Source organism: Electrophorus electricus, chromosome 3 (assembly GCF_013358815.1).
Source record: "Electrophorus electricus isolate fEleEle1 chromosome 3, fEleEle1.pri, whole genome shotgun sequence".
NCBI lineage: Eukaryota > Metazoa > Chordata > Actinopteri > Gymnotiformes > Gymnotidae > Electrophorus > Electrophorus electricus.
This window is the reverse complement of record NC_049537.1, coordinates 17,330,368-17,402,456: the sequence shown is the minus strand read 5'-3', so window position 1 is coordinate 17,402,456 and position 72,089 is coordinate 17,330,368. Positions and strand designations below refer to the sequence as shown.

Here is a 72,089-nt window from a genome sequence, read left to right as displayed (position 1 = left end):
GTGAGGCACTATTTGGAATAAATCAGACAATGACTTTGACAATGAAAAGGCCTATAACAAATTTCTCTGGTTAACATATATATATATATATATATATATATATATATATATATATATATATATAAAATACTGGCATAAAACAGAGTTTCTCTCATCTGTTATATGAAGGCAAACTCCTGTCACCCAACCCACTTAGGACATCGGCAAAATTTCACAACTTCTGTATTTTACTTTACAGCATGCAGAGAGTTCATCTGGGACCACTTCAGTTGTAATTGTTTTAAAGTTAAGTGATTTAAAGTAGCACAAAATGATTTACTTTGTCCTTATTGTCCTTCATCAGCTGTGGAAGCAAAGTTACTACAGTACATTGTAGTTAATCACCTGGAATTATATATATATATATATAAAAACCCCATTCCTGTGTCTCTAGTTTGTTGGTCATTACGTTTGTGTTTCTGGTAATATCTCGTTCTTCCTTCGCCTGCATGTGTTTTTGTTAAAGGTCATGTTTGTCCTAGCTGCTCGGTGCTCATATGTGTATAGTATCTCCCCGTTTGTTCTCGTCTCTCGTTTCTATGTACTGTCTCCCCACGCTCCGTTTAGTTCTCTGCTGTTCCCTAGTTTATTGTATTCTCTTCGCTCCATTTAGGTTTCCTTTTCCCGTTCATGTACGCAAGTATTGTCTGGCTTTCCTTTTTAGTTTTGTTACTTGTCTTCGTCTTGGAGGTTTTATTTATCTTACATAACCTGGTTCTGTGTTTTCCCCGCCTGTCCAAGTTTGAATGTTCATAGTTGTATTTATCATCGGTGTTCTTTGTTAGTCTTTCTTTAGTGTTTAGTTATTTAGTTGCCCAAGTCTTGCTCTCTCGCTATTAGCCTGTTAACCTGTTACTCTTATGTTGGTCTGTTTTATTCTTGGTTCCATTTTGTACTGCGAGTCTGTGTCTTATGAAACATTTAGTTATACTTTTCCATCTGTTCCTTCTGTTATGGCTTCCCTGAGTAATTCAGTTTTGTGTCATGTCCAGTGCGTCGGCACTTAGCAAATGTGTTTGCTCACTATCCCACCTGCGTTACACATGGGGGAAAAAATTCATGACTAGGTGTAGCCGAGTAATAGGCAACCAACAGAATCAACAGTCATGACCTGCATACTGCTAATTGGGTGTAACTGACTCATTTAATGAAAGGGGTGTGTTCAAATTAATAGCAGTGTGGAGTTCAATTAGTGAGGTCATTCATTCTATGAAGAAACAGGTGTCATTTATGGCTCTTATTTAAAGAAGGAGGGCAGCAAATGTTTTACCTGCTAGTTTTAGCCCTTGCTCAGTGAGTAAAATGGGTCGTTCCAGACATTATACCAAAGGAGAAAGAACTTTGATCAAGAAGTTGATTGGAGAGGGGAAAACAAAAAAGTGCAGAAAATAATTGGCTGCCTAGCTAAAATGATCTCAAATGTTTCAAAATTGCAAACAAAACCCAAAACACGTGGTAGGAAAAGAAATACTACCATACGCGTAGATCATAGAATAATCTATGAGATTAGAATGGAAAAGACGCATTCAATGATCAGTTCCAGGGAAATCAAAGATCATCTTCAGTTACCTGTGAGTACTGCAACAATCAGAAGATGCCTATGTGAAGCCAAACTATTTGCAATAAACCCTCGTAAAGTACCATTGCTGAAAAAAAGATGTTGAAAAGGTTACAGTTTACCAAAGAACACATTGACTGGCCTAAAGAGAAGTGGCACAACATTCTATGGACAGATGAGAGCACAATTGTTCTTATTGGGTCTAAAGGCCACAGACAGTTTGTGAGATGACCCATAAACACTGAATTCAAGCCACAGTACACTCTGAAGACTGTAAAACATGGAGGTGCAAGCATAATGGTTTGTGGATGTTTCTCATACTTTGGAGTCGGACCCGTTTATCATGGACCAGTTTGAATATATCAAAATACTGGAAGAGGTCATGCTGCCTTATGCTGGCCACATCCTGGTTCCAGACCAACGGGATGTGATGTGATGAAGTGGCCAGCCTAATCCCCAGACCTCAATCCTATTGAGAATTTGTGGAGTGACATCAAAAATGCTGTTTTTGATGCAAAACCCAAGAATGCAGAAGAACTATGGAATGTAGTCCAGTCATCTTGGGCTGGAATATCTGTTTGCAGGTGGCAGATGTTAGTTGACTCCATGCCAAACAAATGTAAAGCAGCTATCAGAAATAAAGGTTCTACAACTAAATAGTAGTTCAGTGATCAACAGAAATGCTAAATCTGTAAGCAACTTTCAGTTTATACTGTAAATATTCGAGTTTGTAAATGAAAATGAAGACACTGCTATTTTTTTGAACAGCCCTTTTTTTTTCTTCATTTTCAGTTAAAAAATTATGGGGCATCAAGGGGCAACACTGATTTTGGTGATCGTCGACAGTTCTCCAAGGCCAGCCACTTCGTTGCATTGCCAAAACTGCCATCTACAAAAGAGACAGCTAAACTATTATTTAACCATCTTGTCCATCTTCATCGGCTGCCTAGCGACATCATGTCAGACCGCTGGCCTCAATTCACTAGCTGGTTCTGGGGGGCCTTTTGTTAGTTGTTGGGAGCAGAAGCCAGCTTGTCCTCTGGCTTCCATCCCCAATCCATCGGCCAGACCAAGAGAGTTAACAAGGACCTGGAGCACAAGCTCTGCTGTCTGGCCTCTTCCTGCCCATCCTCTTGGTCTGTGCACCTATTACGGTTGGACTTCACCCACAACACCCTGTGGCACTCCTCCTTAGCCATATCAGCATTCAAGTGCCAGTACGGTTATGCTCTGCCCATGTTTCCCGACCAGGAGTCCGACGTGGGTGTCCAGTCTGCTGAGCAGACAGTCAAGCGCTGCCGCTTGGCCTGGCGGAGGACATACAGGGCTATCTTATCTGCTACGGCTCCCTTCGGGTCCCCTCCCATCCCATCCTGGACTGTGAACTTATTTGGGCTTTTCGGTGGGATCGTGCAGCTGGCCTTGGGACGTCAGGAGCGGCCCCTTCCGGCGGGGGTACTCTGGGGTACTCTGGCCACCAGAGGGAGGCCTCAAGTCAACCACACTACTAATCAGGCTTGATGCCCAATGGCTGGGTGAGATCTTATATAAGCCCAGTGACCGAGTTACTCAGTGCTGGGTCTTTGCTAAAGTTTTGAGCCAAGCTCCTCGCCAGTAACTTCAGGTATTGAGGTCTGTGAGCCCTTGTGCTACACCTCATTTCTTCCCTGTGAGGGTGTTGGTGTTTTTACACATCCCCTCCCCTATCCAGTTTTCCCCTCTCGAGTCTGTCTCTCTCCTGAGGCTTCCCTTAGCCATTCAAGTTCCTCCACTGTTTTCTGGTTTTGTTTGGGAAGTTTTAGTTTGGTTTTCCCCAGTGCATCAGGGTTGCCATTCTTCCCGTGGCATCCTTTGTTCTCTCTTTTTTCAGCGTGGTGTTTATTTTTCCTTTTGTTTTACCTCAACCAAGATCTAACTGTTCTGCTCATGGGCCTGCCAACATTAGAGTGTGGTTGCTCACCCAATAGGCTGTCAGTGTCATCAGCTAGCTGACCTGGGTTCAAGCCCACCTTACACCTTGGCTTGCTCATTAAAGGCCTGTATCATGATTTATGTAAAGCTGCTTTGTGACATTAATAAATAGTATACAAATAAAATTGTAAGTTTTAATATGAAAATGCCTGTGGCCACCTAGTCCTCCCCCTAGGTGTTTCAGAAATGTCTCTGGCTGCTCTTTTGTCTCCTTCTGCTCCAGTCCCTCCTGCCTTCAGCAATATGGAAAACACCATTCCTATGTTGCATAATGTGGATATTGCTGTCACCGCATCCAGTGCTGTGGCTGTTCCAGTTCTGGTTCTTGTACCTGTCCCCATTACAGTTCTGGCTCCAGTTCCTGCTCCTGTTTCAGCTCCTCTTCCTGTCCCTACAACAAACCTGGCTCCTATACCTGTCCTGTGTCTTGCTACTGTTCTTGTTCCTGTGCCAGGTTGCTGTCTTTGTCCAAGTCCAGGCTATTGCTCCATCTCCTGCCATGACTCTTGTACTGGTACCTATTCCACTCTGAGCTCAGGTTTTGCTCCTGACCTGATCCAAAGTCTGGCCCCGGATATATCCTCTGATCCCGTCCTGGGTTCTGGCCCAGCCTCTGCCATTATCACATCCCCTGTACTAGTTCCATAGATGGTCCTGCTCCTCCAGTGCAACACCTGCCTCCTTTAGCCCTGCCAAATGGCTCCATCCTGCCTCTGGGATTAATTATCTTATTTTACCTTCCTTTCATGTTTTTTTCCTTGTTTTGTTTTGCTCTGTGCCTTGTTATTATGTTTTTGGCATATGTCAGTCATCTGTCACATCTGAGATTGCATCTCTCTGTCACATACAGACCCCACACTGTCCAATTATTATTAAATCATGCATTTTCACACATACATAATCATACATACATCTGGACAAACTCCAATATTGACGAATAAAACCAAAATGGAGATGCCATTCTTTGTAACAAGAGTGGTCTTGATATTTGAAAAGAGATTCTCACTAGTGCTGGGCAATTTTGACAATTAACTTGTTTAATTCTAATAAATGCTTTTATGCATTTTTCAAAATGTGATAGTCAAAAATTTACAACACTGAAAACAGTGTTGTCATAGACTTGGATATGTTTGCCCAAAGCTTTATACAGTATACAGTGGCGCAATACGAGATTTTTATTGTTCATGTAGCCATGCATGCAAGACTGGATCTAAGTGCAAGCTTTAATAGACCATACACACATATAAACAGTCAAAATCTGGCATAGTGTTCAAAAACAGGAATTCAAAGCAGGAGAGCCAATAATGGAACTCACTCTCAACATCCTAGAAAACCCAGGGTACTATGGACATGCAGCATGTATATGGTCAGACTCTCCGCAGTAGAGACAGAGTCCCTCACAAACATATCCCTCTGGCTTCTGTGGCATTAGATTGGAACAGCCCATCTGAATGGGCTCTGGTTCTGTCTGGAACTCTTCGGTTTCAGAGCATGTGAACCAGCTGGGCTTAGGTGATGTCTTTCACGTACAAGAGCATCCAGGATGACAGACATCTGGAAGAAATTCTTACACCATAATTCATAATAAATCAACATTGATGTCAACTTGACATTGATGTCAAGTTCCAGGCACAATTCACGAGAGTACACTGTGAGTAGAGGTGGTTTGCTGCTACCAGATGCTAGTGTGGTCAATCCTAAGGCCAAACCTGCAACTGTTCTTTCTTGCTTTGTCTATTATAGCAACAACATATCTACTGACAGAACTTTGCTCAAAAACTGCCTTGAAATTTACCAAAAATTAATATTCAGAAAAAAGAATATTGCTATTTTGATACCACAGAGTGGTATCCTTAGCCCAATCCTTAGCTTTACCTATTGCAGTGATATTACAAAACCCACATTGCTCTTCTCTGACTAGTATTTGTTGGCATAATGTGAGTATACACACAATACATTAAAAATTCCACCACAGGTCAGAAGAACCAAATATCTTTCTGGAGCATGTATAAATGCATCTGAGCCTCTAGAAACAGGTGTGGTAGCTAGCATAGTAGGTGGCTGGTTAGCCTTCCTAGCCAAAGGGGAAACAGAAGCTACAGAGATTGGTAATATTTGTGAAATTCCCTCCAAATTACATTCCTGGCGTTCCATTCTTTCCTCCAAGCTTTCTAGATTCATTGAATGTAGAGCAGTACAGAGTCATTCAGGGACAGGGCTGAAGTAGCAAACAAAACATGCATTTTCATCAAAATATTATTTGATAAGTCACACTGGATTTTAGATTTTTTTTTTTTAATTTAATGCTATATTAAATATGACTTGGGACATTTTAATTGGATGTTACATTCACTCATTCATTAGCTATTTTTCATGTTTCCATGGAATGTTTAAAGGGACCAGCTATGAATAAATTAACTTCTTAAATACAGAACGCAACATTCTATTTACTTTTATGATGCTTATTTGTTCTGGTGCATGCCGGTTGCATCTGTTTGACACGCCTGCAGACCGGAGATTCCCCCGTTTCCCTGGCAACCTAAGCACTTCCTTGTTTTCCCACTATCGTCTGTTTCTACGGTTTCCTGTCTCCTCCCCTTTAGGTCCAGCTGATCTTCGTCTATCCTTCATTAGTGTGTCCATTTAAACCCTGTCGCGTTGGCTTCTGTTTGATGGTCATTGTTTCAGTATATCCCGCTTGAGCACGCTTGTTCCTAGATATCGTCTCCCCGCGTTCCAGGTTTCTCTGTCTATGCTGTTTTCCCTGTTCATGTTCGCTAGCTAGTTTTCTGTCCTTCGCTCGTCGGTTGTACTTTCTCTCTGTTTTCGTCTACGTTGCTTTCCCTGTTAGTATACGCTGACATTGTGTTTCAGAAAACAAAATGAGACATTCTCATGTACTTCCATTATATTATAAACAATAAAACATTAGAACCATAGACTCACAAGACTTTTACTTCTGTGAGTAAACAATTGGTAGAAGCACCCCTTTCATTCATTTCAGCTATTTATTTTTTATGTCTGCAGTTCAGGCTGCACGGCATATGTCAGCAACTTCCGCAAGCTTTTTTTGTCATTCTATGGAGGAAGCGTGCCAAAAACATCCGGTGAGGTGATGCTGAGTTCTGCGATTGGTATAGTACGGGCAATTGTCTCAACCAGTGCTGGGGCGGTATTTGCCTCACGACATTTTCGGATGTCCATTACTGAGCCTTTGAATAGATACATTTTAAAATTAATAAGGAAGTTCTGATGTTTTTTACAAAGCTAACTAGCGTAGCTTGACTGCAATACAAAAATCGAATGCTGTTAGCTAACCTATCTTAGCTAGCTTAACATTGAAGGCATTTACTGTAGGTTAGCAAAGTAGCTTGGATATATATTAGCTAGCTAACGCTACATAGCTAGCTACCCTAGCTAAGTTTAAAACTAGGTTAGCCAGCTAGCTAGTTAGCTGATTAGGTAAGCTAGCTAACGATACGTGAAACATATTAGTATATAAGTCTGTTTTTGTAGCTAGGTTGGTTGCTCAGTAGCCCTTTCCAGTGACTCCTTGGCAATTTCCCTTCGATGCAGTATAATCTTTCTCAGAAACCTCAGCCTGCTAGAGTCTAGGCATCGTGTTTGCTCGTCAGTGCATTTTACTTGGCTAACACTAGCTAGCTAACCTGCTTCATTTTAGGCACAACTTTTCTTTAACCTAGTGTATGTAATGTTATATATAGCAATAAAAGTATTGGCACAGCAAAGAAAAGTGTAAAACAGCTGAAAAGCAGTATAGCATACTTGCACTTATTCTCGGTGCTTTGTGCATTTGTTCTGCACGTCCGTTCCTGCCTGTTGCTGAAACACGGATAGTAGAAAGTGCGAGTTTCAGAGAATTAAATGAACTTAAGAGAATTAAAATTTACCTCAAATGTGTTTTAAAAGATCACACCCGCTTTCAAATATTTAACTGATTAAAAGGATCATATTAAAACGCATTGCTTTGTATATATTTACTGAGCACTGTCAAAAATTGGTAAGGTGGCTGCAACAATGGTATTCTGAAAAGGACTGAAATCTGGAGTCTGCACGTTAAAAATGAGACGAGAATGATACTTGTGCGTGTGTTACGTCAATATAATTTATTTCAAAAACGTTATTGCAATTACTGGCATACAATATTCATAAATGTTCAAGAATTGCATTGTAAATATGTTATTTAGCTAGTGCTTATGCATGTGTTATGAAGTACCTATGTATTTAGTCCAAATAAGGTGTTACCGAATATTCTCTGAAAAACTTAATTGTTTTTTTTTTTAAATGATCCACTGGTAAATGTAAATTTGAAACAAAAAAGACTATCAATGTATATTTCCACATATGGCATCAACAAAGCAATTAATAATAGGATTAACAAGATACCCAGGCTCAATACAGTCAATGATTGGATTAACTGGATATGCAGGATCAATATCGGTGAATAACAGGATTAACTTGTTATCCAGGATCAATTCAATCAATAATAGAAATAACTGGCTAACTCTTGATAGTGCCTCTCAACTGCTGGAGCTCTATGGGGCTGTTTTTTTCTACTGCAGTCAGCTCTTGACCACTCCCACAAGTGTTAGATTTTCTATGTTCTCAAAAAAAAGTGCACTGGAGCTGCACTTCTACTGCAGCAGGGGCACCAGGGCCCTCTCCTCCTCAGGTGGGAAGTATTATTTCCTCCACCTCTGGAGTGAAAGGCATTGTGTTTCCTCATCACTATCCTTTCACCAAACTTGGAAAAGTCACTTTCTTTGCTTCTATAACAGATTATCTAAAATGCAAGCACATATGGTGTTTGCAGTAATATTTCATTTTTAAAATTCATAATTTTTTTTCTCTGTGAATGTGAGACTGCTGTGAGCTTTGGAAGACAAGTTAAAGTTTATTTTAACATGTCCTTCATTAGTTTGGGTTTGATGAGTGTAGGTGTGTTCAAAACCCATCTGGCACAAGAACTTTTGCCTAAACCAACTGAGAAATGGGTGGCTGGGGTGAGTGAAGGAATATGGGCCACAGCAGGGGGCCATCAAGGGCTGGTGCGAAGAGCCATAGCAGCTGAGATGGCTTAAGGCTCAGCAACAGCATGATATCAGGAGTAAATGTGTCTTGGCAGTGAGAGAGTATATATTATTAGGCATTTACAAATTCTAAAGTATGTAAATTGGGAAACTATAATGTGCTAGGATGGATGCAAGCTGATCTAGCTATGGCAGCACAGCTAAAAGGTTAGAGCCAGAAAGAAGAACAGGCATGAGGGTGCCCTAGAACATCAGCACACCACTGCTGTCAGTCAACAAATGTGTGCCAAAAAAAGAGGTGAAGTGACAGCATCATAACATCCCAGTTTACCATAACTAAATCCCCCATATCTACACCTTTATATAAGATGATTGGTATTTAATAAACTATACTAGAATAGACTATACAAATAGGTTTTCAGTCTAGCCTTAAATATTGAGATGGTGTCTGAGTTTCACACATTGACAGGAAGGTTATTCCATAGCGTGGGAGCTTGGTAGGAAAAGGCTCTGCCCCCTGCAGTAAATTTACTTATTTTAGGTACTACTGAAGAGCCTGCACGTCTAGTAAAGTACTGTGGGTGAAAGACCATTCAGTGTTTTGTAGGTCATTAGAAATATTTTATAATCAGTACAAAATTTTACTGTCAGCCAGTCCAGAGTAGTTATAGGAGTAATATGATCAAAAATTTTAGTTCTAGTAAGGACTCTGGCTTTGCATTTTGAACTAACTGGAGCTTGTTTATGCTTAGTCCAATCTGGATGGACTAGCTTTTCTCTATCATGTAATAATAGTGTGTTCCTAATCTTGGAGGTGAAAAAAGGCTGTCCTAGAAATAATTTTACATGAGTTTCAAACAAGAGATTATGAACCATAATTACACCAAGATCTTTAACTTTTAAAGATGTTGTGATTGGGAGACCATCAAGGTTTATTACATAATGAGACAGCATACTCCTGTGGGCTGCCTGTGGGCCTAATAGGAGCACTTCTGTTTTGTCAGGATTAAGTGAGAAAATTTTTCAAAATCCAGTGTCTGATGTCCTGAGTCACTCATCAATAATATTAAGATATTTGTCCTCTCGTGTGGCCGAGACATACAAGGGTACACCCTTGTATGTAGCCACATCCCCTGATGACACGCACCTGCACCAGGTTTAATGTTGAGTGCTTGCCCGTCTATTTAAATCCCCGTCAGTGCGTGCCTCATTGGTCATTGTTAATGTTCATGTTAATGGCAGTGTAGATGTTTATGTAATCCGTGTTAATGTTCACGATGGAGACCCCCCCCCCCCCCCCCAAGTCATGTGGTATGGCCTGCCGTGTGCAGTGCGGTTCATAGGTATGTAGTCACGCCCTCCGTGATGGCACACACCTGCACAGGGTTCAGTGTTTTGTCTATTCAAACCCCCGTCTGTGTGTGCCTCATCCTTCGTCATTGTTGATGCCATCTATGTTAACGCTACCTATGTTGTTGTCATGGTTAGTGTTTAAACTGTTCATGTTCAACGTTGTCACTATGTGTGAGTACCACCGTTGTTGTTTGTTTTATGTTATTAAATGTCTCATTACGTCAAGGGAGTCTGTCTGTCCTGTTCCGCGCCGTGGCACTAGGGTGACCGTCACAGTTGTGCAATTGTACTGAAGACAATTCCAGTATTATTTTTGTCATTTTCTATTAGGGTAGAGTTAGGGTAGAGAGATTATCTGTTTGGGTATTAATAATATATAGCTAATAAGGCAATAGTCATGAAATTCTTGAGTGTTCTGTTTAAAATTGCCAATGTGATCATCATTATACAAAGATACCAGTAATCGTTTTCTCTAATTTTTTATTCTTATACAAGCAATAAGTGTGCAGTAAAATGCTGATGTTAAGCATTCACTCCTTTGATCAAGTTCTGTAGGGTTTAAGGATATCCTATCAGAAATGATAAATCAGGACGATTTGGAATAAAGATAATTGTAGTAGCTGACAGGATCGTATGTATGTCTGGTATGACAGTGAGGCAAGATGATGATGATGATGATATTGTGGCTACTGTAGTTCAAATGAAGGGAATGGTCTGGAGTAAGGTGATTTGCTGATTGGAGTACATAAAATAAACTAATCTCTGATGTTTTGTTGATGTAATTAATTTCAGAATTGTATGAAGCAATGGCTAAGAAAACTAGAGAATAATACTACCGATGCAACAGCATTCATGGGATGTTTGCAGCAGGAAACAGGAAGTGACCAGTCTCTCAGAGAGAGGGAGAGAGGGAGAGAGAGATTCAAAATTTTAGTAAAGTGCAGTTTCCAGAGAAACAAAGTTGTGGACATGCGCACAGCTGATGAAGGACCTCTCCAGAGAAACAATGTTTCAGACAAACTTTACTACAGTTTTGAATATCTCTACATCTTATACAGCAGTACACTGCAGTTACTCACCTAGAATATATATAACTGGTCATTCCTGTTTCCTATTGCAAACATCCCACAAATCTGTCCAGTGCCATACATATCTGTCCAGAGATAACCATCTTTTTCTTTTCCTTACCCCTCAGCTGCCCTTCCTATCTGTTTTGTTGATGCAAGATCAACCCTGAAGTGAGTTCTTGCTTATCTACCCTCTGGACTAGTGTGACAACCATGGATCCACCACCATTTGTCACTAACCCTCCAGCTGTGCCTGAAATATTCTCCAACATGTGCCACTTAACCTTCTGATGAGATTCTACACTGTGCCTAGATGTTGTGGAGACCTTAGTGACTAGCCCATCAACACTGCCCTCAGCTCTCCTGCTCAACTGTGCTTGGATATTTCCTATGCAGACTCTGATCATAATACTCACTGATTAATCTGAAAACTCCAGACAAATGACTGTTAGTCATTTAAGTCACTACCCTTAAAAGCTAATTGCAAAAAAAACACAAAACAAAAAAACCCTTTCATTCTGCATTTAGTTTGTTATCCAGTGTCAAGAGAAGGATGAGAATAAATTTAGTGAAATATCGCATATATTAGCAGGCCTATGTCTATTGTGTAACATAAGGCATAAAGGCCAACACTATCACTAAAATGATACGTTATAGGATGTATAGCAGAAAAAGCTCTGGACTCTATAAAAGGGTTTGGATGTGATCTGCATCAGACTGCTTTAAGACCAAGGGTTCTATTTTGCTGACACAGCAAACGCACAGAAATAAGTTATAAGACTGTCATAGGCAGGTATTTTCATGACCATTTCACTAATCCAGCGCAGTGACGCAATTACAAAAAGAGTTTGGTCTCAGTATGGTTGCATGCCGATTTGTTTGTTTTGGTCCAATTGATTACCACCGGCGCGTCACTATGACATATGCTGTTATAATCCTGAGAGCGGGGAGGCTGCACGTTTAAGTGCCAGGCGCTGCAGTTGCTCTCCAAAACGCGTGAGTCAACGGCGGCTTGATACCGACAGGGCTCTATCCGCATTGGCAAGAATATCTGCTGACAAACATGTACCCACAAATAAGTTAATATAGCATGCAGATCTTAAAATATTTAGTATGTAGGTGGATATTATGCTAACATTAAATTTACATTTTCATTCATCAAAGAAATGTTATGTATTTGTATGAATCCCTTGAGAGCCGCCAGTTCACATGGAGTGCAGCAGGTAAACCCTTCCGGCTTGTTGGCTGTCTGCTTATCTCCTCCTCCGAATGCAGCTGGCTACTCTTTGACTTCCAAGGCGAGGCGCATCTTATCTCAAACAAGCCTATTAAGTGCTCTCGTTCCGTTTTAAAACGGAGAGTGAGCTGACGACCCAGTAGTGACATTCGTCATGGTAGCAAGCATGGTGGAACGGCGCTGCCAGAAAAAGTCACAGACGAGGAAACGGACATATTTGTTGTTCTAATCAATGATCCTAAGCGAAAATGGGTTCAAAGCTAAAGTTGTATTGACAGATTTTAAATGTCATACTCCATGTTGCGCCATTACATCCACCTTTTCGCAGGTTCATTTATTTCTGTATACCAAATCAACAAATGACAATAAAGGCGCGTGCCCGACAAAATAAGTAAAATGCGGCCCAAAGCCTCAGTTAAGATACCTTCATACTTGACACGTTGTCACACAAGACACCGCACGGGCTAAGGCGCATGACCGGAAGTGACGCAATTGCGTTTTTTCGCGCACCCTCACGCCAGTGACGCTTCAGGTGTAATCCTAGCTTTTGGCGGATTTAACGCCCCTGCGCAGGCGCGTATTTAGAGCCCCAAGTCTGGTACTGACGTAATCCTTTCTTCTTTAAAGCCCCTCCCACCCCTAGACTCAGCCTACTTTGACTTCAATACTGCGAGCTCAGAACTCCCCCAGCGAGACGAGTAGAAAGTAGCATAAACCGCCTGGTAATAATATTAGGAAATACTGGAGTACAGAGGCCAGTTTGCGACCCGGGGGGTGGGTAGGGGAGATATTGACGCAAGCCCCAAGAAACCCCCATTTTTCACAGGAAAAGTATTCGCTTTTTCGAGTAAGACGAGAACAGGTCAATACATAATCTATGGGGGCTTTTTTGGATCGCGAGCTCTTAACAAGAGGTAAAAAGAAAACTACTGGCCTGATTAAAAGCGATATTCTACATAATACCAACTACGTCTCCAGATTTTAAATGTTCAGCTTAATGGGTCTAATAAACGGCACAGCGGGCATCCAGACCAATGTATCCTGTGCATGTAATTGCAAACGCTCTACTTCATACCAAAGTATGGCGATCAGTAAGTATCCCAGTTTACTTTTTAATAGTTTGTTTATAATAACGGTAGGATACTGATAAAAAGTTACTTAACACGTACATCTTCGCATTTCACATCTGGACGAGCGCGATCTGCTAACTGTCTTGTTTACATAGTTCACAATTTGTCGCTTGTCTCGTTCAAGTTGACTAGTTTGGCTTGCTATTGGGGGTTTATGGCTCTGCTATGTTAGCTGCCACAAAACTATGTTTTGTGTTCAGAATTGTATTTATGTAACGCCAAAATAACTTTTACTTGTTCGAAGATATTTAATAATATTTGATTAAATCACTTTGTTACCAAAAGGGTTAAGTATTTTTCCCCTGACGTTACAACAAAATTGACTTGTGCTGATCATACAACAAGACTGTTCAGATGATAATCAGCTAAAATTAGGTCGCGATAGACTTGTTACAGTTATGCTGTTGTTTATAAATCAATTGAATAATTATTAAGGAAGTCCATATACGATCTACATCAAGTAGAGAATCATCTCAATCTTGGTATTATAATGGTTTCTTCATTATGCTGTGTGTAGTCGAATATAACTTTTAATCCTTTATTAGGAATATATACCTAGGTAGCACTGCTGTGGCTATTGCATTGTCTCTCATTTGTACAAATTGTTACTGATGTATTACACAACTTTGCAGAACTACAGATTATTTTTTTCCAGTAGAATTGTATCCTACAGCTGTTGTTTCTGAATGGAATAAATATGTATGGACTTTTTTGTGCCGTTTTAGAAAGTGAAATAATTTTAATCATTTTAGTTAATGCTTTATTCATCAAAAAATGTGCCTTTGTTAAAGCATATAAATTGTCATGTTCTCAAATCTCAAATCAGCTGACTGTGTGTGACGTGTTGTCTGTTCTAAAATCCTGGGCTGGGAGTTGTCTGAGCAATAGGTTTTACCTAATCTGCAGTGACTAATTTATTGTTCAGACAGTAGCTTCCTGAGATCCCCCAAACCAATTGAATAAACATGAAAAATTAGATGTTTCATTGTTGATAGGACGTCTGACTACAGCTTTCATTGAACTTGTCATCAGTGGTTTGAACTGCACAAACTAGCCCTCTATTCAGATTATAACACTGCTTACTCACTTATACTGTTTCTCTATTGAGCACATTCTTGTACAAACATTTGAATGCTGTATCATGGTATTCAACATACTCTTTCTTTTTTAGATCTGTAATTGTTCAGTTATTTCAAAGTCCTTTACTCTGTCTATACTCTCATTTGTTTAGACAATCAGCTATGACTGACTGTATTCTTCAGATAATAGAAAAGCAATAAAAATAAGGAGAGGAGGGGCTGGGGTGTCAAATAAGAGGGGAAAAAACAGGGTATATCCCTGTTTCATTATTTTGTTTAGGACATATAATACAATGTAGAAATTAAGTACACACACACACACATTATTAAGAGGCACAGACAGGAAGGCTTGTGCTCACATATATACACACCTCACATAGCTACATGCCTGCTGACTGTGTCACTTAATTATATCTTGTGGTTTTCCAGCCACTCAGTTTACATTCTTTATGATAGGAAGAAATAATGAAAAGGGTGAGATGGCCCCAGGTGTTTCAAAGCATCTCACAGAGGAAATTTCACATTGACAATATGCTAGATGCAGAAGATGAAATCAAGTGTGTCCTCCATGTCTTTTCAAGCTTTGTCTACTTGCTAGGGATTTGGCCCAGCTCATTCTGCGCTTGTCCTTTTTTATACTGAGAAACAAATAAAAAATATGAAAATTTAAGGAAAAGTTGAAGCACCAGACAGACAAGTGGGAAACAAACAAGACTCTGTAACCATTGTTACAAATATTTATTCTTTTTGCTTCCCTTCTCTATCTTGGGGTTACTGGGACAGAACTTCCTGTTTATTATTTGGAGAAGCAGACATTTGTGGTGATGCGTCACAGAACAGAGCAATGTCTGCGTAAATCAGGAACCAACAGACCACTGACAGTTCTCCACTCTATGTTTGCCCAGTACTAGGACTACAAATAAATAGAAATGTAGTACATGTTTAGTGTCAATAAACTGCATAATTTTAACTGAGCAATTTTTTTTTTTTTCATTTTAGAGGTATGCTTGAAATTTTTGTCATGTATCTTTTTTCTCTTTCTAAATATGCATTAGAAACTATATGCAGAAGTGCTCAAAAATAGGTTCAAAAGTGTTGGTCAACCATAACATCTTTTTCATTAAACCCTAAACCAGCACTTTTCAATTCACTTGTCTGACACTCCAAAAGACATGTCCTCCCCTGAGAGAACATCACACACAATGCAGTCTGCATAATTTTTAATTTGGGAGGCACAGAAACCAATGGAGATATTTTAACTTCCATCTACATTTTGGCTCTAAATATCTTTGAGTAAAACTTGGGTAAAAATAAAACCTATTTTGTCACTAATATAAATTGTCAAGCGGAAGATGTATGATTAAAGATTTAAAATAGTCTACTGAAATTTAGATTAGATAGCAAGCTGAACAAGACAATAACATTTTAGGAGATTGTAGCACTTCATGATAATGACATTTACATCATAAAAGATAGATATATTTCAGCAACAGCAATTGCTACGGAGTAATTAAAAACAATTCAAAAGGGTGAATTAAAAACTCATCCCTTCTCTGTTGGTTACAACATGAGAATTTGATTCAACTTCAAACCATCTGTACTGGTATTGCTCAGTTATTGAAAAGGAATTCTATTTCTAAGAAATAGGTTTCAAAGAGTATATAAATATTTTCATTCGAGACTGATGGCACAAAGAAAAAAGTAATTTGCTTTAATGTTGCAAGTGTATGTTTTAGAATGATATATAGCATTTATATATATATATATATATAGCATTTATATATATATATATATATATATATATATATATATATATATATATATATATATATATATATATATATATATATATAGCATTTATCTTTCTATTTTTTTTTAGTTTAGCTTTATGAAATTGTATTTATATGCCCTCTTTCTCTCTCTGACTTTTGGTTGGTAAAGAAGTGCATTCTGGCTCAGAACATGAATGTGTTATGTTTATGCATTTGCTGGACACAGCTGCTGCTTCTCCCTCACTCTTTCTCGCTTTCTTTCTCCCCAAGTTATTTATAGGTTTGCTGTTTAGCCATATGCACACATTTGTTGGTGATTTAGAATATGAACCCAATCCTTGTCATTCTTCAAAACAAACAGTACAAAAAATCTTCATTTTTACTTTTTATTGTGGGCATCCTTCATATCCTTTTTTTGCCTAGTTTATCAAAAGTACACAATTTTTGAGTAAATTCTTTATCTAATGCTTATGTAATTATTATTTATTTAATTAACTGAAATGTTTGGGGTTTTGTTTTTTTGTTTTTTTTTTGATGAAGAAATATATCTGTGACCCATGCTGTTTCTTATAACTGCCTACTAATCTCCAATCTACTAGGAGAAATTTTTGCCCATTCCTCAAAGCAAAATTCTTTAAACTGTGTAATGTTTACATGGTTTTATGCATGTACAGCCTGTTTCAACCACCACCTCCAAGCATTTCAGTGAGATTCAGGTCAGGGCTTTGACTAGGCCATTCGATAATCCTCCATTTCTTCCTTTTGATCCATGCCTTAGCGGATTTACTTGAAAGTTTGGGGTTGTTATACTGTTGTAAGGTTCACTTTTTCAGCTCTAACTTTTTGACAAATGTTTGCAGGTTCCCCTGAAGCACTCTAGTACAGAAGAGAATTTATAGTCAATTTTATGACTGCAAGTTGGCTAGAGACAGCAAAGCAGCCTGTCATCATAACATTGGCAGCACCATGCATTATAGCTGATATGAAGTTCTTCTGATCAAATGCTACCAATGGTTTACATCAAGCCTGGTTTCTGGTACTGTGGCCAAACAATTTTGAATCCTCTGTCCATAGCTCTTTATTCTGGATATGATGGTGCTTGTCTAAATAATAATTTTAGAATCCATTATCTTGGATAATGGGGATAAATAATAAATTGGATAAATAATAAATTTGCTGGGGTGGGTTGGACAAGGCAGCAGTGTTTTTAAATCAGTTCCATGGGAACTGGGAGAAACTTCATGTTAGGATGATAGAGATTATATGAATGGCAGGCTGAACAGAAGGCACTGGGTGACTTTGTAATTTCAGTCAATGCCCAATCTTTTGTTTTCAGTTTGACTTTCCTATGGTTTTCTCACGTTGTGCCTTTGAGAGGGGGAGGGGAAGAGGTTTGAGAATACTCCTGGGAGCCCTGACACTCCTGACCCCAACTAACCCCAACCCACCACCCACCCCTTACACACACACATACACACATACATGCATGCATGCATGCATGCATACATACATACATACATACATACATACATACACATTTCATTAGGCAATGAACATGTCATGTGTTGGACACACGGGAGGGGTAGATGTCTAGATATCTCTCCATGTCTTCCCTCTTTTCTCTCACATTTATTTCTCAATCAAATTTGCCTTTTTAGATGTTGCCTAGAATGCACACAAAATAACATGATTTGAAGCCTGTAAAGCAAAACTGATGTAGGTTCGAATGACCTTTTGAGGCCTTTGTGTTATGATGTGGAAAGGAAAATAGTCTCTCAGATTCTGTAGACAAACATGGCATTCCAACATTTGAATGATATCAGTTTTCTTACTGCTCGTGCATTGACACTTGTCCCCTGTCTAGACATAATGCAAAGGAGAATATGCAACCACCTGCCTAACACAAAAAGGCATCAAGCACACAGACCAGTGTCTGTGTGTATGTTTATCTGTGTGTGTGCACACAATTGTAGTATATTTAATATCCTACTTTGAATAAATGAGCAGTGAGAAATTATATATGAAAATTATATATATATGCAATTTTAAAATTACTTTGTATATTTTTTCCCCCTTTTTTCTTAAATTGATTTTATGTTCTAATAAGATGATATAAGCTCAGCTGATTACATGCACATGCCCTTATCAATCTACATATAAAATATAATTCTGCACCTTAATTTAATTCAGATTTATATAAATTTACATTTGAAACATTGAGTCTGGGAGTTGAATGTGATTGGATCTCCTTAGTTACCATGTCTGTGTCACCAAGGTCAGAGTACAGAGGTCAGCAGTGCATAGCCGAGGTGGAGTTGCCTAGCCAACTGAAAGGTTCATTGTCACTCATATTAGAGTGTCTCTGTGCATGTTTTGTGTGTTTAGTAGTGTGAGGTTTGCAACCGTCATCCCTAAAACAACAGAGTTGAATCTATTTTCTTGGGGAATTGCTCTGCAGGAGAGTATTCCCCAACAATCAGTCGCTTTAATTGACATTTTCAGCATTTTTATCTTATTATATTTGTTGACTGTTTTAAATGAGTTTTTAAGGAAAATGTAGCCTATATTACAGAGATGTCACTTTATGGATTCTTTTTGTGTGTTCAGAGTCACCTCATCCCTTTAATTTAAATTAATTTCTACTGTCATTTTGTACCCTGTCTTAAGATATATGTCTGTCAGATTTGTGTGCAATGGTGACCAAGAATTTCATTTTTGTATTTGGCCCATTATCAGAAATAGTGCTCCATACTGATTTACTTATTTGTTTTTTACTTTCCTGTATGAACCAAATGTATTATTAGTTAAGCAATGTGACTAGTAATATCAAGGACTATTTTTACTGCATTCTTGTGTTGTTTTTTAGATGTTAAGCACATCATGGGTATAACTTATAATCACTCACTCATGTTTACGTAGCTGAAAATTCTTCAGAAATGAGAGCTTTTAGTACTGAAGTAGGAGCACTGTGTTGTCCTGGTTTCAGTAATGTTCTCTGAGGTAAATTGAATGTATATACTTAGATAAAGCTATAGTTAAATTAAAAAAAAATGTACTGGACGTACTAGAAATTTAGATTTCTTAGTAGACTTTTAAAGAACATTTATCTATTTTGTGTAAAACTAGTTAGTAATATCCCTACCATTATCAAACAAACTGAAATTTCTGTGTGCAAATTGGAATATTTGTTTGGGTGAAGTATGTTTTGATTTGGGATGTCTCACAGAGAGGTCGCTCCTAATATATCTAGACTCTGTGTGTGCGTGAGTGTGCATGTGAGTGTGTGCTGAAGTGCCTTGTTATTACCAGTGGTCCTCTGTCTGCAAATGCCTTTATGAAAGGCTGTAATATTTTAATTAGTGGATGAATGTTTGTTTTTATAGCCAGAATACCAGAGCCCCATGATGTGTTGCACAGTGCATAGATCTAACATGAGGAACATAAGAAAAGCAAGGTCATAAATAATACCATCATTTTTCATCAAAATGAAAGCGCTGATATACCACCAGACTACTATCAAGTGTAATGTAGCTAGCTTAGTTCCAAGTATTAGAATAGCAGTTGCCAAGTTCATGTTCATAACTGTAAATGACACCTTGGTGTCTCTTATTTACTCTGTAAATAATAATTTAATCAGCAGTCTACATTTCATATTGATTTGACACCTTTTATTCATACATGTGGAAGTGGCCTTTGCTTTGTTTCATGTCCTCAGGCAAAAAGGTCTGCTTGCTGAAGTGACAAAACAAGTCACATAATATTCAGCAAGTAGAAAGTATGTTATTTGGGTTGTCTTCATTTGGTGTTGGTTTGTTTTGTCTGACCTTATACCCCCAGTGGTAGCCAGACATTTTGCTGCTGGGCTGGTTGGGCAGTGGCCATGTGACACCCAGACAGTGTTGTGTCTGCAGAAACAAAAAGATGGCTAGAGGGAGGGATGAGTTCAACATTGTTATGTCTGCAGCTAGTTATAACAGGTATGACCACTTCTCTGAAAGAGATATGAAGAACAGCAAACTGAGATTTGAGAAAGGAATGAGACAGCTAATACAGTGCAAAGGGACCCAAAACAGGCAAAGGTTTATGTGTGATTGCATCTGCTGAAATGCCAGATGTGCACTTTACTTTTGAAAGTTACTGAATCAAACTAATGTGTAAACAGATTTTACCACATTTATCTAAATATTAGTGTTTATGTTCTTACCTCTGAACAACAGGCAGACAGGGAGTTGGCCACAAAGCAATGGACAGATGGAGTTATTTTGTAAAAGTATGAAGAAAAGTCAAGGCTTGATAATCTAGTCTAAAAATATTACTGTTTCACGTCAAACGTTTTACAAATTCTCCTTGTACATTCTTTGTAAAACAGGTATTAAAGGGCCTAACAGTACTTTTGTTTTATGCCAGGTCAAATGATTTAGGTTTAGCTAAGAAAACCAAATAGCCTACGTCTGTAATTTGAAATGGACTATCGTGCATATAGTTCTAAAACACGTATCCTTTGACTGCATGGATTTAAAGGATGATGGTCAATAAAGTACTTATGAGAAAAATATCAGCTTTTTATTATTAATGTTTCTGAGTTATGCAATCATTTTCAAAATGAGAATTGTGAGAATTTTAGGGAGCGTCGCAGAATTGTTGAAGGAAAAGTATATAATGTCGTAGCATATTTTTAAGAACTGTATTATTATCGTTAAAATATGAAACAAATTATGGCTCTGAAGAAAGGCGCACACGCCTACAAAAAGAAGGAAAACTAACCGGCATGGCAGCTTGCAGCTAATTTTGTTCATTCTAAGCCAAAATAGTTTCTTCACTTAGTTGTGATCAGCAATACCATGTATAATATTGACATCGAGAATAATAAAGTTATACTTTAAGTTAGAAGCGGCAGGAGAAGTAACCTAGCAATTTATATAGTTGATTACTCAGCCCTATGACTAACGTACGGTCTGCTTGCCTTCATGGTAAAATGGAGATTACTACAGGACGATTTTTGGGGAATCCACAGGGAGTGGAATCATGAACTTCAGTTTACATTTTTAAGCCCCTGTGCACAAATTAGGTTTAATCAGCATTTGGAAATGAACACTATGAGTAGTCATGAAACCGTGACATCAAAGTAACCGTACTGAGCAGTCAACAGAGAAAAACAAAATTATAGGTAGTAGAATTATATCACAAGTACCTGGCCCAGCTAACTTACAAATTACAGTTTATTTTAATGAATGAAGTTTTATTATTATTATTATTATTATTATTATTATTATTATTATTATTATTATTATTATTTCATATTTGTTGTTTTGTTAATTAATTTTAATGATTAGATGATGAGATCTTTCTGTCTGGCAGATTACTTCACTGCTGTTTGTTTGTAATGTATAGAGCTCATCTGGTAGTGGTGCTTATACAAAGTTAGCATTTGTATTGTTAGCATGACTGATCCATACAGTAAATGAGATCAGTGTGAGTAAACTTAAAATGGAACATGCAATAACTGAGTGCCAAGTTATTGAATGTATCTCAGACCTTATGCTGAACCCCAGTGTCAACTGTATTTATGCTGACCCTTCTTAAAATCACAGATATCCTTTTAAGGCTGGGAAAATCCAGACAAGATGACTTGCTTCGTTGCTTCTAAATTTAGTTTAAATTCCTGTGCAATCCTGACAGGTTTGTAATAAGAGGTTTTGTGCATCACTGTTTACCCTCACAATATAGAATCTGAGCAAGTTACAGATGCACAGATACAATTTAAATGAATCCTTAGCGTTATGAATTTCAGGGTTGTTATGCAAAGCCTGCTTAATATCACACTCTCAAAAACAATCTTGTAGTGTTGTTAATATGAATTTCACAATGCTACTAGAATGCCTCGAAGCATGAATGTGCTCTTTTGAAATTATTTGAACGTTGCAACGTTCTATTGCAAGTATTGCAAACAATGTTTCATCATCCTCTGAAACAAATGAGTACAGTTTGAACTTCAGGATGTAGTGACAGCAGTGCAACTCAAGAGATGATGTTGGTACAAAACTGAGATGATGGTACAAAACTGACATTATTTGTTTAATAAAGAAATAAAATGGAGGGAGTATGCAGTCCCAAATAGCTCTCAGACTTCCTTTGCTCTCCGTCATGGTAGGGAATTTAGAATCATTTTGACTTAGCTGTTTGTAATGTTTGTGTTTTCATACAGACATGCAGACATGCAACTGTTGACCTAGAGAAGACTTGTTCAAACCTGTGGCCATCATTCTTGTAGCCACAGCCATGGCATGTAATGTTGTCTTAGCAACCTGAATAGTATAAGCCACTGCAGAATCCACAGTCAGGCCAAGACTTATCTACTGCTTACAACAGCATGGTCCAGCAATACTGTGTGATATAACAGTAATGTGCAAAATTCTGTGTCCAAGTGATATTTCATTATTATTCAAAACGTAAGAAACAATTTTATGCAGTTCAGACCTATTGTTTACATCTTTTTCTTGTTTATAAATAACACATTTATTTTTTATAATACATAATTCTTTGAACAAATTTAGAAATCCTTTTATACATTTTACAAATATTTGAATATTTTGTGCCATATCCTAAACCTTTGCTTCACTTTTTTATTAGTAAAGATACCATCTATTCCACATGCATTCATAAAATAAGGTATTAGTGCCGTTCTTTGCATTATTGTTTCCTATGTTTTTACTTTACTTTGAATTAACTTTTTTGTAGAAAAAAATGCATTTCAGTTGTATGCAAAAATGGAATAAGAGCTTAATTAACAAGATTGAAGCCAGAATGTTCTCATGAGTACTAAAAAAAAACTTAGCCAGTACCGATTTCTTCAGTCCTTGGTAGTGGAATTATACTTCAGTCTACAATGCTTTCTTTTGATGTATTAAAAGTATAGAGTATAGACTACTCTAGCTTAGTTATGTCTACTATGTGTTTAGTGGAATTAATATAGAACTCTGACTTTTTTTTTTTTTTTGGACTATATTAGCATTCTCAAGGACTCATCTACCATTCACTTTGTCATTTGCAAACAGCAGACTGTAAAACTTTTTCCCACCATCTGATGCCAGCTGACCACAGAGACACTCTAAATGTTCCCACTCTTGCTTTCTGAAACCCCCCAAAAGTCTGGGAAGAGGCATCATTTTGGCTCTCCCATCATTCTCATGGAAATTGACATGCAAACCACAACGGCCTTTGACCCGTAACCCTGGTTTCATGATCAGTCTCACACACAATCATGAACACAGACATAGTAACTCAAATAGGGTAGGGCCCAACCAAGCTACACTATACACAAGTATGTAATTCTGTAGTAGTTGCAGTTTATCTGCTAAATGATGGCTTATCTCATATTCCAATGGTTTGTAACTTTTAATGCAGGAGGGGAGCAATCCTCTGTTTACAAGGTCTACCCAGGGTTGCACATGTAGTAAAGGAGCAGTGATGGTTATTATGAACTTCAAACAGAGTTCCTAAATGTCTAATTGGCACAAAGAATTGCAATGTAAATAATCCTTATATTTCCAGTCTGTATACATGGTTCACATAATTTTTCTTTCTGGCAGCCTGAACTGGTGAAGAGAAAATAAACAGAACTGCAAAGGCTAAAAGAGGTTAAGACCAGAAGAGCAACATTCAGAAATGTACAAGAGTGTTAAGTGCAGAAAATATACACACGTTTAGAGAGTCTGTGAGGCCAGATAACTTCCCTCTTGATCTGCCTGCTTGCTTAACGTTGTCTGGTTTAGCTGTAACTGAGAGTGACCTAAATGACCTGAGTTGGAAGGGGGAGGCAGTAAAGGCCTTCTGACTGCTTTCACAGGAGACCCTCATATCCCTTTTGTCACCTTCTGCTATAAGAAGGGTGTGGAGTTGTTACTGAGTCTGTACAGAAGGGAGATGGTATCTTGGTTGTAGAAACCCTCAGAGCACTGAGAGTAATAATGGCATGATGCCCAGTTGGGTACATTCCTCCATCTCTCTGCCAGTTTGCTTTTTTTGTGCTCTCTCATTTGTGCAAAGCAGAATGGTCAGCCATCTGTGTTTATGGATTTATATCTGTGTGTCTGCCTGATTTCGCTAAAGACTGTTTCTTTGTTTCCCAGTAAAAATGTACCAATTTATTTCTGACTGAATACACCTTTGAGGAATAAGGGCCTTGCTCAGGGACCCAAGAGTGGCAGCCTGGTGGGGGTGGGGCTTGAGCTGGCAACCTTCTAATTGGTATACGAGTACCTTAACCACTGAGCTGAGCTACCACTGCCCCTTTTATCATACATTTTATATGAAGGTAGCCTTGTCATCTGTATTTTTAACCCATATCTTATTTTTTGAGAACCAATAAATACATTTTTAAAAATCTGGATATCTTTGAGTTGCATGCAATTTGGAGTTCACTTTTAACATGTATCCCTCTGCTGCACTAATACATGCAGAATGAAAGTGGCAAAAAAAATAAAATTTAAAAAAAAAACAACACAAATTTGACATGTGCCATTGTTCTTTTTAGCTTATAAATTTGTTTATAAATACTTTTTACATGATAACAGTAATAATGCAGGACAAATACTTGCCAACACTTGACAAAACATTGCTTCTTTGAAATATGGTGACTTTTTTTTCCTTGGCATCTTTTTTTCTCTAGTGTGTGGAATGAATGCCAGGGCAGCCAGACATCCACACAGTCTGACATTCTAGTCCTGGAGGCTGGAGGACTTCATCTCCATAACTGTTCAGCTGTCTAAGATGTGTTTTTGTTCTTTTATGCAAACTGACTCATTTAGACAATTCTGTCTAGACCATTTCTCGGGCCCCATGTGGAAGCTTTGCCTCTGTGTCTGTCTGTCTGTCTGTCTGTCTGTCTGTCTCTCTCTCTCTCTCTCTCTCTCCCCCTCCCCCTCTGTGTCTGTTTTTCTCTCTGACTCTCCCCCACCCCATCTGTCTTCTCTTGCATTTTTTTTCAGCCACAGTCGTTCTTAATGAAACAATCTGTTCTTTCTCTTTCTATCCTCTACATTTTTTTTAGCCCAGGCTGTGGGTCCTGTTGTACTCAGTAATGGGAGATGGGCGGTTAGTAGGGGTAGTCAGCATATGTGTTCAAGTGTATGTGTGAAATCAAAACATGGTTTATGTCCAGTGTTTGGATTTTCATACTCCGTGAAAACTTGGGAGCGTCTTCATGCTGTGCGCTTTTTTATACTTCAAGTTTATTTGTAAAAGAGGACACTATGCAGCCATATGCAGGAATAGGGAATTAAGGGACTGCTTACAACCATGCACTGGTGAGCCTTAGAAGTTACTTTGTACTTTGAGATTGTACATGGAAAAATTACTGCTGTTGGTTGTTTACTGATATTGTAATCCTCGAGACTGTAGCTCTTTGACATAATTTAATTTTAGTTTCTGCACTTTTAGCTGTTTAATCTATTCGTTACTTGCTAATTTCTAATATTATAGTACCTTGGGCATATCTTGTGCTCTCTTATATTGATGACTTGTGTTGATTTTGAGTTGATTTATTCAGTATTTTCAGTGTGTTGAAGTGAGAAATATTTTCATTGTGAAAATACTGCTGAAAAGCAGATTAATTTAATTTAAAAACTTTAATTACATTTTTCATAGTAGTTGTGACTTTGTTGACAAGATTGATGCAGACCTTTTAAATCAGTAGCATCAAGTGCAGTGTTTTTTAAAATAGTATCTGGTTGACTTGACTTGTTTGTTCTCCTTTTTGCCTTCTTTGTCACTGATGTTTAATAATGCTCTGGTTCATTCTTTTTAACCAAGAATTTGCTTGGTCATATCACAGACTGATACAATGAGAAATGACTTTAGAATGCATTAGCAGTCATTCAGTTGTGCATCAGTATATAGTGTAATTTATTTGATGAGACATATGTTTATGGTTACTTCAGAACCAGCCAGGTTGTACCTTAGAGGTTAGTTTTTAAAGGTTTTTAGTAGTTATGTATTCAAGCTTTTCCCAGTGACTTGGGGCATCGCTGTATACGCACTGTAATCATTCAAGTGTACATTGTATGTATATGTATATATATATATGCAAAATTTTGTCATTTATCAATGATTGTAAAGGCAGTTGCAGTCGGATTGTTGCATTATTAAAAAAAACTATGTAGGTCATTAGAATTTATAGTTTAGACACTGTGTTTATGGAGCTTGAAGGGATGATGGCTCATAAGACCAAGTTGACCTGCCCCATCCACAAAAAAAAACCCCAAAAACCTGTGCATGTGTATTTGTACTGACAATGACCTTGCCCATCACATCACAACTGCCAGAATTGCAGTCTGTAAGTTGGCTGTGGTGCGCACACACACATGTAAATTTTTGTGCGTGTCCAACCAACCTACCTACATATATACTTGTACTTTTATTCATCAAGTGAATGGCAAAATTAATAGATGACATAGTGAAAGCAATGACAAGCTTAGACATATTTCTATTTGTTTGAAATAATTCAGACTTTGCTTTCATCAAAGAATCCACCATTTACAGTAATTACAGTCATGTTGTCCTTTGGCATTGGCTGCCAGTTTAAGGTAAAGATAATTCACCATATGTTTAGAAGCACCTCCCATCAAGCTTGGCTTGATGGGCATTTCATACGTACCATACAGTCAAGCTGCTCTCATGGCAGCTCAATAAGATTGACATCCAGTGACTGCTGGCCACTCCATTATGGTGAGAACACCAGTTGAATACCTCTTCTCTAAATAGTTTTTGCACAGTTTGCTGGTGTCAAGCTCTGTTCAGAGCACAATCATTTGTAACTTGAAAACTGCAAGTTACATAATGAAACTCCACAGTCCTAAAGGTGTTTTAGGCTTTAGAACAACAGAATGATTGATTTTGATTATATGTTTAGATATTTATGCTAGATGGAAATGAAGAATATCAAAACATCAAATGTTCTCAGCAGAGACACTAATCTCAAGTCATACTTCAGAAGTAACATAACCACAGACAAACCATCTCTCTCTCCCTCTCTCTAGCCCAGCTGGAATTTGTACAGATCCTGGTGATTGTGGTGGTAATGATGATGATGGTGGTGGTGATCACATGCCTGTTGAACCACTATAGACTTTCAGCTCGATCCCTCATTTCACGAGATGTACAGGCTCGCCAACGCCACATTCCACTCACCTCAGTGAGTATTAAACTCATAGGCACATCGAGAGACAACTAGCAATGTAACATACAAGCTCTGTTATGACAGCCTCACATAACCGCTGAGAAGATGACTTAGAGGAATGATAGACACATTTTTCCTTCTGTGAACCACTGCAGTTTTTTTTTCTGACACCTGGTGTTTGAGACACATGAAAAATGTGTGTGAATTTAAAAAAAAAACAACTGTTTGATTCTCTCTCTTGCTCTGTCTTTCCCTCTGTCTTTCTCTTGCTCTCTCTCACTCTCTCTCTCTCTCACTTTCTCTTCTCCTCTCTCTCCCACTCTCATTTGTTGTTGTAGGATGGGAGTTTGTGGTCATCAGATGCCTCAGGGTCATCTACTGGAATGAGTGCGGTAAGATGGATTAGCACGGATATCAGAATGATCTTGAATTTGTCATGCACATAAATGCTATATCTAGGTTAACAACATCTATTTTCAGCAGGCATATGCTCCTCGGCCACCAGGTCGAGTACCTCCTTATATACAGCGGGAACATCTGAGCAGGTTCCAGTCTACCTACCCCTACCTTCCACATGCCATCATTGACCTCCCCCCCAACATTTCCCTCTCAGATGGAGAAGAGCCTCCACCCTACCAAGGTGTCTGCTCCCTTCAGCTACGAGACCCAGAGCAGCAACTGGAGCTGAACAGAGAGTCAGTTCGAGCCCCTCCAAACCGCACTATCTTTGATAGTCCCTTCATTGACACTTCGCTCTGCCCTCCAAGTGTAAATGCTGGTGTAAGTGCTGCCAGCCTTGAGTGTGCTCCGCCAGCATACAGCGAGGTGACTGGGCACTACTATCACCCTTCATCACTGCCCCACCACACAGAGACTCCAGCTGGAGCAGGTGTGGACTCACCTTCATCTTTGATACAGGGTAATTTGCTGTCAGTATTACCCCATATCAGCCAAATCACTCGCAACAAGGAGAAGCAGAAAGCCCAGCAGGTCTGACCATTTAATATGGCTAAGGTTATCATGTCTTAATCTGCCCAGCCTGCACTGGTATCTGCTTGTGGTGAGTAGCTTCAGTGTAAGCATGGGCTAGGATCATCACTAGGCAACATGCTAATACATTAGCTTCAGCAGCTTTGCGTCTGCTTTTGAACAATTAGGAGAATGTTGTCAGGGGGAAATCGAAACATAAAATATTCCCTTCTCTTACCCTCTCTAACTCTAGTTGTTTGGAGCCTTGATGTTGAAAGAGAGAATAGTTTAAAACTATACATCCATATTTACTTGTTATATATTGTATCAGTGCTCCCAAGATTTTGCTTTATATAGAAATTTTAAAGCAACTAAACAAAAAGCCACAATGCTGCATAGGTCTAATTATCTGACTTTTGATTGATTTATGATTCCTTTTACTTTTTTAGGTATTCCTTTTGTTTTTTATTTGGTTCTTTGTTTACGTAAGTTGTTTTTTTAACTAAGGGTTTGTCTTACCACTCCTACAAGATGTCATTTTCCATGGTTTATCTGATATTGGCTGTTTGTGAATCATTACAAATTCATATCTTGACAACTGACAGGATACCAAAAATCATGGAAATTAATTCCAAAAAGATAGAAATGTGAAACTTTTGCTCCATAACTTATTGATGAGGCATGGTTTTTGGTGAATTTCCATTAGGTTTTTGTTATGAGGGAGCAAATATTGCAATACGAGCATGAAGGTATTTTTTCTAATAGAAGTGGCAACTAAGAAAAGTAGGTGTTCCACTTTTGTTATATCTGAATTAAACTTTAAAGTTTAATAGTTAAAGCATAATCAATTGTGTTGCCAGCACAGTGTATTTAATATTGTACTATGCATTTACAGTACTACATTTGTAGCTATGTTCTGTGCGTGTGAGTGCGTGCATGTGTGCGCGCGCGTGTGTGTATGTGTGTGCTGAATATGTACAACATGTATATGAAAAACTGAAAAACAAACTTAGTTATTTATATAAATGTCTAAAAATTGCACTATTTTAAAAATAACTAAATTACAAGCCAAGGCTTGTGAATAGAATGAGAAAAGGCCTGGGAGAACTGATAGGAGTTTGTGTGTATGTATGTAATTCAAAAAACCATTTAGCACTTAACTCCAAAGTCTACTTTTATAGAGACAGAAAAGAGCAAGACTGACCTGCACTTCATAGCCTTTCTGAGCAAATCAAAAAATGCAAGTTGTGTTACTAACTTTTTAAAACTTGGATTAATTAAACTCCATTCAGTTTATTTATTTAGTTTTGGTATGGAGCGCATGTTCTCACTCTGAACTGTAGAAACTGGCATCTCTCATAGCACTTAAGGTTAAGGGGAAAGACACAATCCACATCGGTCAGCTCTGGTCTCACTGCAAAGATAATAAACAGTTAGGCAACTGCTCCCTCAGGTTTAAATTGTAGAAGGACTTTCATAAAAACACTGGAATTGCAGGAGGGGAATGAGATGGGGCGAAATATGTGCTTTTATGTCTGATCATACCCTAATAGTATTTACTGATTTATTTACAATTCATAGTGGTTCATATATATTTATCAAACATACAATATAGCTTTACAGTTAAAATATGTATTACAATTATTTCTTGATGTGAAGAATGACATTTTCCAGTTACCACTAACATTATGGCTGCTACTGTAAGATGCATTTTAGCTTTTATATTGGTTCAATACCAACACTGGCAGTATTTTTGAGCAGTCCGTCGTCATAATTGATGCCATGAAACCCCTACACATGCAGATCATTTTTGTGGTCATCAGTTCATGTTAAGAGGTCCTTATTTAGTTTGTGTTTACACGGTACCATAATCTGCTTTTGAGCTTCAGAAGTCACTCAATCAAAGTTGAACACGATCCTATTCAAAATTTGCTAAATAATGACTTGGTTTAGACTGGATGGCATTACCTGACATTTCTTTGTTAAACCTGATTCATTATTAAATCAGTGTTCCACCTCCGACTCCACCTCAGGGGCTTACCTGTTTGAGTAAGTATTATATTTTGTGTGTGACCTACCACAGATTTTAAATGCATAAAACCCAATAAGACTAAATGGATGAGCCCTTAATTTGAGTGTTTGTACAAACTCATACTGGAAGCAAAAGACTAAATTATTCTGTTCTATATCCAACTTAATATTGTTATCCTGAAGATGAAAATGATGCTATGCTAATCCCCTTTCTGCCATTCTTTCCTCTCCTGATTAAGAGCTCTTCCTGTTCTAGAGATGCCTATTTTATACTTTCTAAAAAGCCATTGTGGCCTGCCACTGGCCCAGGCCATTAATCTGCCAATGAAACTGCCAGTAAAGCAGATAAGGTATAAAATAAAAAGAGGAGCAGAATGGTAATGAAATAATGGTTACATGGCAGAGATGTTAAGGACAGTGTTGCAATATATTTACTATTTGCCTTTTGCTAATGTAGTTTCTTCTTTAACTTAGGTTAAATATATTTTTTATGTTTTGTTGTTATTATTGTTAATATTATTTCTTTGTTAAGGGTATTTCTCTTAATGTTTGCATAACCAGCATTTTTCCCTTCACTTTACTGGCTTTGGCTGGTCTTTTACTTCCAGCCCCACAGTCAAGTTTCATTTTTGCTTATTTTATTAATATTATTATTATTATTATTATTATTATCGGTAAATGCATAACTATAGCAATTACTAGGACTAAGGGTTTAATTTGAATTTAGAAAATGAGTTATTATTGATATCATCACACCACCATCCCCCTTTAAACATTTTTAAAGACTACAAATTCTTTATTTCATAAGATACTTGACATGCAGTATGTGCCTTGGTAGTAGTCTTTGTGATTGCTCTCAATTGTTTGTGTTGCCTTCTTGGATGAAACTCATTTTCCCATAGGTGTGCATGTGTGTTTTATTGGTAATCATGACCAACAGGTTGTTTGAATGATAACACCCAGCTTGAATGTTTGCAAATGTGAATCAGTTTAACTCGAAGCACAAGATTAAACCAAATAATTGGATCACATGGTTTAGAGCTGTTTTTGGTCCTATTAACAAAATCTGATATACAGTTAGAAGAGATGAAATTCAGTGAACTATAGTGTAATCATTATGCACAGTTTTACTGCTGTAATCCTGAACTCTTCAGGCCGATCAAGCCTAGAATCCTTCAAAGTTTCTCGGGGTAGTGAATCAAAGGTCTGAATTTTTTTAACATTAGCAAATAGTCGTTTCCAAAGAATGACTGACTTAATGTATCAACCTTTTGTGGTCAAGGAAAAGGTGAGAACCACGCAAATCAAACCAGAACCACGTGTCGGTTGGATCTCTTCAATGCATTGTTATTTCCTTCCTTTCTTTTTCTTTTTTCTTTTTCTTTTTTTTTTTTTTTTTGTTAAGAAAACTAAATTGATTTAGTTCTAAAACTGAAACATGTTAATATCACTAAACATTAAAGAATCCTTTAAAGTTGCAATATGAACTTATGTACAGATTTTTTCTCCTTTCTTTTTAGGTCAGCCAAACTAGAAGCTTTTCTTTTTCAATATTAGAACAGTTAAAATTTACCATGTCTAAAAATGTTACATAGTAAATACACAGTTGTCTGTGTCAACAATGACATTTAAAAAAAATATTTTTTATTTATAACAGATTTTGAAGGGTTACTATATGTGTATTTGTTATTTGAAATATGAGCACTGGACAGTGTCCATAGCATGTAAAATCTTGATACATTTCAGTTATATATCATTAGGGCAAATAAAACATTTTATATAATATCATCTGAGCTGCACTTTGCTCATTTTCTTTGTGGCAACCTTATCTGCTGTGCTAAATGTTGAGCTAAGCAGCGAAATGCTTCAGTATGTAATTTAAATTTAAGTAAAAAGCCATCATAATAACAAAATGTGTAAATACTTATACACATCAGTTACTTAAATGCAGGGAAATTGACTGTAGTTTCAAAATATTTGTCACATTTTATGTAAGACAGTATTATCCAGGCCTACAATTTTGTTTAACATGAAATGTGTATGTTTCACAGGTACTAGTCTACCACTAGGTGGAGATACAACCTTCAGAACTGAAAAACTATTTTAGTGCTGCTTTAATTATTTAATTATTTATTTCCAGGTCCTGGATTTAAATTTACTTCCTTGCCAGGATATTTGTATGGTACATGTACAGTAATTACTTGTGGCACATCATTTCTCTATACTTTAGTGTCTGCTATGCAACTTGAGGTGGCCCAAGCCTTGGGTAGAGGGAGTTTGTATCTGTGCAGGAGCAGGCCTATGTCCCAGGTTCACAAGGGTCAACTCCAGTTCACCATTTCAATCAAAAATCAATCAATTTATTAATATAGCACTTTTTACAACAGATGTTGTCCCAAATCAACTTTACAAACGTCCAGGTCTAAGCCCCCAGTGAGCATGCCAAGGGCGACAGTGGCAAGGAAAAACGTCCTAGAGCATGACGAAGAAACCTTGAGAGGAACCAAGACTCAAATAGGGGGGCCCATCCTCCTCTGGCTGACAACAAACACCACAATAGTAACAATTTAGACAATAAGGAGCAGAAAAATAAATAATTTTTAAAAATGAAAAAAATAAGCAATTAATGTCAAGGCCTATTTTCTAGAGGTCCTATCCTTGACCTGAGGGCGTGCACGTGTCCGAAACCCATCCCACAAGAGAACGTCCATCAAAGGCAACAGAGAAGTAGTTGGCTAGGGTGGAGTTGGGTGAGCTACAGCAGGGGACATCAGGGGGTTGTGCGAGTAGTCATGGCAGCTGGGACGGGTTGAGGCTCAGTAATATCTTGACATCAGGGGTAGGTGTACTTCGGCAGAAAGAGAGCATAGATTATTAAGCATGTCCAGGTACGAGGTTGTGTAAATTATGGCTCTGTAATGGACTCCGGCAGCTCTAGCTATGGCGGCACAGCTAAAAGGATAGAGCCCGAAGAAAACACAGACATGAGGGCACCCTGGAACATCAGCACTCAACTGCTCTCAATCAACAAACTCAAGTAACAAAAGAGAGGTAAAGTGACAGCATCATAACATCCCAGTTTACCATAACTAAATGCCCATGGACCCCCAGATCTACACCTTTAACTAAGACTGGAAAAAATTAATAAATTGCCTGACTGCACAAATATTGAGACTGTCTGTCTGTCTGAATCTCAAACATTTACGGAAGATTATTCCTTAGTTTGGTAGCTTTATAGGAAAAGATTCTGCCCACTGCGGTAGATTTTCTTATTCTTACTAGTTAAGAGCCTGCACCTTTTGATCTAAGCAGATGTGGTGGATCATAATGCACTAGAAGTTTTCTAAGGTACTGTGACCTGTTGCCAAGACCATTTAGTGCTTCGCAGGTCATTAGAAGTATTTCATAATCAATTTTACTGGCAACCAATGTAAAGTAGCTAAGATAGGAATGATGTGATCAGATTTTATAGTTTTAGTAAGAACTCTGCTGCATTTTGAACTAGCTGGAGCTTGTTTAGGCACTTAATGGTACAGCCAGATAGTAAGCCATTACAGTAGTTCAATCTTGAAGTGATAAATGCATGGACTAGCTTTTCTGCATCATGTGAGGAGAGCATGTTCCGAATCTTTGAAATGTTCCTAAGGTGGAGAAAGGCAGCCCTAGAAATATTATTTCCATGCACTTTGAATGAGAGACTGAGATCTACAATAACTCCAAGATCTTTAACTGTTAGAGAAGATGTGATTGGGAGACCATTGAGGTTCAATGAGTAACTGGAGAGTGAGGACCTAGCTGTCTGTGGGTCTAATATAAGCACCTCTGTTTTGTCAGGATTAAGTGAGTGAAAATCCCTCAAAATCCAGTGCCTGGTGTCCTCTATGCATTCGTCAATAATACTAAGATGATATATGTCCTCTGGTTTGCCTGAGACTTACAGCTGAGTATCATCAACATAGCAGTAGAAACTAGCAAAGTGTTTACGTATAATGTTACCTTGAGGTAGCATATATAAAAAAAAAAAGCAAAGGCCCTAGAGCAGATCCTTGTGGGACACCATAGTTAACCTTGTTGTATGCTGAGAAGTCTCCATTTATGTTAATAAACTGGTAGCGACCAGCTAGTTATGATTTAAACCAGGAAAGAGCTAGTCCCCTAATCCCAACAACATTTTCGAGTATATCTAGTAAAATGTTGTGATCTATAGTGTCAAATACTGCACTCAAATCAAGCAATATAAGCCAAGAGACAGAACACTGGTCAGAAGCCAACAACAGACAATTAACTACTTTAACTACTTTAGTTAGTGCATTTTCCATACTATGATAAGGTATGGAACCTAAACCCTGACTGAAGGACTTCATGTATCTGGTTCTGATTCACACATGAGGTTAGCTGCTGAGCTATAGCTTTTTCTAGGATCTTGGAAATAAATGTAAGGTTTGAGATTAGCCTGTAATTTCATATCTGAAATGGGTCGAGGTTAGATTTTTTTGATAAGTGGTCTGATTATTGCATTTGAATGACTTAGGAACGTAGCCAAGGTTCAAGGAGGAGTTTATTAAATGTAGTAAAGGTTCAATTACTTCTGCTAAGATTTCCTTATGAAAGTGTATGAATCTAGTAAGCAATTGGAGGATTTTGAGCATGAGATCAGAAATGTATGTTCTGGCTCTTGGTTAGATGTGAAGTATTCTAGAGACATTTTTGACTTGGTTGGTCTGATCTCTAAGTAGCTGCCCAGTGTCATCTTAATACTCAGAATGTTATCTCTAATGTGCTTAATTTTCTCAATAAAGCAATTTATGAACTTATTACTACTGTGTGATGTAATCTATTCCTAGTTAGATGTGCAATTGTACAAAAAATAATTCTAGGATTATTTTTGTTATTTTCTATTAAGTTTAGCAGTAATAAGTGCTTGAAAAGGCTCTCCTTCCATGCAAGTTGGAAGACTACAAGCTTAGTGTGGCACCATTTATGTTCTATTTTTTAAGTCTTTTGTTTAAATTGTAAATGTGATCATTATACCAAGGTACTAATTTTTGTCCTTATTTTTTTTTTTTTATTCCTAAGTGAAGCAATATTACTGAGTGTGCAGCAGAATACTGATTCTAAGCATTCAGTTATTTGATCACATTCTGTGGGGTATCCTAGTAGCAAATAATAAGTCTGGGAGATTTGCAATAAATCTAGGTGCAGTGGCTGACGTGATCATGCATCTGGTATGATGGCAAGGTGAGGTTACTATATTGTGGCCCATATATAGTTGAATTTCTATTTTTAAGGTTTAAGTAGGACTAGTAGAGCTAGAAGATGTAGGAGCTTTTGATAATACACAGGAGTAGGGTAGTAACAGAGTCCATCCTCAGTATCAGCATGTCATTCCCTGTGATTAAAATTGTAAGTGGCACAAGTGAATGAGAAGGTTGTGTCCCATTACCTTGCTTTCTAGGTGGGGTGGGTAGGCAATACCTAACATTATAGAGGAAGCTGTATTTATAGAGAGAATACCAGTATTTCTACAGTATTGGTATCATTGGTATATTGGACTCTAACCTATTCTACTGGCTAGGATGCATTCTATAGTAAATGACAAAGCACTTTTATGAGTGTCTGCTAAATGAAGTAAATGTAAATATAAAATTGGAAAATTCCAAAGAAGCATTCTTTGATATGGTAGCTAGATGGCATCTCAACATCAGGACTGACCATTTGCAGTAAGTCACCAGGCACATCAGTCTTGCTAATCACTTTATGTAGTGTTAATGAAGCTAGAGATGAAACTGCATCCACAACCACATTCATGGAATAGGCATGAAAAGCAGAGATTAGGAAACAGCAGGTCATTATGTTCAGTGTACTTGTGTCCTATATGTATAGTACCATTAACTCGACCTTACAAAAAAAAATGTGCTCACAGACCAGTAATAGCATGTAAGAGCATGTCTTTGACCTTTAGTGCCCAGGTAATAGAGTAAGACCATTTCTTTGCTGGCATCTAACTAGCAATGTGCAATAATGACCAGAATACATTCAACCATGTGTGGAAAAGCATTGCAAAGTCACTAAGACACAATAGAAAGCTGTGAATGGGATATGGAACACTGTTCTGTGGACAGATGAAGGTTTATTTTTTGACAAATGCTCTCTTAACCCAATAAAGGAAGTATAATAAAGTGAGCAGATTCGTTTGAGCCATCTTTGCTTGGATTGCATCCTTTGCAGTCATTGAGGGACTAGTGAATTCCAAAGCTATACCAGCAAATTTTATACTAAATCCAAAATAGAGTTAACCTCAATCCTGTTGAACTGCTGTGATTTGATCTAAAACAATTTTATATAATACAAATATAGATGATGTTCATTACATGTGCCAAGAGATTGCATAAAGGCCTAGCAAACCTTTCCCTTCACATTTACCATATTTGCCTTAACAGTAGATAAACCATCACGAATCCCTTCAGAGCGGACGCTTATCATTAGGCTGGTCAAGCAGGCATCTTCCTTCTTTGGTGTTTTGTTAAATCAAGTCTATGACACCCCCAGAAGGCACAGCAGTGAGTTCTGGTGTATCAGACCCACTCTTCTCCAAACGCACACTGTAATAAGTATAATACCTTGACTGATGAACTCACCTACCCAGCGTCATGAATCCCATGAACCATGCTCGTGCCAGCACTGCCAGGCCAATCTCTTCTTCCCAACATCATCTCTGATCTGGTTCTCTGGAGTACTAACTAGACACACCTGTGGCCGCTTCTCTCCCACTCTGAACTCTCTTATTTTAAGTTCCCCTCACCCACTGTCTCATTGTGAAGTATTGCCATTCTCATGATGAATGCCAAGCCTTTCCTGTATGTGTTAACTCAAACCTCATCTCCTGTCTGATCTCTGGACTCCACCCAGACTCTGCTCCTCGTTTTCAGCCTTGTACCAGCCTGACCTAGAGTGCATGCCACCTCCCCCTACCTGTCTTGAGGATCCAGAAACCTCTCCATTCAGTTCTAGCCTGCTTGATAAACCAAATAAAACCTCTTTCATTTTGATCCTCTCCTTCTCATATGTTTGCATATGTGACAACCCAGTGACAAGCCCCACTGTTAGTCAATGCATGTCCAATATCACCATTTTCACAGTTAGAAACCACTATCATACATAAATACATACATTAATAATAATAAATATTTTTTGGCCTACCCTTTATCACAACAGCAAAGTTATGTGGAAGTGCAATTCTTTACTGGAATGGAGTCTTTAATGATGGACTTTCACTTTAAACAAAGTAATATGCCAGGGTATTTCTCCTACTCAAGTATATCTTAAACAAAATTATGTATACATTTGATCAAATCCATTATAAAACTACCTTAGGGTGCTTGTTTATGGGATCTGAGTATACCCAAAATAATGCCCCTGATGACCTCAGCAATTTACTACATAACTCTACCCTCCAAAATCCTCCCTAAAAAATCTGACCACATTCTAAAAACTCAGGATTGCAGGTGATTACATTTGAAGTTTGGAAAGGAGTAGCTCTTTAAAGTTCTGCCAAATAAGGATGATACTTTGCTATAGGCGTAAAGGTAGGGCAGTGACCTTAGGACTTGATACCAAGTGGTCCTAGGCAAGTCTACTGAAATGCATCTAGCTTTATTTATCTCTCTTTTTTAAAGACCACAGGTATTCTCTTCCAGGGCTGCATATCGCTTTCCAGTACAGTGCCTAGAAGACATGTAAAGTTGAAGCCTGCTCATTCGTGTTGCCATGCCATGGCCCTCTATGACATTTGCATTTGCGTATTGCTCCCTCCCTGCCATTGTCACAGCCTCATCTGGAGTTTGTATCTCTGAATCTCTGGCAATTGTGTTACAGTAATTCAAGACATTCTCTCATATAAGGGATATATCTCAGGATGTACTAAGCTTTATTATTTTTGCTATGTGTATCTGAAGCACTTTGAATAGCCACTGTAAATGAAAAGTGCTATACAAATAAACTTGCCAAATAAACTTTATGCTTAGCCAGTTGCTGTAGCGTAATAGCCTGCACAAATTGAACATGGAACTGAGAAGTGATTAAAAACTGATTTGCATGAGATGCCATGATTCATCAATATAATAATAATAATAATAATGATAATAATAATAATAATAATAATAATCAATAGAACTGCAAAGTAAATGAATCATTATTAATTAAAAATATGGACTCACTAAGCTGCAATAATTATGTCATTGAGGCTGCAAGCTGAAAGGCATGAGCTTTCAACTGCTCAACTATTGGACGAAGGGAAACAATTACTGGCATGTAGGTGAGCAGGAATACTGTTCCAGAGTTTAGGTTCAGCTACAATAAAAGCCCTATCACCTTATCACTGGTATGGAGAAGGAACCGACAGTAAAAGGGTGCTGGAAGAACAGAGAGTATATGAAGGAGAATATAGATGAAGGAGGGAAGAAAGGGATGCCAAGATCATTGTATTCCATTTATTTAGTTCAGGCAGAACTGTTGGGATCTTGTGCATTTTACACATGATAACGCAAAGTACATAACAGTGATAGGAGTAATACAATTAAAAATTATTTAGTCATGTTTAATCATTCCACTAATGTACCTGCACACACAATGAAAAAAGCTAGATTTTTGTATAAATGAGCTACAGTGAATTTCACAATATTTATCTCAGCCAGAAAGTAAAAAATATTTTTTATGACATTCTACATGAATCCATTTAAAAAAGCAATCATATCTTTGTGTCAACTGAACCTAATGGGCTATGTTATTAGGTCTACTGAAATTTATTTGAATTATACTTTTTTATTATAATTTTTTAAATAGAATACATTCACAGAGTGTTCACACTCTGTTTTGGAACAAACAATAAAGTTTGAAGAAATATAAAAATAATTCAAGACATCTAGAAAACTCAAAAGCTACTAAAAACATAAGACAACTCAACATGTGGTATGAAGGTATAACATTTGTACTAAAGTTGCAGTGTAACTACAAGCCTACATAAATGCATAAATGTAGAGCTAGAAATGACTAAGAATGTTGTCAATAACATAAAATATTAAATAACACTATATTTTATAATATATGGAAAGTATTATGCCTTAGTAATAAATTACAGAGAGGATCATCTGGGAGAAATTATTTATTAAAATTATATTTCCTTTCTCCCACTCTTAAACTGCACATATACTGAAACCATAAATATTTAAATAATGTAAGTTCTGCATCAGATACCTTTTTTGACTGTTTGCAAAACTTGTTAAATCCCAACTTTCTTCTTTCTCCTCTAATTCTCCTTTTCTTCCATATTTCTCTTCAGCCCATAATTTCTCACAGCTGTCTTACTCTTTGTGTAAGCATTTCTAGCTGTCTGTCTATCTCTGTTGGCAAATCGTTGTTTACCTCTTGATCAAAGTACATCCTAATATCTTGAACTTCCTTCTCCCAGAATTCTCTGGAGATGTCAAAGAGCTCATCCAGATTTACACTCTCTTTTAGACCACTCAAGTTTAGGGAGCCATTACCAGGGAGGTAGCCCACTGCAGAGGGCATTACCCCAGCCTCACCATTCATTCTGCGGAAGATCCACTCTAGGACGCGGATGTTTTCTCCATAGCCAGGCCAAAGGTATCTTCCAGAGGAAGACTTGCGGAACCAGTTAACATGGAAGATCTTGGGAAGTTTGGTGTTTGGTCGCTGTTCTATGCTCAACCAGTGAGCGAGATAATGGCCAAAATTGTAGCCAAAGAATGGCCGCATAGCAAAGGGGTCATGCATGATCACCTTGTCTGTGCACCCAACATGAAGAAAATAAGAAAATCACATTAACCAAATTAATATTCAACAATATATTTTGTAAGGCCATTTTCAGTATCTGCACTCACTTTTGTGTTCAGCTGCTGCTGTGGCCTCAGATCTCATTGTGGCACCTACAAAGACTCCATGTGCCCAGCTGAATGACTCATAAACCAGTGGCACACCCTCTGGCCTCCGTCCCCCAAAAATGATGGCCTCAATCGGTACACCCTTAGGAGACTCCCACTGTGGGTCAATGATAGGGCACTGACAAGCTGGAGTGCAAAATCGGGAGTTGGGATGAGCACTAGGTTCACCTGAGACAAAGATTGGAAAGATGAGTTATGTTATACTATCTTATGTAGACTAGGAAAGGAAAACAATTGTATAAGACAGAAGACATTTACCATCTTTTGGTATCCATGGTTTGTTCTTCCATGAGGTGATGGTCACTCCTTCTGGTGGTTTCTGGTCCATGCCCTCCCAGTATACTCCCCCGTCACTTGTCTCTGCTACATTTGTGAATATGGTGTTTCTACATATGGTTTTCATTGCATTAGGGTTACTTTTGGTAGATGTTCCTGGAGCAACACCAAAAAAGCCATTCTCTGGGTTGATGGCTCTAAGATGACCTTTGCAAGACAAAAACAGAAAAAGTTTACTAAAACCTGCCCAAAGTAAATATAATAACAGAGCTTTCTCCCCTGTGATTTACTGTATTTAACTATTTTCTATTTGTATTTCTGTGTTCTGATGGTCTCTTGAAAAGAAAATAATGATTACAAGACACATTCCTTTTATTTCTTATAGGATATGGTCAGTTAGAAAGTGCAGATTGACTGAATCTAGAAAACACAACAAGCCTTCATTTTTTACCTTCTTCGTCAAATTTCATCCAGGCAATGTCATCTCCCACACATTCAACCTTCCATCCAGGCAGGGTGGGGCTCAGCATGGCCAGGTTGGTCTTCCCACAAGCACTTGGGAATGCAGCTGCAATGTACCTCTTATTACCAGCAGGGTTAGTGATCCCAAGGATCTACATAAAAATAATGTAATATCCATTAGGTACAATCAATATCATAATCACACTATTAGTTCAGACACATAATTTGCATTTCAGGGTAAATTTAAAATTGGTTTAATCATGGTGAAACATGTTTTTCAGTCATTAATGTTAGAGTTGTGAATTCTTTAGGAAGCTTATTGCTGTCAAGTTAATTAATCCATATAATTATTATAGTTAATCCTGCAATTATTGCCTATGTACCTAATTATCATATGTAAGAACTAATTCATACAGTATAATATGTGTAGATGATCCAGTTCTAAAACTGTCACCCTTACAAGCATGTGTTCAGCAAGCCAGCCTTCTTCTTTTGCCATGCGAGAGGCGATACGAAGAGCAAAACATTTCTTTCCAAGCAATGAGTTTCCCCCATACCCACTGCCAAAGGACATAATCTTCCTTTGATCAGGGATATGAGCGATCAAAGTAAGCTCAGGATTACACGGCCAGTTGTTCACAAGGGGTTCTGCAAGAAAAAGAATAACTGACTGATATCTTTTGCTTTCTTGGTGCATTCATTCAAGTGTTTCTAATGGTATTAAAGAAATCAAAAGTTGTTATTCACATACTCTTGAGAGGCAGTGGGCAGCCAACCGTATGTAGGCAGCGGACAAAATCTCCATTCCCAAGTGTATTCAGTACAGATTTTCCCATTCGGGTCATCACCCTCATACTAACTACAACGTAAGCTGAATCTGTCAGTTCTACTCCAATTTTAGAGAGGGGGGAGCCAACCGGGCCCATGCTGAAGGGGATTACATACATAGTACGACCTGCAAAACAATGTCAAACAATAAAATATGACAGTTACAATAATAAATCCATTACAAATTCATGTGCAACTCAGCCCTCTACTTCTTTTTCTTTCCAGGTATGAGAAACATTATGAAACTCAAGGAATTACATCAAGGAATCCATATATTTTTAGTATCTTGTCCAGATCCTAACCCACAACAATCAAAATGTTGTTGCCTATCATGGTGTACTATCCCTAAATATAAAATCATACTGAGAAACTTGTTGGTACATCTTGTTGGTACCTATCATGCTGTTTTCTAAACAGATTCCTTCACAGTGCAGAATTCTTTGCAAATCAGCATAATCTGGAAAAGATCTATACCTTTCATGCAGCCAGGGAATCTTTCATTCAAGGCTTTGTCCCACTCCTTCTCTGACATCCATCGTCCTAGCTGGCTGATGCCACCTCCACAGGGTGAGGGAACTGTTTCACATTTTTTCTGAGTTACAATCACAGTCCTGCTCTCCACACGAGCTACATCACAAGGATCAGTACGTGCCAACCAGCTGTGAATGGTGAGATCAAGTTTCAGTTGATGACAATATTACTATACCATACCATTTACCATCTGCTGCATGTCGTCCAACAGTTCACTACTACTGAATTATTTTACCCATAATAATATTAACAATAGGTCAGCTTCAGTACCAACAACAATGCAAAGTTGTCCCAATACAATACCACAGTTAACAGTGAAACAAAAAATTTAATTGTTCTACAGTTTTCATACCAGTTCTCGTATTTAGTTAACTTCTTAATCATGCTTTGCTCTTGCAGCTGGGCCAAAATTGCTTTGTTTTCCTCCTCTGAGCCATCACAAATGTGGAGGGAATCTGGCTGGCACAGGCTCATGCTGCTTTCAATGAATTCTCTAAGAGCTGGACTAAGGGAGCCCAGATCTCCCTGCAGAACCTGGGGGTAAGACTTGTCCTGGGATTGCAGCTGAGGTGGCATGGTGCTGGTGAGAGAAAACTGGACTCTTCACTGAGGTAAAACAAAGGGCACTGCAACTGGCCTCACGAGAGTCCTGAAGAAAAGATTAAAAAAAGCAAGAAAGAGAGGGAGAGTTGGCAAAAAGGTAAGCTTAATGAGCTTTACAGAGCACAATGAAAATGCTGTGCAATAAATGGTTGTAAATAGACTGCCCATCATTCTATGATCCTTTCTGTGCCTACATGACATCAACTGTAAAGGTATTATGATTTATGTGCCTCTAGTTTTACAGTTTCAAAGCTATAAAAAAGCAATTAATATGAAAGTTTACCTTTTTCTTCTGAAAAAGAAAGCTAACAAGGTTGTTCTTGAAGATGATGTGATCTGTCTAAATTTTCTGTGCTTTATATCCTGTGTATGTGCCTTTTTATATGTTTGGGAAAAGTTGGAGGAGGGGGAAAAATACAGCTATGTGCCAAAACGCACCCAAACGACGTAAAAAAAACATCTTAGATACCTGTAAGACATAGGTGAATTATTAACATAATGTAGTTAATTATTTCAGAGGCTACCTTGTTCTCTGAGGAGGGAAAATACTTGATAATACGTTAACATGGCATGGCTCCACTGATCTAGAGTAAAACTTTGATCCACAAACATATGATGCAAGAGGTTTCTTTGAAGCATCATCAGATGACGTCTTGTCCATGTAACTGTCTAGGTCATTGGTCAGTAGACTAGAGGCTTGTCCCAAGAGTACAAAGCTTTTGATTGCATGCCCTCCACTCCCCGCCTTTTTTTTTTTTTTTTTTTGCTGACTATTCAGAACAACCAGGGAACTGCTGGTAAAAACTCACAGATTTCAGTAAAAGAATGCAAAAAATACAACTTAAACATCGAAACTGTATACATCACAATGTTATAGTAGTGATCTGTGTGCATTATTTCCATAGTATATACATTCATACTGGGTGAAACATTCAGATATTTCAGCCCATTTTATATAAATATTCCCTTGTGCAAAGACATTACGTAAAGGGATACATAGTCTTATTTGAGGTACCAAGAGTAACTGAACAACTGGCAGTTTAGATTTTTTTCCAGTTATGTGACTGCTGCTAAAATCAATAAGATTAATCATTCAAGGTATATGAAAACTATAGAACAATTGTAACTGCTTAGATCAAACCAAATGAGCAATGCATCTTAGAAAAAGGAAACTCTCAAACACACTGCTATAGCAAAAATATTTTTAAATGCCAAACTGGAAATATTTGAATATCTAAGCCAATAATCCCACCTGAATGCTATTAGGCATGTATTTAACTTACTGAAGACAAGACTGAAAACAAAAAGCCCTCAAAACAAGTAGCAACTGAAAAGGCTGCATTATAGGCCTGGCAAGACATCACCACTTGTGATGACTGTTGCTTGGAGATGTCACTGATTACAAAAAAATTGATAACCAAGTATTAAAGAATACAATTATTTGAATATGTCAAAAATGCTTTTGGTCTCCTTAAAGTGGGTAAAAGTGTATAAAATGGATTGTGACTCCTATATATTTAATGTCACATGTTAGTACTCATGAATAATTGTTTAGTTTTAAATCCAGTGTCCTAGAGTACAGTAGAGTACAAACGACAACAATGACAAAAGTGCCTTTTGTGTCAGTTGTTTTGGCCTGATAATTCAAAGTAAGAAATGTTATATACACAGACTGAATAATGTACAGGAAATAACAGCACTGGATAGTTTTACTGATATTCAGCTCATTTAGGGTTTTAAGGCCATAAAAATTAGTGGACACCCTTTGTGTGTGTCTGAGCTTTTTGATAAGTGTCCAAAATAAAAGTAGAGTGAGTAAAATTTATAGTCAAAATTCTGAAATTTGACACCACAAGTATGAGCCAAATTGGTCAAATTGAGTCTTTCTTCTATTAGTTTTTGGTCCCATGAATGTTCTTCTATTATGCTGGACCTCTGCTGCCCCCAAACTTCATAATTTAACCATTATGATATGCTCACTACCATCTGTATTTGAAATAAAAAAGCACCTTGTGGGTGTATAGGCACTATAGCCCATGTGATGCCATGTACAATTTGTGGTAACCATTCTCCAACAGTTTCTGACCACAGTACTGCTATTGACATTTTTGATGACAAACCACTGTGAGCACAACAGTGACATTAGCTAAGATTCCAAAAATATATTACACATTTTTCAGATGAAAAAAAAAGTGTTATAACACGTTTTAATAATTGATGATGCCAACAGCTTATCAAATTAAGGTTTGTGATAAAAATGTTTCTTATAAAGGGTTTGCTCCATGGCTCTGTGGCTCTGATCCAGGTTTTGCTTTATTAAATTTAAATAGTTGTGCTTGTGTTATGTAAATAATCTAATGTAGTACAAGCTAGTCTACAATTTCTAAACAACAGTGACACAGAAAAGTCTTTTTAAGTATCTGGTCAGAAGTGGTTTTCTGGTGTGTAAATGACTAGTAGGCAGCTGACAAATGATATGGCACCAGGCTGAATAATGAACAGAATAGAAGATAAATTTACTACTATTTTATGTTTTCCTAAAAAGATGAGAGCTCACATAATTTAATTAATTGGTTGACATGTCAATGTTTACCCAGAAGATATTATTGAGTGTAGTGAACTATAACATAGTTACTGCTGATTACAGATTAGCTGATGGTACTTCAAAAACATGTTGTCTGGAAACTGGAAATAAACAATATCACAAATAAACAGTACAAAGAGTGTCATACATTTATATGTTAGAATTTCTAATAATAATTAGAAAAATGCCATGCATTTGCTCAAAGGCAATATTAAAAAGTGCACTACAGTACATTCTGTATTTCTGGGTTTTCAGATACAGCTGTTTATACTACAGTACATTCTGTGTTTTCTGGGTTTTCATTTACAGTTGTTTATACTACAGTACATTCTGTGTTTTCAGGGTTTTCATTTACAGTTGTTTATACTACAGTACATTCTGTGTTTTCAGGGTTTTCATTTACAATTGTTTATACTACAGTACATTCTGTGTTTTCAGGGTTTTCATTTACAGTTGTTTATACTACAGTACATTCTGTGTTTTCAGGGTTTTCAGTTACAGCTCTTTGCCCTATTCACATGGACTAAATGTTCTGTACAAAAGACACTTATACCCTCAGGAAGAAAGATAACCATTCATAGCTTTATAGTCACAGGTGACAAGCACTTTAAACATTGACTGCATCACACTTGATAACCTCTGACAGAGTTGTTATTGTCACGTAAAGTCTAACTCATTGGGTTTTCTCTGGTTGTTGATCTATATAGGGGTCATTTGTGTAAGGGAACTTTGAAACAAACAACTACTCCTATTAGCATGACAACAAAATACTTTCCTGATGTCATTAGAGAGGTACTGAAAGATAATTACACTTATATAGATTGTTAATCTATTTTACATAGATATATTAAGGTAAAAGGTTTTTGGCAGCTTTTGCTGGAGCATATAGTATGCCAGTTATTTTTCTGTGCTTATTCATAGACTTCATTCCTTTCCTCTGGACACAGGGGCGGGGCTAAGGACTAAGCCACTCAAATCCTAGTGTTTTCAAATCCAAGTAATATACCTGTTGCACACCTCTGGATATTGTTGCTATTACACACCTTCAGGATATGCTAGGTATATTTTTATGATTCTGTTTATTGATTACTTCTTACTACGTTCATGGTATCATTTTGTCGAATATGCAAACCACTCTGGAAAACCTCGTCCATTCTCATTGACAAACTGGCCATGCCCATCTAAAACACCATCGCTTGAATACTAACTGTACATAGCTGCTATCCATCACAGATAACACCTCACTCCCTGCAACATGCAGTTTTCTGTTGATTTTTGTTGTAAAGTATATTACAAATTATATAATAGAGTTGTGAAAAGCAATGTGCATGCACTTTAACTGATATACTGACATCCTACATAATAATCAATCAAATCAGTCTCTCTGTCAATCAAATCACTTCTGTGCACTTCTCTGCACTGACCAACTCACACCCCTCAAAACAGCCAATTTATTCTTAAAATAGCAACCACAAAATGTCATAAAGGTTTATAGATCCTAAGCAATACAACAGGCTACATTACAAGGCTGTTTTATGATTGTACATTCTTAAAAAGGTTATTCAAGGGTTCTTTAATAAATGTATTGGTAAAATCTAAAACAATGGCTCTAGAACAATGCAAACCTTTGTACACTGCAATGGTGAAGCACATACTGACCTTACAGTCATACAAAAAAAAACATGTGCAGAGTCTCATGTACACACTTTGTTCCGAAATTAAATTCAATACCTTTATTTAGATAAAATAGACCACAGTAGTCTGTTCCCTGCTATCTGTCAATGCTGGTCTGGTACCCATGAGGATGAAGAATAATGGCCTCCTTCAATCCATAAATTCACATAAAGCAAGGGGTTCTATTAGTCTAGAGACATACCACTGAGGTCTACAAAATATGCTTTTGGATTGAAGGCCTAGCTGCATCACTGCATGCTGAAAATCCTCTTTCACAAAAGAGGTTGGGAAATTTGTGTATCTTTCCACCATCACTGTCTGAAGGGTTTTACTCTGACTGTCCCTTTATGGCTTGTGATCTCTGTATTCAGGCAGTGCTTCCCTTTATTGCTGTCCTATAAGTTTAGATAGATTACCAACAAGCAAGCCACAGTACTCGGTTGGCTGTTTCCATATTCCTGCGTGAGGTATCTTCACTTGCTCTTTTAAAATGATATGCTAGCACAGAAATATCCTTTAGCATTTAATTCACTGTAATAAAGCTGCTTACAAAACATCTTCTTGAGAAAACCTGCTCCAGATTCAGAATTTGTGTATATAGTTCTACTATTGCTGCTTTAAACTCCCTTGTGTTTTTATTAGACTGGGGATATAATGAATTCGTTCAGAGAGGAAAACTTCCAAATATTTGCATCATTCCACAACTTTACGGAACCCATGCATTGCTGCCTCTAAATGATGAGTGAAATGACTGCATTCATAGACATTCTCATTTAAGTCTCTCCACAAATCTATTCTCTCTCCCTGTTAGGAAAGCTGTCCCATCATTGGCACTGATCAGAATTTTGTGTCTAAAATTTAATCCATTCCAGCATCTCCATGCATCTGACCTAAATAATCATATATGGACCTACATGGTATTTTCATCTATAGTAATGCTAATAGGTGTATCCATTGATTTGATATTTGAAATACACAAATTTCCAAAAAGCCAGTATATCTCAAAGAGCTAAACGAATACTGTGACCTTAATATTTTGATATCCCAGTTATGCACATGATGTGAATGGGTCAAGGTATGTAGGAGGATCCATGTGCAGGCAGGAAGAAAGGGCGCTAGGCAAACTCACTGTCAAAAGCAAAAAGAGCCTAAACTGAAGAAGTACTAGGGATTAAAGTACTAGGGATTAAAGCAAGGCTTGTTATGCAGATACAAAAGATTGTCAACACAGCATACTGAATGAGTCTCAGAGAGGAATATATGCCTGGGGCAATAATGGGGAGCAGAAGACAGTGATAACAGGACACAGATGCAGTTGACAAATAACCGTTGCAACAGTTAATACTCCAGAAACAAGGACATCTGGTGGTCAGAATGGCAAATGCACGATTGCATTAACACAACTATTAAATATTTTAAAACCCCATCATTCAATTGATTAGCTTTGGGCATTTTGTTCTATGCAAACATATCCCTTTGATGGAAATTAAGATGCTTGAATAACAAGCTATATCAGCTGAAATTCTGCACCCTTCATAGAAACATTCGTTCTGTATCCTTGTTTCACATCTGACATCTGATATATCCAGCCTTCATTCGTGTCATATCCTCCTCTGTAAGAGCAGGTCGATTAAAAAAAAAAATTTCAAATCAAATTTTATTTATTTATATAGTGCATTTTAGCGCATTGTCCGAAAGCAGCTTTGCAAATGTCCACGTCCAAGCCCCCAGTGAGCAAGGCAAGGGCAAAATTCGCAAGGAAAAACTCCATAGAGCATGAGGAAGAAGCCTTGAGAGGAACCAAGACTGTGGGGCAAGACCATTCGGTGCTTTGTAGGTCATTAGAAGTATTTTATAATCAATACGAAATTTTACTGGGAGCCAGTGTAATGTAGTTAAGATAGGAGTGATGTGATCAAATTTTCTAGTTTTAGTAAGAACTCTGGCTGCTGCATTTTGAACTAGCTGGAGCTTGTTTAAGTACTTAATGGTACAACCAGATAGTAAAGAATTACAGTAGTCCAATCTTGAAGTGATAGATTGGTCAGAACTTATGCATGGCTGTCCTCCACAGCTTGGTGAGAAATCATGACTATATATATATGTACTATATATATGTTTTTCCCCTTCCATGAATGAGGCTGGCCAGCTGCTCCATAGCTGTGTTTGGTGTGGGCCTATTGCTTGTTTGTGTTTTGTCTGGTTGCTTTTACTATAGCAAACTGTGTTAAATGCTACAGCACAGGCACTACTACTCTGCTGCCACACACGTGCTACTAATCCTCAATAGTTAATTAGTGGAATTAGCTTGTTTGCATGCCAAATGCTGCCACCTAGGAGGTGTTAGTAGAGATGTTTCTAATATCTGTACTGTGGCTATACATGCCAACCGCTACTGCATATGCACTGTCAACTGCTGCTATCTGCACTCCACCTATATAAACCAACTGCTATGATTTAGGTGTGCTCGTGGGCTTCCTTTTGAGCATTATATATGGTTTTGTTTCACTAACAGCTGTTGCAAAGGTGTTAGCAGTTGCTAGCTTTTAGGTTAACTCCATGACCATGCATATGCCATTCTGTAAATCCTATTCAGCCCAGCTGTCTCTCATACTGGTCACACTTAAAATGCAGATACCCACTTCTAACTTTGACCAATTAGCCACTGAGTTACTGAAGGCTTCAGTACAGGAGGTGGGCTTAATGGCCTGTGACTATGACCTTGGAGAATAGAACAGACATCTGAAACATCATGTTTGACTGGTTGGCCACAAACTATACATTCCAGTGATCATACTAGACAGTATCTGTGGATGATCGACATAGAGCACTACAGGGTAGGCTCAGTAGCACATGTTCTCTGCAAACAAGGGTCACAGCACAGCATTCAAATCTTTGGGCTACACTGATCTCCGACCTATGGGTTGTTGCCACAATTATCCATGAATACAGATTACAATTTTGTTGCCCACTCTCAAAGGGTATGGGTGTAAGGTGGACAAATGTCTCAAACAAGGCAGCAGCTCTGGCTTTGAAGGGAATTCTCTTCTAAGCAGAGGTAGAACAGAGGGAATATTTTCTAGTTCCACAGAAATATGGTGTGTTTAGACTTGCGTAGGCTAAACAAGTTCTTGAAACAATTGCTCTTTCAGATGCTATACACAGGCGATGCGCTTTCAGCCAAAGTAGCATGCAAGTGGTTTGAAGGAAGCAAATTTCCATGTTCCTGTTGCCTTGGAGCATAGATGTTTCCTGTGACTCACCGTCCAAGTCAAACCACGCCAGTTTATAGTTTCTCCTTTTTTGGGCTTTTGCTTCCTCTTTTTCACTCGATGCATGCATGCTGCTCTAATACCACTTCTCACCACAGGTATGACAATATCCCCCATACTTAGATTACAGGTTCCTGTGTGCTTTGTGCTATGACATAGAAATATCAGACACACAAACACTGCTTAAACACATTTGAGCTTTAGAGCTGGGTGTGGACTAGGAGAAAAGCAAGCTTGCTCTCCCACAGACAACATATTTATTTATTAACTTTATTGGATGGTCATATTCACACTGATGCACTTTGGTAAGAATTACTAGTCAGAGTATATGAAACCATGGAGAAGTGCAGATTATCTTACCAGTGGTGTTTTTCTGGGCATGATTCCATCGATCATGGAGGTTAATTTGATCAGCAGTGTGACACTGAACAAACAGGCAGGACACAAGTACTCAGAAGAGTGATGTTTATTAAGGGCAAATCAAGTATCGTAATTAGAGGTTTACGCACAAGACAAGCAAATAAAAAAGCAGGCAAAAACACAGAACTGGGAGTCAGAACACAAGCATAGTGCAGCAAACACAGAGTCAAACATAGCACAAAGATCAGGAATAAAAACCAGAAACACATGGTTTAAATAGACAGATACTAATAGGAGACACCTGGGGCAGATTACACAGGGGCGGGACAACAAAGCAGACACAGGTGGATGGCATGGCTAAGGTGGGGCACAAAACCAAAACAAGCAGAAAGCATTTGACTAGACAAGAAACCAAAACAAAAGAATGCATGGCAGGGTGTTGCCATGGAAACCACGATGCCAGAGGAGGGGAAACCATGAGACAGTGTGGACAGTAAAAAGGTAATCAAAATCTGGATCCAAATAGTGGAAACTAATATAAAATAATTATAAAATTGATATTTATATTAAAATTTATATAGCACTGTTTGAGTTTTGGAAGTACTGAAGATGGTTGATCAATTTAGCAGAGAGACCATAAAAAAGAGAGTTACAGTAACTGATATGGAAAAATTAAAGCGTCAACATTCTGGTATCATTAAACTTGAGCTGACCTAACATCATCAACATCAATCGTTAGGTTTGAGATACCAGAAAGTGGAGATTTAAGCCCTATTAGTAAAACTTCAGTTTTATCAGATTTAGGTTTAAATTAATTATTGTGCAAACAGAATTTTAGATCTGTGATACAGGAAATCAATATAAATCTGAATGTTGTCAGCATAACAATGGAATTGAAACAATGGATTGTGTATGATCGAAATTAATTGTTGTCTATTATTAAAATATGACCGTAACCAATTAAGAGCTAAACCAGTTTAGAAATTAGTATGTAATGGCTTACAGTATCAAAAGAACCAATAATGTTGAGGACTCGGACATCAGCTGAAAAGATCAGATCATTTGCAACTCTTAAGAGAGCAGACTCAATACTATGCAGAATGTGAATATGAAAGGGTTCAACCAGATAATTTTGAAATTGACATAAAAAACTACTTTATCATCACAAACTACATCTAAAGAACTAACAAAAACGTAAGTACCATTAATGTTTTTCTTTTCCATCATGGCCGCTTCCATTCTCCTTCAATGCGCTAAGTGCAACATGTTTAGTTATTCTTTATCCATGGTTATTGATAGTGCAGTGATACTGTAATGTAGTGAGAAATAGTGTTGTGAGAAATTATGTTCTACATGCTGGTCTAGTGCTAGAAGTGCACGTCCAGACCTTGGAAAGTGTTAGACCTATCGAAGAACTATAAGTACAAGCTCTGGATGCCTTAGGGGAAGTTAGCAAGCCCTCAACTACAGCCCTTGCAGTGGGGTGAATGGGTGATGTTACGGCGAAATAGCCGAGCTTCAACTTGCCCACAGGAGCACGACACATCCCCAATTTGCATGTCCAACAGGTTTGCCCCACTCAGCGAGTCACCCATTGAGAAGCCTGTTGAAAGAGCTCTGGTTATAGGAGACTCCATTTTGCGACACATGAAATTAGCTAGGCCTTCAGGGACACTAGCAGCAGTAGTTAGCTGTATACCAGGGGCCAGGGTGCCAGATATTGCAGGTAATCTTAAGGTTTAAGCAAGCATAGGTTCTCTAAGATAGTTATTCACGTAGTCGCTAACGATATACACCTCCGTAAATGAGAGACCACTAAAAATAATATTGAAAAGGTGTGTCCATTAGCGAAGGCGCTGTCTGATGCTGTAGCATGCTCTTGTCTTATCCCAATGCGGCATGGCAATATAACGTAGTCTGTGATCTTTGTTGAACTGCTGGATGTCCAAGTGGTGCTCACAAAACAATGTGGGTTTATGGCAGGATGGTATCTATCCTACTAAGGAGATTGCGATTCTCCTTTCCTGTAACATAAGCCATAGTCTTATGACAGACCTAATTAATCTATGACAATCCAGAGAAGAGGCCAGGTAACAGACAAAGAGGCTAAACGAACCGTATGTTGGTTGCTACGTGACGTCAACTGAGGTTCATCATATTGGCACTGTGTGTGTTCCCCAAGCTAAGCAGAAATACAGAAAAAAAAAAAAGAAAAACATGTCTTAATAACATAATTAGTATTAAAGTAACTGATTCACAGAACACTGCATGCACCTTTTATCTAAAGCTTTTATCTTGAGCCTCAACCCATCTTAGCAGCCATGGCTACACCCACCACCTCCTGATGTCCCCAGCTGTAGCCCACCACACCTCTACTCTAGCCAACCACTTCTCTATTGCCCAGTATTCCACTGTGATGTTGCTCTGCTCAAGAATAAAAAAATCTGGGACAAAACATTTGTGCACCTTTTGATCCACCTCCACTCCATCCAACTATTTCTCTGTTGCCCTTAATGGATGTTCTCTTGCGAGATGTCATGATGTTATTGAGCCTCAACCCATCTCAGCTGCCATGGCTACACCCACCACCCCCTGATGTCCCCGACTGTAGCCCACCACACCTCCACCCTAGCCAACTACTTCTCCATTGCCCTTAATGGACATTCTCTTGAGGGATACGTTTCGGACACATGCACACCATTGGGCAAAGACTAGGACCTCTAGGAAATTGGACTAGACTTAATTGCATGTTTTTTTCATTTTTTACTTATTTTTCTCTTAAAATTATTATTATTGTGCTGACCAACCAGAGGAGGATAGGTTCCTCTCAAGGTTTCTTCCTCATGCTCTAGGGAGTCTTTCTTTGCCACTGTTGCCCTTGGCTTGGACTTGAACTTTGGGCTTGGACTTGGAGATTTGTAAAGCTGCTTTGTGACAGCATGAGATGTAAAATGTGCTATATAATTAAATAAGATTTGATTTGATTTGAAATATTTTTTTAAATAGACCTGCTAAAAAAAGCTAAAAAGTGCCATATAAATAAATTCTGATAATTTGTTGATAGAAAAGTTTAAAGATGTAAGCTTACAACTGCTTCCATTACTTTGGCTAGGTAAGGGAGATGGGGAAATGGCTCTTTAATTGTCCACTAAGGAGGGATCTAAGTTTTTTTAGGTATGGGCAAAACAACATTTCTGACAAAGGGAGGGACAAAACTTAATGAAAAAAAAAACATAAGCAAAAGAAGTAGAAATAGCAGAGGAAACAATTTAAGAAGAGCAGTTGGAGCTGCATTAAGCTGCATTAGTAATGACCTAGAGACAGGAAGTGGATGACAGGATTGTGAGGAACAGTATCCTGGGAAAGAAAAGAATTAGTTACCATTCGCAATTGCTGAGGGAGGTTGGAGAAGTTTATTTATGGTGTTAAAGATATTTTTGGCCTTATGACTAGCACCATTTATGATCTTAAAATAGTAAAAAGAACAGGCACTATTTAGAGCATTCTTGTACTTAAAGACTTGCTCAATGAAAAGTAAAAAATGAACAGCGAGGCCAGTTTTCTTGAAGAAACACTCAAGACGGCTAACTTTGGTTTTCATAGCTCTGAGCTCAGGGGTGAACCATGAAGAGGAGCAAGTAGAATGGAGCTGTCTAGCCCTGACATTCAGAAACTGCTCTATTCACCTATTTCACATGATAACATAGTTACCCTAGTTTGTTCATTTAAAATCTGATAGTTGTAAACTTCATTGTAGGTGTTCCAACAGGCGAAACACTGTATTCCTCTGTATTGATGTTAGTTGTTGGACTCATTGCAATTACTATCGCAGTCTTTAATTTGTATTTACGTAAAGATTTGCATTTATGTAAATCTTGCATGAGGCCATTGCATATGCAGAAATGCAACACAGAAGATAGTCAGTGAGTGTGAAAGATAGAGCAATAATATTATTAATAAAAACAATAATATTATAATAGTACTTTTTGAACATTTTCATAAAACTTTACTACAATAATACTGATATCCTATATCCAATAAACAAAGCAAATAGGTCAAAATCCAAGTGGCAGTCCTATAACACATGGAAACTGAGAGCAAGTAGCAAAGAAATGTCCTGAAGCAAGCAAATTAATCCACACACACACACACACAAAACAAACCAAAGCAAACCCCTAAGCAAACATTCAGTAGCACAGCGCCCAGATACTGCAATACTTCGTAAGGACCAAACTGTAGGAAAATCATAAGAAGGGGTTCAGGTATGAGTGATATCTGACCTCCAGTGACCAGGCAGGGCATTGCAGACTCTTGAGGGAGACCTCTGATGACCATGTGGCCTGACAGAAGAGTTTTGAAATATGTTTTTGTTGAGATTTTATGCTGTAAAGACATGTTTTCCTCCACGAGGGGCGTGGTTTTCCCTCCGATGACGCGATGCGGTCTGTCGGTGTAAGAGCATATGGGAAAGACCTCTTTTTTTTTTTTTGCTCGTCCCACCATAAACACGTTCAACGGAAACGAAACTAATTACTCCTGTTCCACCTCTACCTAGTTAGCGTTACTCTTAGTTTCTTGTGATAAAGGTATCATGAGTGATAATTCGTGCGCAGATGTTTTGGTTCCTTTACGAAATCTGAGTAATGCGATCAAATGTATTCGAGAACGAATGAAAGGTAAGTTAAGAAAGCAATGCTTCCTTGATTTTTTTGGTAGCTAGCTAGGTTGAGATACTTAGGTTAGTTAACTTTGAGACCCGAATAGCCAACTAGACTTCTATAATTTCACTTATCTTGCCAGCTAGTTAGCCTAGCTAACCCTATCTGGCTGTTTTAATCAGCAAGATTGGAAATGAACTATCTTGATACGAACGGCTAAGCTAACCAGCGCCAGCTAGCTCGCAAACTAATTACAGTTTATGTTTTTATTAAATGGGTGAGATACCATGCATCTGTACTGACTGATACTAATAGCTAAATCAGATGCTGTTGATGACTACATGTGTGTGACGTCTTCTGACCTTCTGGATTTGGTAGATAGAGAATTAAGATGATAACGCATGGCATGGCCTTATTGCTAGGTTTTCGAACCTAACTAGCTAGCTAGCTGGATAACCTAGCTAGATTGCTAGTTATCAGATAATCCAGATATCATATAATCTATCTATCAGATAATCCATCATAATTTAAGACTGCTGTAAAGTTGGCTCAGAATTCGATATTTGCCAGATTCAACCATGGATAACCAAGGTTATTAAACATATGAACATGTACAGGCTAAAACGGTTTAACACAGTATTACTTGTTTGTTAAATCGTTCCCACATAATGCCTTTCAATGTTGATTAAAAATGAGAAGACTTGGATGTAACTCACAAGTATCCATATGATGTCACTTGCAGTACAGTAGGCAACATACCATAACAAATCCATGCAGAATATGGAGAGAAAATGTGATAATACACAGGTAGGCAGAATGACAGACTGCAATGACAAATGTCTTGGAAAAAAAATAACTCAGAATGTAGATAATGTTTTTGTGTCTATCACCAAACTTAAAAGTATTTGTGTGTACAGATCAGAACACTGTTAATTACCACTTTGGGGGTTAACCAACCTTTTATGATGCTATACCTTTTTAAAGTCACCACACAGCTTGATCCAACTTGATCCAACAATGTGAATGTGCCTTTAGCCCAGTTCAGATGGGATTAAATTTACAAAGGGTAGTATTATATTTTTCCTAATTTTTTCTATCGCTTTATATCTGGCTATTTTAATGTTTCCTCTCTCCTTTTCTGAAATAATTGCAGGCTGAATTACTTTTTTATTTCTTTTTTTGTTTGTTTTTAACCTAACTGACCTCATTTAAAATGGCAGGGGTTCTGACCTGACCCCTATCTGAACCCATTCTATATGATATTAGCCTAAAAAAACCTGATGACAATGGCAACACTTTTTATTAATTACATTTATATGAAAGCCTTGTAAACAGAATAACTAGTTAGGTTAAGTAACTACATGATCTATATCATCAGTCCATAGAAAATTATTTCCACCTTTTATTAAAACTTTTTACGGAGGACATAAAATGCAGTTTCAACTTGTTTCAAGTTCTCAGGTCAGACCTGAATTGATTTATGGTATTACACTGCACTCTTGTGGTTGATGGCTCATATAAAATTGAAACCAGCGCAAATGAGTGGAGTAAGTTAGCGTTTCTTCTAGTGTTGAGCAGGTTTTCCCATTGACTGGAGTGCAGTCTGGAATTGCCCCTTTTTTCCTCACATTGTGAACCAGGCATGCATTAACTGTTCTCCAAGCAACAATTTGCTATCTAGCCCAGTAGCCTGTTTCATGCAAGTAGGAGCTATTCATCAACTGAGATTTCCAAAATATTACATGGCAGAGCCTTGTAACACATTACCATATACTGCTTCATTAAAATTAATTTTCAATTCTAAAAGTCAAATGCAAATTATAGGATGATGAAAATAGATAAATAGTTAAATGCAAGACAAATGTTTGTGTATTTTGTCTTGAAAACAAATACACATGCAGTTTTGCACAAGCATATTTCCTGCAAAGTGACATACTTATGAGGAAAAAGAATGGACTGGAGAGGAATATTTTTAATAAAATAAAAACAAAACAATAAAAGTTCCTGTGGGCTGATGAACAAAAGCATTGGTTACAGGAAGATTAACTTTGCTGAATCTTGATTTTTCATGCTGATGGAAAGACTGGAGTATGGTGAAAACCGCAAAATCACATGACGGCAACCATGTCATGTTTCAACGCTATAGGTGTTAGTGGTGTAATCTTTTTACTTTAATTATTTGTTTGTTTATTTATTCATCTTACACATCAGGTCTTTTAATTAAAGAGGAGCAATGTTTGAATTCATTGACTGTGTATGGCCCAACATCCTTGTAGGCTGCATTTCACATCTTGTAGAACCATTGGACAATGCATTTTCAGGGGCTGAGATGCAATACTTGTAATGTGCCCAAAATGTTTAGTGCACCAACTATATTAGGTATCACAGCAGCAGTATCACATTCAAATAAACTAACTGGAAATTTAATTTGACCTCAGACTTTATTGCTGAATTTGAGAAGATCAAAAAGAAGTTATTTCTTTAAATGTGAATAGATTTTAAATGGGAAATATGTTCAATGTTGTTTTTGGTCTTATAAGTGATAAGAATGGATGATGGACAAAATATTAAGAAAAGTGACCTCCACAATCCCAGCTAATTTTACCTTTCACATTTTTGTTGTCCGTTCAGATGGAGAATCAAATGAATCAAATGGGGACTTTAACTTGACAAACTTTTGGGAGACACTGAGTTGAGTGGTTTAATGTTAAAATTCCTTAATTTAGCTTTATTTTACTGTCATTTGTGCTTGCAAAATTTGCTAAATAATCTCAGATTTTTTTTGTCCTACTCTATAGCTCAGGCAGCGAAAGCCACCTCACAAGAAGCAACCAAACTTAGTGTAGCCTTCTCCAAACCCCCACTACCTTCAAAGCTTGTGAGTCAAAATTCTGCCATTTAATACTACTTTTTTTTGATGTTCTTAAGTATTAAGTCTTAATGTTCTTAATAATGCATGTCTGTTCTTATCGTAGGACTCTGCAAGGCTAGCTGAGTCCATTCAGAAAAGATTACTGGCACTATCCACCATTTATTATTGGTTTCCAAAGAGTCAAGGCAAGTGGATTTCATCCATCTTCACTTTGTGTATTGCTGAGTGTCCTTGGCATTGTTGTGTCTTCCATCATTGTTTATCTGCAATATACAGGAAAGCAACTAAAGCTTGCTAGCTACAAATTACTGACATTTGATTGCTGCTTAATACTTCTATCTTAATAAATTGCTTCTACCTTACATTACAAGTAAAATCATGATCACATTATCCTCTGTGATGCAATGTTGCGATGCTGAGGCAAAGTATGAGCTGGGTTTTATTTGCATGAGGAATAAAATTAAACTTACTAACAATGTTGCAAAATAAAGAAATAAGTAACAAATATAGGCATTGAAATATATATTACAATCAACAACCAACAACAAGGACAAAAGAACATGGGGATTTTATACACAGACTAACAAAGCAGTAGACAAGGCACATGAAGGATGAATAGAGAAATGAACAAAGCAAAAAGCACATGGCTCTGGGCACCATGGAAACAAAAGACAATGCAGTATTTGTGGCAGAGAAGCACCAACTGACCATGACAATGATGTGAAGGGTGGACTGGACAGGGTACTGGACAATGGGTCAGATGGGAACTGTTCAGAAAGCCAAATGACGAGAGGAACAGGAAACTGGAATGGAGGCTGCAAGATAGACTGGTCAGGGGATCGCACAGCAGGCTGAACCAGGGACTGGAGGACAAAGGACAAAGAAGCAAATGGCAGAGCATAACGTGAGGCAGCTAGTTAGCTGTTTGACAGGGCAGTGGACAAGTCTGGACATACAGCTGGCCGGTCCAGAGGTCATGGGGATGTTGCTGCATTGGCTTGAAAGCAGGGTGCTGTGGTGTTTTCAGCAGAGACAGGGCACAGCAAACATGGCATACTCTGGGAGGAGTGCAGAGCAAGAGCACATTCCTGGGAGCAGGGTGCCACAACAGTGGCCTCCTATGGAGGGGGAAAAAAACAGACCAGACAAAGTCGGTCAACTTTATTTATATAGCACTTTTTACAACAGCTGTTGTCACAAAGCAGCTTTACACATGTCCGAGTCCAAGCCCCAGTGAGCAAGCCAAGGGTGACGGTGGCAAGGGAAAACCCCCTAGAGAATGAGGAAGAACCGTTGAGAGGAACCAAGACTCAAATGGGGGACCCCCATCCTTTGGCCGACAATGGATGCTACAATGGCAACAATATAAACAAAGAGCAAAATAAGTAGTGAGAGAAAAGAATGATAAAAAAATAAGGAAATGAGCAATGACTGTCTATTCTGGGTTTCTACAAGTCCTAGTCTGGTTTCAATGGTGTACGTGAGTGCGAAACCCATCTTGCATGAGAACATTTATCAAGAGCAATGGAGAAATAGTTAGCTGGGGTGGAGGTATGGTGGGCTACATCAGGGGGACATAAGAAGGTGGTGGGAGGAGCCATGGCAGCTGAGATGGGTTGAGGCTCAGTAACATCATGAGTAGGTGTACCTCAGCAGAAAGAGAGAATAGATTATTAGTAAGAAGGTGTGTAAATTAGGGAACAATAATTTGCAAAGATGGACTCTGGCAAATCTAGTTATGGCAGGATAGCTAAAAGTATAGAGCCAGAAGGAAACAGGCATGAGGGCTCCCTGGAACATCAGCACTCTCAGTCAGTAAACTTGAGTGATAAAGAGGAAGTGACAGCATCTTAACATCCCAGTTTATCATAACTAAATGCCCATGGACCCCCAGATCTACACCTTTACCTAAGATGAGAAGTATTTAATAAAATGCCTGTCTTAAGCCTAGCCTTAAATATAGAGACTGTGTCTGAGTTTCATACATATATAGGAAGGTTGTTCCATAGTGTGGGAGCTTTATAGGAAAAGGCTCTGCTCCAAGATTGTCATGGTCTTGATACTAATAACGAGCCAGCATTTTTTTATCTGAGTTTATCTGGCGGGTCATAATGGTCTAGAAGTTTGCTGAGGTACTGTGGGGCAAGACCGTTCAGTGCTTTGTAGATCATTAGAAGTATTTTATAAGCAATACAAAATTTTACTGGAAGCCAACATAATGTAGCTAAGATAGGAATAATGTGTTCAAACTTTCGTGTTCTAGTAAGAACTCTGGCCGTTGCCTTTTGAACTAGCTAGAAGTTGTTTAGGACGGATAGTAAGGCATTACAGTAGTCCAATCTTGAAGTGATAAATGCATGGACTGGCTGTTCAGCATTATGTGTGGAGAGTATGTTTCTAATCTTTGCAATGTTCCTGAAGGTGAGAAAGGCAGTCGTAGAAATATTATTTACATGAGCTTTGGATGAAAGACTGGAAACCATATTAACTCCAAGATGTTTAACTGTTAGATAAGATGTGATTGGGAGACCATCGAGGTTTTATTATGTAATTAGCGAGCAAAGTCCTAGCTGTCTATGGGCCTAATAGAAGCGCTTCTGATTTGTCAGGATTACGTGAGAGAATATTTATGAACATCCAGTGTCTCACATCCTTTACAAATTCCTCAATAATACTAAGATGATGCATGTCCTCTGGTTTGGCTGAGACATATAACTGAGTATCATCAGCATAGCAGTGGAAACTAGCACAGTTTTTACATATAATATTACTTAGAGGTAGCATTTATAAAGGAAAAATGCAGAGGCTGTAGAACAGTTCCTTGGGGGACATCATGGCTAACCTTGGAGAATACTGAAAAGTCTCTATTTATGTTAACAAACTGGTAGCAAAGGCTGCACTGAGGTCAAGCAATATAAGGAAAGAGACATAACCCTGGTCAGAAGCTCACAACAGGTCATTAACTAGATTAATCAGCACTGTCTCTGTACTATAATGAGGCCTAAACCCTAACTGAAAAACTTTGTGTATCTGGTTCTGATTCAGGTATGAGCTTAGCTGCTGAGTACAGCCTTTTCTAGGATCTTGGAAATAAATTGAAGGTTTGAGATCGGCCTGTAGTTTGACAGCTGACATGGATCAAGGTTTAATTTTTTGATAAAAAGTCTGATTAGTGCTAATTTGAACGATTTGTGTACATAGCCAATGTTCAAGGAGGAGATTATTAAATTTAGCAAAGGTTCAATTACTTTAGATAGGATTTCCTTAAAGTGTGTGGGCAGCAAATCTAGTAAGCAGGTGGAAGATTTTGAGAGATCAGACATGTTAGTTCAGGCTCTTGGATAGGAGTAAAGGATTCTCTTTTAGTGTCTTTTGGTTTGGTTATTATGATCTCTAAGTAACTGCCCCATGTCACATTAATTCCGTGAATGTTATCTAATGTGCTTAATTTTGTAATTGAAAAAAAATCATGAACTCGCTACTATGTGGTGGTGTAATCGGAGCTTTTAGTGTCAATTTTATTCCAAGTTGGCTGTGCAATTGTACAAATTTTTTTTTTAAATCTTAGATAATTTTTATTTTCTATTAGGGTTGAGAGATAAGATGCTCGAGGAGTAATAAGTGCCTTCCATGCGAGCTGGTAGACTACAAGTTTAGTGTGTCGCCATTTACATTTAGTCTTTTGAGTGTTCTGTTTTCAATTGCAAATGTGATTATACCAAAGTACAATTTTTTTAAGTGGATCTTGTCAGCTGTAGTAGCTGACTTATTTAGCAAGACCTAGGGAATTAACATTTATCTTATGAATAAGTACAACGTTTTACAGTGTTACCATTACCCACTTACTAACACTTCATAATGAGTGAGTTTCTATTTGTTGCATGGAAAATCACTGACAAAGTACCAGGTTATTAGTATTGCTCAAGACACCATTATAATAAGTAGTCAGCTGAATAACAATGTCCTAGGAATATAAAGAACAATAACTTTGATATTTAGCTAAATATTTTAAAACTTCAGAGTAATGTTATTCTGCTAATTCTGTTGGACTCAGAAGGTGTATTGTTTTAGTAATTGTTGGCTAGGGATTAATGGATTTACTCTGTTTTCTCTAGGTATTACCTTACGTAAACCAATCAGAGAAGCAACAGTTCAAGTTTTGGATGGGGTGGTTCAGCTGCTGGATATACTACTGGTCTCTCCTTTACAGAGGTATTTGTGGCCCTGCTCTTTTCTTAATGTGTATTATTCATATTTTGGTATTATTCTGATAGTGTTTTTATATTGGTTTTCATATTCTTAATATCACAATCTTGATTTTAATATGACTTTTTAAGATGTCAGAAGAAGAAAACAAATGTCAATGATAAAGCTTTTAAAAAGGTATTTTTAAAAGGTATTGGATGTAATTCATATTTTTGATTCTGGAATAATGTTTAAACAATTAAAAATGTTAACATATATTTAATTTTAAATTTTAATATTTCCTCTCTTGCTCCTCTGATAACTGTAAAACATGAACAAATAAATTAGTACATTCACATTTACAAATCTGAAAGGTCTGACTATTGTATAAAAGTAATAAACTCAAAATAAACTGATAACCAGTCTAGCATTGTATAGTTTATCAAGATGTATTACTTTTCTTTTGTTGCTGATGTATATGCTTCTCACAGCCAGATAACTTTTCATCCTTACCCTGTATCATGCTGATTTTAATTTACTTGAAAGTCATTTTTAAAATGATAATTAAAAATTATAATCATGAAAAAGATTTAAAAGTGTATATTAGATTTTAGTTAAAATTATTAATCATAGAGCTTAAAATATCATTCTCATCTAGTCCTAGCAGTTGTACCACCTAACATACTGGTTGTACCACCAGACGTCATATATATGCAATTTTTAATTTGAATAAAAATATAACATTGGATTTACATTGGTTGTACCACCTGACCTGGAAAGTGTATCACCCTACCTAAGAGTTTAAATTAGCTATTTTTATCATTATTTCAGTGAGACCTAGACACCTTTTGATTCCACCATAAAGTTCACCATTACCGCTTCATAATAAAAGTCTGATATTTACAGCTGTACCACCCCAACATTTGCGAATATACAAATTGCTGGACAAAAGTTTAATCAGTTATCTCGACTGCCTTAAAACTATATCTTAATTTGGTTCATGTGAAAGATTGTAAAAATAAAATCATGCCATATTTATTTTTTATTTTGAATTTATCATTAAAATGGCATTTTAAGAAAACTTGTGTGTGTTCAATTTGCACAGATGGTTGTGCTGTCTGACAGGTTGGGGGTTTGAGTTTCCAAAACACAATAATATACTGAAATCTAAACTCTACTGGACATGCCATGTATCTGTGCATTTCATAAGTGACCTTTTTAAAAAAAAAATATATATATATATATATATATTATTCAAACTTCTTCCATCTTGGTGTTTTCAGACATAAAAAGAACTTGTCCTAGTTCAAAAAGTATAAATCTATGACTGAATTTGTTAAAATTAGTTACATGCCATTACAGATTAATTGGTTGGGATTTTTGTTTGTTTGTTTTTTTTGTTTTGTTTTTTAAAAATTTAATTTGGCAGGGAACACAGTAAAGGTTATGAAGCCTAAGGGAGATGGTCCGATACCAAAGAAAATGAGGTTTCTGATTAAGATCTTAAATAAGATCTTTTTTCCCTTTTTCTAGTATATCACAGGAACAGCTGATGTCTACAGGTGGTGTCTGGGCTTCATGTGACCAGTTTGATCACCTACCAAAAGGTAAGCTTCAGTTTAATAACAGTGCTGTGGACACATTAGGTTTTAGTTTAACTTTAGAGGGAGATATATTGCAGAGGTCTCTGACATGATCGTAATGATTATAGTTTAATTTGGATGAGAATAGCTGCTCACGGAGTGATCACTTTATTACTCCATACTTATTCTATAACAGCCAGATAGGTTACCATCTCTCTTACAGTACTATTTTATGCTCAAGTTAAATGACTGACTATACTGGATAACATCAGTTACTCCATCTCCACTCATCCACTGCTGGATTAAAGCTATGCTATTAATCTCGGGTTTAGACTTGTGCTTTTGTTATTGTAGCTAATATATAACTCCCAGAAAATATTCTTTTTTATTATTGTAGTATTACAGCATGCGTTTCATGTCACTGTTATGTTTTAAGAAATGGTCTCTTATAAAGAATTCTCAGACAACTAGGTACAAATTAAATTCCTCATAAATTTCTTCAAAACCGCTAATAGTATTCAGAAAGCTTTAAAAAGCTTTTAATTTGTAACCATCACCAAAGCCTTAAGAAAGTTTTCTCTGGTCAGAACACAAGTACTCATTTTAGACTTTTGGATAAATAGTCTTGTATTATCAAATTTTTATATATATATATATATATATATATATATATATATACACACACTATATTCATGCTCAAGCTTGAACTCACAGCTTTAACTTAGCGTGGCAGTGTTCTTTTGATCATTTAAAATGATCAAAAAAAAAAAGATATGTAATAAATAAATAAATAGTTTGAAAACATGACAAACTATGGGTGCGTTTTATGGATGCCTAGGAATATTTTTATGAAATAAAAGCATTTGATTACTTTATTTACCTACTTTCTTTATAGAATTGCCTGAGTTTATGTCAATGTTTAACAGATAATCGTGCTGCAGTGCTGGACATGGTGGCTTCATATATTGCAATGGTAAAAGATGCTCGAGAGGAGATGGAACAGGTGAGGTACTCAAATGGTATATTGTTAAGTTATTATTATTCTATTATACATATTTTGTATTTGAAATAAAATGTAAAAAAAATTGTTTGTTTTTATAGGCACTATCTGAGAGCCAGGACCCTTTCAGTGATGTCTTGGATAATGATGAGATTGATGCCCGTGGCAACCAGGACACATATTGGTCCCAGACTGACCGGCAGCTCATCTCCAAATGTATGGGCCTCATTAAGGCAGCTGGAGCATGCCTGCGAAAATTTTCCAATGCTGTTCATAAGAATGGGAAAGTAGATACTCCTGAAAACATTGCTCAATTGGATGATCTTGCTGATTCTTCAAGAGAAATTAGCCCAAGGTAAGTCAACCTGAGTTTCTCAACATCAGCTATTAATATTAATGTCAAATCTTAAAAGTACTCTGTGAATGTTTGGTGACATAAGTAACCCAAGGTAGCTGTAGTCAAATTTGTTGTTAACACTCCAGATTAAAAACAAATGAGCCTTGCTTAGTGATTTTTGCCACTTGCTCTGTATAATACATTACATGATCTTTTATAAAGAACAACAAAACTGCTAGAAATCCATGTTGTCTTTATATTACTTTTGATTATAGTTTCAAGTTCTATACTTTGCAGAACCCATATTCTGGAACATATCAATATGCTTTGGCAATAATGATGGAAAATGAATACATGAATTCAAAGTCTGAAAATATGTACTTGTCTATCTTGAAATCAAAAGTGCATTTTAAGCTTTAGCTGTTAAATATAGGGACTGGAATTGTTTTCCTGGATATCTAACAGAATGCTTCCTAGTTCAAATAAAGAGGGTGGATGGAGGGAGCATGGTAAGCTTGTATTCGTGAAATAAATAAAGAATGGCAGTGAACTAGAAATTTCTCAGGAGGAATTGCACAATTTGGAATATTGCTGAATTATAAACTGAATTATGGTGACCATTGGTGTTGGAATATAACAACATATACGCATGTAAATATAAATTGATGGTCAGAAATAATTTTAATGGAGTTCTAGAATGCTCTTCTTGGAACGGTATTTGTGTAGTCAACAGACCAGCCAGGTTATTGAATGGCTAGAAAAATATGTTTGAAAGACTGATCACAAAAGAAACCATGAGATTTAAAATATAGTGAGAGCAGTGTATAAAACAGATTTTGTTGTGACTGGCGTAAGGGGGGAAAATTGGTTTGTTTTTTTTTGTTTTTTAGCAGGCGCATTGTCCATAAGCACTGCGAATGAATGGGAGGATGTTGATTTCCCGTTCACCTAATCAATTAAGATGTCTGAAGGTTACATCATTAGCAAAATGTATAAAAGAGAAACAAAAACACACTTTCCCTGTACTTTCACTCAGTGGCCACTTTTAGACACAGTTGTCTTATTAGGTACATTTAATAGGGGTACAGTTTCAGACTGTACCATGCAGATGATTACAGTGCACAGTCGGTCAGCCACCTTATTTCTTGTTCATCAGTGATCACTTTTATGGTTGTATATATTTATTTATGAGTGCCATTACTCTTAAAAAATTAAGTGACCCTAAAGGATGAATTTGAATTATGCACTTTTATGATTTTATATCTGATTTATTTGACTGACTCAAGTGCCTTGTATTGGGTTTGTTGATTTCCAAATGGAAACCAGGGATCCAAAAGGTAAACATCCTTTTTTTTCTGTTTACCATAGATTATGGAAAAGTATAATACATTATGCAGATCCACACTGTGGTCATCACAAACCAATTTTGCACTGAGAAGCCATTTACCAAAGACACATGAAACACATTTTAAATTCGATTCAATTTGATTCCTATGTGGATTTCAGTAGGTGATTTGTGGAACTGTGTTTTAGTTAAAATGGGAATTGTTCCTCAAGAAAGATGGCTAATTCACACAGCAGTGGTTCATAGTATGGCGTAGGAATTCAAGCTTGCTGTTTAACTACTCTCCATGGGACAAATCTGCTTACCAAATGGCTAGCATAGACTGTGCAGTTATGTCAAAATGTGTCTGGTTGTTTCAGCTTGCCTTCTAATTTTCCCTAATTGTGTGTTGCATATCAGTGCAATGTTGTATATCAGTGAATGTCTACATTTGGAAAGTTTCACTGTTATTACTTTTCGTTCTATATTCTGTGTAACATTACTGGTTCTCCGCTTAGTAGCAGCCTCCTCTCAATACACCCAATTGCAACATATTAAAAATCTGCAAAAACCTGTGGAAGGTATATGGAAAGTGACAAGCTTGATGTTCACTCTATGTTACCAATCCATCTGGACAGTTTGTACCATTACTTGTAATGCCAACTTGAATTCATTCAGGATTTTGTATGCTTGTTTGTTTTTCTCCAGTGTTGATGACTTGGTCCTGAGTCTTTATCCACCTGTAGACTACACTGCTGTGGACCAGATTGTAAGCCACTTAAATGGTCAAATTATTTATATTTCTACTCAAATGTAATGGCCTTTTCAGAGGTTACCATTTTAGTTAATGATGAGAGGTAAAAAACTTTTGTCTTTGAATGTTCATGTATGTCCACAAAAATTAGTCCTCTTGTAAAACGTAAGATGTTTAGAACTGTTGGATCGACTTACATACAGAACAAGCTATCTTGGTCACTTCTTTAAAAGTATTTTCATCATTTAGGCAATGTGTATCCCAATATTTATTAACTGTAATTTCCTTTCTTTGACATATTTCTGTTAGATAATAAATGCTTTGCCCTGCAAGTCTTTTTATCCCCACATTTGTACAAGTTTAATGTTCTCAGGACTTGCATACCTGCAGATGTGGCAGATACACTATATTGCCAAAAGTATTCACTCACCCATCCAAATAATTAAATTCAGGTGTTCCAATTACTTCCATGGCCACAGGAGTATAAAACCAACCATCTGGGCATGCAGACAGCTTCTACAAACATTTGATGAAAGAATGGGTTGCTGTCACGAGCTCAGTGAATTCCAGCATGATACCGTGATAGGATGCCACCTGTGCAACTAGTCCAGTCGTGAAATTTCCTCGCTACTGAATATTCCACAGTCGACTGTCAGTGGTATTATAACAAAGTGGAAGCAATTGGGAACGACAGCAACTCAGTGGTAGGCCATTTAAAATGACAGAGCGGGGTCAGCGGAAGCTGAGGCGCATAGTGCACAGAGATCGCCAACTTTCAATTGCTACAGACCTCCAAACTTCATGTGGTCTTCAGATTAGCTCAAGAACAGTGCATAGAGAACTTAATGGAATGGGTTTCCAATGGGTGGCCGAGCAGCTGCATCTAAGCCTTACATCACCAAGCGCAATGCAAATCATTGGATGCACTGCTGTAAAGCATGCCACCACTGGACTTTAGAGCAGTGGAGACATGTTCTCTGCAGTAAGAAATCATGTTTCTCTGTCTGGCAATCTGATGGATGAGTCTGGGTTTGGTAGTTGCCAGAATGGTACTTCTCTGACTGCATTGTGCCAAGTGTAAAGTTTGGTGGAGGTGGGATTATGGTGTGGGGTTCAGGAGTTGGGCTCTGCCTCTTAGTTCCAGTGAAAGGAACTGTTATTTCTTCAGCATACCAAGAGATTTTGGACAATTTCATGCTTCCAGCTTTGTGGGAATAGTTTGGGGATGACCCCTTCCTGTTCCAACATGACTGTGCACCAGGGCACAAAGCAAGGTCCATAAAGACATAGATGAGCGACTTTGGTGTGGAAGAACTTGACTGGCTTGCACAGCGTCCTGACCTCAACTCGATAGAACACCTTTGGGATGAATTAGGCCTTCTCAACCAATATCGGTGTCTGACCTCAAAAATGCATTTCTGGAAGAATGGTCAAAAATTCCCATAAACACACTACTAAACCTTGTGGAAAGCCTTCCCAGAAGAGTTGAAGATATTATAGCTGCAAAGGGTGGGCCTACATAATATTAAACCTTATGGATTAAGATTTGGATGTCACTCAAGTTCAAATGCGTGCAAAGGCTGACGAGCAAATACTTTTGGCAATATAGTGTATATGGCAAGTAATTGCACATGTACTGTTCACCTGAATCATGGTTCTCACAATGCTAATTACAGATCACTTCAAAGTCAACCTCTGGAGTTCATACCCATGATTTCCAGGTTCTCAAAATTTCAAAAAACATTGCATTGTTAACTGGGTAAAGTTTATTTAAGCAAAATGTATTTAGCACAGTGAGACATACATGGACTTAAAAATATGCTGCTGCTCCTTCTTTGTTTTGTCTCAACACACTATGATGGTGCACTACAGGCCACATCCTGCATGATTGGCTCAGGGTCTTCTTATTTATATATCAATCTTGCATTCATAATTTCTGTTTGAATCACTGAGAATAGCAAACTAGCCATTTTCTCTGAATATCGAGCAAACAATTAAGGTCTTCCAGCTGCACAGTGTAGTGTACCAGGTAGAGGTTGGCATTTCAGTGCTAGCTTGGGGAGTAGAACACTGACTCTGTTCTAGCAGGGCCACACATCTTTGCACTGTTTAGCTTGGCAGTATATTTACAGTGCTAATTTGCAGTTCTACTGTAAGAGAGTATGCTGTGTGCAAATTGACTGCCACTTCTCATCAGTGTATGTGCTCTATCTGTAAAGCATGACTGAGTTTGAGAAAGGCGCTATATAAATGTAACTAATAATAATTATTAATAATGAATACTGAGGCATTTTAATGAATTTGTCATTTTAATGATTTTGTCACTGATATTGCAGGCAGGTAAATTGGCATTCACATTAAAGAAATCACTTCAGATCATCAGGTAAGAGACAATGAACTACTATCAGTTGGATTTTCATCATTTGCGAACTAGAAAATTGGTGGCTTGGTCATTCTACAAAACACTCTTAGAATTTGCTAATTACTATCTCTAAAGGGTCTAATTCTAAATGTGCATTATTTTATAAATGAACATTCAAATTTTATAGTAAACACACAAATACCTGTTAGCACCTTAAATTTTTATTTTGCTCATGTGATTTAAAATATGCTCAGTCAAGTAAGTGGATATTTTGGAATGTTGGGATTTGTTGGAATTTGGAATTGACAGGCAGTTTGAAAAATCAAATAAAATCAATGCACTTTATTTACAATATGTAGATTAACATGCATATTCTGACGAGATCAATGCTTCAAATGTTGGGGAAAGGGGAGGACCAGGGCATCCTCATAAATCTAAAAAGCACTAATATCTGTCGAATACGTATGACTTATTCATTTACTTATTAATTTCCTTCACAATGATTCCACACTCCGTGTGTGTTTGCTCTTTGATGTGTGACATTGCACTTCCCCATACACTATTACTAATAGTAATAATGAATTTGCATATAAATTTATATATATATATATATATATTTTCCTTTTATGTTCCAGGTCATGTCATTTTTGTTTAGAAGCAGATATGTCATGGGTGCGGTTTTTAGAAGGAGCTGTGGATCATAACCTGCAAGAAGTTAAATTGCTGTCTCATGGCTCCAGCTAATAGCAAAAGGAGAAAGAGACCTATATTGTGTGTGTGTGTGTGTGTGTGTGTATGTAATTTGGCAATGTCTAGATGTATAAAATGTATAACTGAATGCAGTGTTTCCTAATTGTGCACACATTTTACTAAACAGAGTATCACATTTTTGCAAATCCAAATTAAATCTCTTGGTGATGGTTTTTGGAAGTCTCGTGTTAAAACAGCTATGATGTGTATGTTTGAGCAAAAATGTAAACTTTTTTAATCAGCCCATCAGACTGGTACATTAGATTAGCCTGCATGTGCACATTTATGTGTTCTTGATATCTTAACCATTTATGGTCCTGTTATCAACCCTGATGCATGAATCAAGCCCAGCCCAATGTTCTGTAATCACAGAACAATTTGTATAACTGCTTGGCCACTAACACACCATTCTACTCAGCTGGGTATAAAATCTGCAGGAGTGTCAGAAACGTAAGGACCACAGAATAAGATGGTTTGAATTTCTGGTACCACTTTACAATAAGACTAAACTTTATAAAGGTTTCATAATTTTATTACTGTTTATTAATACAATAGTTAGCAGTTATATTTAAATAAAGAAACAAAAGGGATCAGTGGCCTGTTGACATTTAGTTCATGAATTTAATAAGTTTGCTTGTGGCTTTTTGTATGCTATTTCCTGCCCTCCCTCCCACAGTCTCTCATATAATGATCTGGAGCAGCCTTATTCTCACAATTTAAACACAAAATGGCTTGTAGGCAAAATGGAAGATTCTATCAGAAGAATAGTTTGGCAAAAAATTAATTGTATTTACACAATTTTTCTTTTACCCCAAGTAATGTTTGTTGATTTTGCTTATTTAGTGTCATACTAGACACTTTGAGGTTGACCAGCTTACATGTCAAATATAAAGACTTTTGAGTATATACATGGTCAACTACTCTGAGATAATTGGCTCTCAACATTACGGTTTCCCAGCATAGCGTACACTGCTAACCCAGATACAATTGTAATTTTAGGTTTATGTAATAAATGCACCTATTTGAAATGATTTACTATGTTAGGCTATTTGTTTGTAATCTGTGTGTTATTCTCTTTCTATGTGGCTCAGTGCTGTTTTGTTGTGCTATGTATGTGGTATCCATTCTTGATTAGCCAACTTTTCTGTGGAGAAAAAAAAAAGAAACTAACAATCTTGCTTGAGCTAGATTTGTGACCCTTTCTTGCAATTGGAACATTGATATACATTTATGTATATTTTTCACCATTATCAATCCTGAACAGTCCTGAACATTTCTT

General features: G+C 37.5%; 3 protein-coding genes and 2 long non-coding RNA genes across 9 annotated transcripts; 3 read left to right on the top strand and 2 right to left on the bottom strand.

Annotated features, from left to right (window-relative positions):
- Positions 1-6,633: 6,633 nt before the first annotated feature.
- On the top strand, positions 6,634-11,622 carry LOC118241063. The gene is made up of 2 exons (XR_004775816.1): positions 6,634-6,675; positions 11,168-11,622. It is a non-coding gene; the product is annotated as an uncharacterized LOC118241063 (long non-coding RNA).
- Positions 11,623-12,959: 1,337 nt separating this feature from the next.
- Positions 12,960-29,395, top strand: pmepa1 (prostate transmembrane protein, androgen induced 1). 3 transcript variants are annotated; one of them, XM_027010754.2, is made up of 4 exons: positions 12,960-13,367; positions 27,294-27,448; positions 27,772-27,825; positions 27,917-29,395. In XM_027010754.2, exons 1-4 carry the CDS (start codon positions 13,262-13,264, stop codon positions 28,427-28,429), a joined length of 828 nt encoding a protein of 275 aa, XP_026866555.1. In that variant the 5' UTR covers positions 12,960-13,261; the 3' UTR covers positions 28,430-29,395. The 3 variants fall into 3 exon arrangements, with proteins under 3 accessions (XP_026866555.1, XP_026866554.1, XP_026866556.2); XM_027010753.2 differs by having other exon boundaries at positions 27,914-29,395; XM_027010755.2 differs by lacking the exon at positions 12,960-13,367 and adding an exon at positions 25,283-25,562 and having other exon boundaries at positions 27,914-29,395.
- Positions 29,396-38,908: 9,513 nt separating this feature from the next.
- pck1 (phosphoenolpyruvate carboxykinase 1 (soluble)) lies at positions 38,909-43,436 on the bottom strand. 2 transcript variants are annotated; one of them, XM_027010725.2, is made up of 9 exons: positions 43,379-43,436; positions 42,845-43,141; positions 42,436-42,620; positions 41,885-42,088; positions 41,594-41,781; positions 41,123-41,285; positions 40,654-40,878; positions 40,336-40,563; positions 38,909-40,248 (listed from the first exon to the last, which is right to left on the bottom strand). In XM_027010725.2, exons 2-9 carry the CDS (start codon positions 43,066-43,068, stop codon positions 39,782-39,784), a joined length of 1,884 nt encoding a protein of 627 aa, XP_026866526.2. In that variant the 5' UTR covers positions 43,069-43,141; positions 43,379-43,436; the 3' UTR covers positions 38,909-39,781. The 2 variants fall into 2 exon arrangements, with proteins under 2 accessions (XP_026866526.2, XP_026866527.2); XM_027010726.2 differs by having other exon boundaries at positions 38,909-40,239.
- Positions 43,437-51,110: 7,674 nt separating this feature from the next.
- On the bottom strand, positions 51,111-55,355 carry LOC118241078. The gene is made up of 3 exons (XR_004775847.1): positions 55,266-55,355; positions 53,102-53,167; positions 51,111-52,588 (listed from the first exon to the last, which is right to left on the bottom strand). It is a non-coding gene; the product is annotated as an uncharacterized LOC118241078 (long non-coding RNA).
- Positions 55,356-55,471: 116 nt separating this feature from the next.
- On the top strand, positions 55,472-71,841 carry ccndbp1 (cyclin D-type binding-protein 1). 2 transcript variants are annotated; one of them, XM_035524764.1, is made up of 11 exons: positions 55,473-55,661; positions 58,275-58,334; positions 58,442-58,521; positions 58,619-58,700; positions 62,631-62,727; positions 64,234-64,307; positions 65,210-65,286; positions 65,385-65,638; positions 67,653-67,713; positions 70,035-70,081; positions 70,696-71,841. In XM_035524764.1, exons 1-11 carry the CDS (start codon positions 55,577-55,579, stop codon positions 70,802-70,804), a joined length of 1,026 nt encoding a protein of 341 aa, XP_035380657.1. In that variant the 5' UTR covers positions 55,473-55,576; the 3' UTR covers positions 70,805-71,841. The 2 variants fall into 2 exon arrangements, with proteins under 2 accessions (XP_035380658.1, XP_035380657.1); XM_035524765.1 differs by lacking the exon at positions 58,275-58,334 and having other exon boundaries at positions 55,472-55,661.
- The last annotated feature ends 248 nt before the right edge of the window (positions 71,842-72,089 follow it).

Bases quoted from the DNA above. Each gene is read 5' to 3' on its own strand.
- pck1 (XM_027010725.2), bottom strand. From the start codon at position 43,068: ATGCCACCTCAGCTGCAATCCCAGGACAAGTCTTACCCCCAGGTTCTG. The intron at 41,286-41,593 runs GTAAGGGTGACA...ATTTTTATGTAG, and splicing joins GGCTTGCTGAACACATGCTT to ATCCTTGGGATCACTAACCC. The intron at 40,564-40,653 runs GTAAATGTCTTC...TCTTTGTCTCAG, and splicing joins ACCATGGATACCAAAAGATG to GTGAACCTAGTGCTCATCCC.
- ccndbp1 (XM_035524764.1), top strand. From the start codon at position 55,577: ATGAGTGATAATTCGTGCGCAGATGTTTTGGTTCCTTTACGAAATCTG. The intron at 62,728-64,233 runs GTATTTGTGGCC...CCCTTTTTCTAG, and splicing joins CTGGTCTCTCCTTTACAGAG to TATATCACAGGAACAGCTGA. The intron at 70,082-70,695 runs GTAAGAGACAAT...TTTATGTTCCAG, and splicing joins AAATCACTTCAGATCATCAG to GTCATGTCATTTTTGTTTAG.
- pmepa1 (XM_027010753.2), top strand. From the start codon at position 13,262: ATGTTCAGCTTAATGGGTCTAATAAACGGCACAGCGGGCATCCAGACC. The intron at 13,368-27,293 runs GTAAGTATCCCA...CCCTCTCTCTAG, and splicing joins ATACCAAAGTATGGCGATCA to CCCAGCTGGAATTTGTACAG. The intron at 27,826-27,913 runs GTAAGATGGATT...ATCTATTTTCAG, and splicing joins CATCTACTGGAATGAGTGCG to CAGGCATATGCTCCTCGGCC.